The 72,089-nt window shown below is 41.6% G+C and overlaps 2 protein-coding genes and 1 long non-coding RNA gene across 3 annotated transcripts; 1 reads left to right on the top strand and 2 right to left on the bottom strand.

Moving 5' to 3' along the window:
* Positions 1–557: 557 nt before the first annotated feature.
* On the bottom strand, positions 558–2,846 carry LOC123742457 (uncharacterized). Its single transcript, XR_006769624.1, has 2 exons — positions 1,653–2,846; positions 558–823 (listed from the first exon to the last, which is right to left on the bottom strand). It is a non-coding gene; the product is annotated as an uncharacterized lncRNA (long non-coding RNA).
* A 2,455-nt stretch (positions 2,847–5,301) lies between these two features.
* LOC106600602 (nucleolar protein 10) lies at positions 5,302–43,386 on the bottom strand. The gene is made up of 21 exons (XM_014192098.2): positions 43,175–43,386; positions 42,772–42,817; positions 42,558–42,656; positions 40,083–40,160; positions 39,191–39,228; positions 38,943–39,079; positions 38,605–38,670; positions 35,642–35,702; positions 35,433–35,518; positions 35,266–35,344; positions 34,996–35,145; positions 25,555–25,621; positions 24,724–24,776; positions 23,087–23,213; positions 16,376–16,455; positions 16,179–16,277; positions 13,626–13,718; positions 13,231–13,407; positions 12,790–13,094; positions 10,672–10,774; positions 5,302–5,944 (listed from the first exon to the last, which is right to left on the bottom strand). The coding sequence occupies exons 1-21, from the start codon at positions 43,238–43,240 to the stop codon at positions 5,753–5,755; spliced, it is 2,202 nt and encodes a 733-aa protein (XP_014047573.1). The 5' UTR covers positions 43,241–43,386; the 3' UTR covers positions 5,302–5,752.
* Positions 43,387–59,475: 16,089 nt separating this feature from the next.
* Positions 59,476–61,595, top strand: LOC106600612 (potassium voltage-gated channel subfamily F member 1-like). Its single transcript, XM_014192104.2, has one exon. It carries the CDS (start codon positions 59,702–59,704, stop codon positions 61,157–61,159), a length of 1,458 nt encoding a protein of 485 aa, XP_014047579.1. The 5' UTR covers positions 59,476–59,701; the 3' UTR covers positions 61,160–61,595.
* Positions 61,596–72,089: the final 10,494 nt, after the last annotated feature.

The following is a 72,089-nucleotide window of genomic DNA, read 5'->3' on the forward strand; positions in this document are numbered from 1 at the left end:
ACATACATTTCATTCCATTTAATGCATAATTTTTTAACATTTTTTTATTTCATTCATCTGGAAAGTGCACTAATGCACATTTGCTCAATGCTGAACAACAGTATGCTGCATGCATACTCAAATGTACAGAGCTGCACCACTGACTCACCAGTCTTTGGCAGAACACAAAACTTAATAGCATCTGCAATGTACATATGCATATATGAAATGCACCGTGAGAAATACCCTCTGGCTTAAATCTTACTGTTTAAAAGAGTGGAAGGGAGCTGAAATCAAATTTAACTTATTTTGTTGTTCATCCTTGTTTAAACCAAGTTTGAATTTGCTTTCAGAATAAAACTTGGTTTAAAAAAGGATGAATCACAAAACCAGGTCACAGTGAAACAATCAAGTTGGATTTTGTGACACTTGACTGGATATATTTAACCTTTACCAGTCCATGCCACTCAGTCCGCTGTGTTGCATAAGGAAGCCTTCTCCAGGCCTTTTCTGCCAACTCATCATTTATCCCTGCCCTGGTTGACCGTCACAATGCTTTCATCTTTGAGCCGTCTATCCCTGGGCTTTTCAAGTCTGGGTCATCCAGCGTTAGCTTTGCCGTAAAGCAGTGGCGTTTTTTTCATGGGATATATTTTGACTTGTTAATTAACGGTTCATAAAGGTCGAGCTGTCTGGGTCCTCTAGCTGCGCTGGAGGGAGGAAGGCAGTAGCTGAGGTATGAGAGATGCCAGGACAGCAGTGAGATCATTCTCTCCATCCACACGCCATGTGGGAAAGTAGGGGAAAATGATCCGCATCAACACATTTCGCTCCATCCATCGTTCTGGAAGAGGAGATGAGACAAGAGAGGGATCGGAGAGAGAAGGTGAGAGATTAAGAAAGGGAAAAAGTTTTCGTCCAGAAAAGCATTTGAAAGCTTCTCCTCTCTTGATGAATTACGTGTTTTTAAAGTCTTGGAAGGCATTCACATGGTGCCCGCCTGATTCCGACCCAAGTTAAGCTTGCGTAAATGGAAGGTAGTTGCCTTTTTATGCACTTTTCTCTATGCATATTCCGACCTTGAATTTAAGCATGAGAATAGCGTGCGTTTTGGGTGGAGATCGAATAAATGAAGGTGTGGCGGAGGTGTCTACAGATATGCTGTATTCTGACCTTGACTTTATTCCCTAATAATTCCATCACCATGAATAAGGTCTAGTGAACCAACCGGTTCCATGTAGAAAAAGCATCTACTTTAATTTCCGATAAAAAATAACACCATTCTCCATGCACTGTAATTTACAACTTGATAAGCGCTAGGTAAATGAGCAATCCGTTTGGATAAGGGAATTGTAGATATAGATGACACTTGTTTTAGATCTATTTTACCTTATAATCACTGGAGACAAATGTGAAACCAGTCATATGACAGCAAACTGAAGCATATCAACTTTCCCACAGTAAAGTTTATGAAATGTTGTGCCATTATGCAGAATTTAAATTGTACCGCCTTTTAACTTGCAGGGATGGGCACTCTCGAATGTCTTAATTATAGGCTACCTCTACTTTCTATGTTTCCTATTTGTATCATAACCACACATTCTCCTGCCAATGTACTGTTAGTTCCCTTCAGTTGGTATAGCCTACATTGTCATTCCATGCGTTTCGCTTACCTTAATTTGCTTCCTCTGTAAATGCGGTCATGGCCGTGTGGAAACAGTTGATAATATATATATTTTTTAAAGACACGTAGGCTAATTAAATCGTTATGGAGCAGAGCGCAGACCAAGCCGTAACAGTTTGAACCCGACGCACCGCACAGTACTTGGCCGTGACATCACACAGTTCCATGGTTAGTGCAGGCAATAGCCTAGTATTGTACACTATTCTCCCTATTATAATTATATGTACACTAATCTTCCAACATTACCATGGGTTGAAGAACTGAATGTGGCAATTTTCAGAATGAATCAAACCACCGTTCTTTCTTTCGTGTGTAAAGGCTCTCTAAACCTGTTTTTTATGATTAATAAATACTTTCCTGAACCTAAATAATCTACAAGATCAGAGTATTTTTACATCTACCAATTGGTGCTGAAACGAAGACAATATGCATATATTTAGATGGCTTTCTTTCATTGATCCCAAATATTCTACACCTGTTGTCTTGATATATTCTAGCCTGTCGCAAAAAAAATCTAACTAAAAAAGGTACACCATATTTAAAAGGATGGCTTAAAATAAGGTTCTCAGTACATTTAAATGAATGAAAACTCCACAAGAAAACCTGTTGGCCAGCAAGTGGGAGGGTTTTCATTCGTTGAATGAAAGGTAGCCACACCTGCAGAGCGCGTTATGAGACTGAATAAGGTAAGGCGCAATACCAAATACTGAGAAGTGCGTAGGAAAGACTTGCATAGGAAAGGCATACATTCCTGAGTCAGAATCGGGTCCCATTGGGATTTGAACACATGTACTTTATCAGCATAAGCAGGCTACACAGTTAATTATTTTGAGTCACAACGTTCCCACACAATGTTACTTGGGCACAGGCTGAGTTTTACTGCAAGCCAAGAAAGCAACACCAGAGCACCCCTGTCCTTTGAACACTGGTTTGCCAATTAAAGTCTCCATATGCCCCAGAGGACCTGTCTTTAAAAGCACTGACAAAGATTGGTCATGTGATGATGAAAAAACTACCCAGGTTCAAAAAGCAGTCCGAAGTTAAATGTTATTTTTCCTAGAATTCACATTATCTCCCCTGACCCCTGCTCTTCACTCTACCCCATTTAAGGCCATGGACCATGGTCCCCTCCCTAAACCCACGTCAGAGCTCAGATGGTGACTTGTGTGTGATTGCTTCTCAGGGCGGCCCATTCAATCACACAGTGGAGGGGATTACTCTATGAAAGCAGCCCCAACTCGGCTCCTTTTGTCTGGGCTGCTGTGGCCCGCAGAAGCAGTGCACACTGGGTCAAACATGGCCTTTGAGACAACCCAAATTTCCATTTTGGTTGCCTCAATGCAAAATGGAGTGCTCTTAATCCCAGTTACTGCTTGTCTTGTGCTGTGAATGAGTCATTGTGGTGGTAGTTCAAGATGAATACATATCATGATTTGGGACTCAATCAATAAACTAATGATGGGATTGTGGTGAAACAATCTTTCACGCTTTTTTGATAGCTCTTTTTAAGGTTTATTCATGGAGCTACATCCCAGCTGTCATCTTAGTTTACATAATAAAGCATTTGAGCTAGTATGCATCTCAATTCATTGGAGCATGGGGAATTCAATGCAATGTCCTGAGCTGATTTTAGACAGCCTAAACTGAAATGCATTCTATTGGTTACTCTGGCGATTTCCTTTCTTCGTAATTTCTTGGAAAAAGAGTGATGTGCTACAGGAAGTGCCAACTTACCCTGACCCACTTCTTGTGGCCTAGATCTGGCGTATCCATGGTGATGGTTTTGTCAAGCAAAAAAGAAGACCCTGTAAAAAAAATCTACAAGTGTCACCAGCTGTCCAGACTTGAGACAGATAGACTAACCATTTCCACATCAGTCGGTAGGTTTGCTGTCTGAGGATAAGTTAGCAAATGACAAACACAACCAAAGTTCACTTTGTAGCATCCCAGTTGATGGCTTGAATGAGCCTTACGTAAGTATGATTGGTGGTGACACGCAGTCGCTCTCACGCTCTCTTTTCTTCCCAAACACAATGAGGAAAAAGTAGGCTGTGGCTATCAGCTATGTGACCCCCTGAAGGCACACAGCAGTGCTTAACATACAAAATGCTATGGAAGCTACTGCATCTCCATTGTTCAGGTCTAAATCATCTGCCCACTCCCCACCACCCCACACACAACTGTGCCATGAAGAAAGAGTCCCCCGTTCCTGACTAACTTAAACGTGTGTCATTACTGTATGAAGGCCACAAGCCTCAACCCCTCAGACACTCAAGATCCCTCACTATTTCTGTATAGCAGGTCTCTCTAACCCTGTTTCTGGAGAGCCATCTTCCTGTAGGTTTTCGCTCCAACCCGATTCAGCTTCTCAACCTGCTAATTATTACAATCAGGTGTGCTAGATTAGGGTTGGGGCGAAAACCTACAGGACAGGAGCTCTCCAGGAACAAGGTTGGAGAGCCCTGCCGTATAGTCTCCGACTGCCCTCTATTTCGCTCAGTTTTACTACACACAACTAGTTGTATGGTCAAGGCCTTCATTTGAATCATACCATTGAATCTTGAGATATGCTTGCATAACTTGGACATTTGAGTAAATGAACCGTTATCCTTTCTTTGTTTCACCTGTTGTTATTCATCCCACTCTGCAGCAACCAACAATGGAAAGTAGAATGAACAGCTTCAACTTTCTTCACACATCCCATCTTTGGATTACATTTGTATGTCATAGTCCACTCGCAATGATCTGGGCAAAGTCAAATGAGCATAACAATTGTAAGAGGGACTAGCCAGGTTAGAGGGGTAAGCTCCAAACAGGCGTGAAGGAAGAGCAAGGGAGGCAGACAGTGGCTAAAGCCGGGAATGAACTCAATATACTTTTAATTACTAAAAACAAATCGAAACTGTGGAGAAATGATAATGGACCTACATTCATACAGTTTATTTACTGTGGTCAGATTGCTAATAATCACCCAAATGAAAGCTAGACAGTCAGAGAGCATTGGAAATTCCAAAAACGATGGATAGAGGACCATTTTTTGCTAATTTTGATGGCGGACCTCGTTGAAGACCAAATGCAGGGCAAAACTAGTTTGAGGTCCCAGGCAACAGTATTTTAATGGAGTGGGTCGGGGGGAATTGGACAACACCTCCTGCCATTTCAAAAAGGGCAGGCTCAAAGGAGACAGGAGGGCCCAGCCATGTGTGAAAGGGCGATGGGAGGCCAAACGGAGAAAGGTGCTTCCAAGAATTGGGGATCCATGTTCCCAGGACTTTTCTTCTCTGCTTTCCCCTCCCTCCTTTCTTTTTCCATTTGTCTGGACTGGAGTAAAATGGTGGCCATTTGATTTCCACAGAAAGTGTTGTCATACAAAGTTAGTAAAAGAGGTTTGTGAAGCCTTTCAGTTGTTAGTAATGAAGTGGACAGACATTCATTATTGGGTGCTAATCAGTTGATTAAAACAATTACTTTACCCATACAACTGAGGCTTCACCTGTAATTCATTTAAAGATGCATGCATCTCTACGGAGAATGGAACGAGTCAGTGACTCAGTGTGTCCAATTGTTGGACGTATTTTTAGATAGCCGCTTCCAGCGACCATGAGGCTACTATCAAAACATAACACAGACCAGGGAGATAAGTTTAGTAGAAAGGGTTTATGGGCTAGGCACAGTGCATAATACAGATATGTTTTGTCTGCACTAGAGAACAATGAGGATTGTGAAGTGAAAAAAAAAAAAAAACTGAAGGTCAGGAGCTTCTCACGGACATACGAATGCACACAGATCAAACTGCATACACCACACAATCACACCATTTTGGACGCAATAGATATTACACATTGTATCCTTTCATTGCAGCTCCACCAACATATCTTCATAACTGAGTTACAGGGCAGGTCACAATCGGTCAGGACACTTTTGTATCACAACCTTTTGATTCCCAGACGGTAACAAAGTTCCATTCTATTATAAATTAGGTTGGGAAATGGCTGTAAGCAGCTGTAGAAAAGACATTACTCTTTTGACTTTGGGCTACTTATTCTCAGTATTTTCCCTGAGAGTAGTTCAGTTACCACTGCCTCTACCTCAGTAGTGCTCCCTGCCTCTACTCCCTCCTCTGCCTCTAAATCCGCCTCTACTCCCGCCCCTCCCTCTAAATCCGCCTCTTCCTCTACCCCTGCCTCTCTCACTCGACAGGTGTCCAGCGGACCTCCTCAGCTTCTTCCTCTCCTCGTGGTGATCACGCTCCGCCTGCTGCTGCCGCTGTTGCTGCTCCGACTGAAGGAGATAATTGAGAAAGGAGAGGCAGAGAGTGAAAGGAGAAAGAGATACTTTTAATTAGAGTATGATTTAACTGCAATATATAACTGTTTGGGCAACCTGACCCAATTCACATATAAATGTGTGTTATAGATCTGTCATTCTCATTGAAAGCAAATCTAAGAAGCGGTAGATCTGTTCTATGTGCACTATTTCTATGCTTCCCGATCTTAAGTTTTGTTTTTGCGTCTTTTACTTTCGGGTTTATACACCTTCAAACAGCTTAAAATGCAATATTTCTGGTTATGGAAAATACATTTCACAGCGGTTTAGATACAGAGCTGCCAACTAACGCATTGGCCGTGAGACACTCATTTGACCCACTTCTCACACCCATTAAAAAGTACTGCTTTAATTTTTCAACTGTGCTCCAAATTGTTTTGAAATCGGAGCATCTGCGCTTGAAATTTAACATCACGGGTGAAATCTATATCATTGTCCTGTCTTACCGCAGCACATTGAAGCATATGATTGGCGATTGGATGCATGGTATAAAGAAACGCCCCTCAAGATTAGAGCGGAGGTAAATGGAGAGAGAGAGAACGGTCTCCCCTGAGTTTATAAAACTGTAAAAAGAGAAGCACGGTAGCACGGTTTTGTTTGCTGTTACTCCCGTCCCCATTTCAGAATGCAGCCTTGACAGCATGTACTAAAGTCAATTTAATCCACACTTGCATTAATCCCCTTGTTTGGTGATTGGCATTTATGCTGTGACAACGACAAGGCAGCACACAGACCTACAGTATGTTTTAGCAGGGAAGTTTGGTAGGGTGACCTGATTTGGAACTATGAAAATAATTTTGTCAAACAGATTTTGAACCCAAAAGTAAAACTTTTAATTCTACATAAACAAATAATTTGGGTAGAGTGTAGGGGCAGATTTATGTAAGCTTGTCTTCAGTAGATTCTATTAGCTATTTACTTAATTTAGTCTGATCAGTGGAACAATTCTCATTCTTAACAATGGGCTAAAATAGAGGGAAATTACTGTGCTTGTCAGAAAGAACCCTACTGTTATTCTCCACACTTATTTTATTATTCCACTTCTTCACAATTCTGCCACTGTAATCACATTTTAAATCTGATATGCCTACTTGTGTGTTTGAAAATGAATTATATGAGGCTATGTATTTTTTTTGCAGCTATTTACAGTTTTGAATAAGTCATACACATAAGCATTGGATAGTAAATGATTGTTCACATGCTAGGCAGAGATGGTAGGGGGACTCACAACTCAAACACATATTTTGTCTATGTAGAGTAAAAGGATGGCAAGGATCTTCAACTAGTAGGCCTAAACCACCTGAATATTGATATTCATTACATTCTTCTTGAAGGTTTGGTGATTTTAAGAAATGTATTGTTATAACAATAACATTTTCAAACACCCAGCACTTGCGAAACATAGATCAGGGATGGCCAACCCACCTGGAGAGCAAGCTGGATTTTCTTCCAGTCCTATTTTAAAAGAGATAGCTCACCCAAATTACAAAACAAAATGTTTGTGTCCTTACCTTGAAAGCAGTCCATGGACAAACAGAGTGCAATCTATAATTTGGTTACCCACTGCCATCAACCATTAATATTAAAAGTGGTAACCATCCCCGGTAGGTGTCGTATACAACTTTCCCCCCGAGAACAGGGGTCAATCCGGGTTTCCCACCTTCCCACTGTTTCTAGCATTTGCCTGTCTCCATATCTCCTTTTCATTACTGAATAAAGTGTCAAACCACCTAAAAAATATGCTACAGCAAATATTAGCATACTTTACATTTCATCCACCCAAAATCTCAAAGTCAAATTTTGAGTGTTCATTTAATGTTCAATGCGTCCTGAATACACCTAATTTTCCACCCTGGTCATAGGCAGGCCTAAGCCATGTCAAAATACGCAGAATTGCAGGAAATTAGCTTTAAAACAGTAAAATCTTCCTGGGGTAGGACCCACAATCCCCTGTCTAGAGATTGTGCCGGGGCAAATCTAACTCCAAGATATCTTCCAAAATTGGCTGCCCTGTAGATGGTACAATGATTCTCTACACTGTACTTGCCTGCTTTGTCACAAACTGAAATTAGGCGAACTATTACAATTTTAGCAACCAAGAAATGGCAGAGCGATTTCTGCATAGTGCATCTTTAAGCGATCTTCTGCAAAACAATTATAGCTTTCTCTTAACAGACCTGTAATCAACATTGACCCCCAGTTCATGCTGTAGTACAGGGGATTTACCCAGCAGACAGACTCAGTCTCTCTGCATGTGCGGGAGCCTTGGCCAAACCTAGCTTGGCCTTGCACCATCAGTGTCTCATGCAAAACCAATGATATTGATATGAAAACCTGCAATGTTCATGGAACTCACTGATAAGTCGAAGGGTGCTGATACAAGAGTCAGTCGGGTGACTGTGTTAATAAAAATTCAAAGTCAAAACAGCAGTCAAAATGGCCATGATCAAAACGTGTCATTTTCTCTGACATTGTTCCTCTTCTGCAGGCACCGTTATAGATTATACACAGTGGCTACAAAGCAGTGTCAACCTTAACCTGTACTTTCGTACTGTGTGTAAATATGTATGTTTGGGAAAACACACAGACTGATGGCGATACAGCATACTCAGAAAGTATTCACACCCCAGAGTACTCAGAAAGTACTCACACCCCTTGATTAATTTGAGATTTTGTGTCACCGGCCTACACGCAAAATCCCCAAAGTGTGGAATTATGTTTTAAAACTTTTTTTTTTATGTATAGAAAATGAAAAACTGAAATGTTTTGAGTTAATAAGTATTCAACCCTTTGTTATGGCAAGCATAAATAAGTTCAGGAGGAAAATTTTACTTATATATATATAGACTTATATAACTTAAGTCTATATATAAGTCTAAAAAAAATAAAGGGAACACTAAAATAACACATCCTAGATCTGAATGAATGAAATAATCTTATTAAATACTTTTTTCTTTACATAGTTGAATGTGCTGACAACAAAATCACACAAAAATAATCAATGGAAATCCAATTTATCAACCCATGGAGGTCTGGATTTGGAGTCACACTCAAAATTAAAGTGGAAAACCACACTACAGGCTGATCCAACTTTGATGTAATGTCCTTAAAACAAGTCAAAATGAGGCTCAGTAGTGTGTGTGGCCTCCACATGCCTGTATGACCTCCCTACAACGCCTGAGCATGCTCCTGATGAGGTGGCAGATGGTCTCCTGAGGGATCTCCTCCCAGACCTGGACTAAAGCATCCGCCAACTCCTGGACAGTCTGTGGTGCAACGTGGCGTTGGTGGATGGAGCGAGACATGATGTCCCAGATGTGCTCAATTGGATTCAGGTCTGGGGAACGGGCGGGCCAGTCCATAGCATCAATGCCTTCCTCTTGCAGGAACTGCTGACACACTCCAGCCACATGAGGTCTAGCATTGTCTTGCATTGTCTTGCATTAGGAGGAACCGAGGGCCAACCGCACCAGCATATGGTCTCACAAGGGGTCTGAGGATCTCATCTCGGTACCTAATGGCAGTCAGGCTACCTCTGGCGAGCACATGGAGGGCTGTGTGCGGCCCCCCAAAGAAATGCCACCCCACACCATGACTGACTCACCGCCAAACCGGTCATGCTGGAGGATGTTGCAGGCAGCAGAACGTTCTCCACGGCGTCGCCAGACTCTGTCACGTCTGTCACATGTGCTCAGTGTGAACCTGCTTTCATCTGTAAAGAGCACAGGGCGCCAGTGGCGAATTTGCCAATCTTGGTGTTCTCTGGCAAATGCCAAACGTCCTGCACGGTGTTGGGCTGTAAGCACAACCCCCACCTGTGGACGTCGGGCCCTCATACCACCCTCATGGAGTCTGTTTCTGACTGTTTGAGCAGACACATGCACATTTGTGGCCTGCTGGAGGTCATTTTGCAGGGCTCTGGCAGTGCTGCTCCTGCTCCTCCTTGCACAAAGGCGGAGGTAGCGGTCCTGCTGCTGGGTTGTAGCCCTCCTACGGCCTCCTCCACGTCTCCTGATGTACTGGCCTGTCTCCTGGTAGCGCCTCCATGCTCTGGACACTACGCTGACAGACACAGCAAACCTTCTTGCCACAGCTCGCATTGATGTGCCATCCTGGATGAGCTGCACTACCTGAGCCACTTGTGTGGGTTGTAGACTCCGTCTCATGCTACCACTAGAGTGAAAGCACCGCCAGCATTCAAAAGTGACCAAAACATCAGCCAGGAAGCATAGGAACTGAGAAGTGGTCCCCACCTGCAGAACCACTCCTTTATTGGGGGTGTCTTGCTAATTGCCTATAATTTCCACCTGTTGTCTATTCCATTTGCACAACAGCATGTGAAATTTATTGTCAATCAGTGTTGCTTCCTAAGTGGACAGTTTGATTTCATAGAAGTGTGATTGACTTGGAGTTACATTGTGTTAAAGTGTTCCCTTTATTTTTTTGAGCTATATATATATATATATATGTCAAGAAGCAGCGTGGCTTGGCGGGGTCGTGTAAGGGAGTTGCTGCAATGGGACAAGACCAACTACCAATTGGATATCACGAAATTGAGGAGAAAAACAAAATGATAAATGGAAGAGGCAAGTGAAAGGGGGGGGGGGAGGAATTTGTTTGTCAGCCCTGCATTAAAGACCAAAATTGGTTAATTATTATGTAATGGTGTCATCGTGACTTACCTTCTTGAGGGTGAAGGTGAGCTGTTTGCTGCCAACAGCTGTGTCAGCCACGTTTACTGTTCCAGAACGTTCCTCCAGCTTCAGACGCTCCTCCAGTGATGCTCTAGTAGATACATAACATGTCAATACGGGACACATGGGCAGGTCTATCACTAGCATACACACAATACAATGGTGATGAAATGCAGTACCTATAAAAGGGGGAGAAAAGAGTACTTAAATATCCTACTCAAGTAGAAGTACTGTTACTTTAATGACATTTTTCGCTCATTTTAAAAGTACTCAGAGTAAAAGCAATGGAGTTACTTTTCAAATAAAAATATTAACAAATTATAATTTAAAAAAGGCACTTGAGCCAACAATTTAAAAAAACATCTGCAGTGAATTCATTGTCCGTTTTAAGTGTTGGGAGTAGGGTGCACTACAAAAACTGCTCTATTTAACATTTAGTCTTCTTTCACTCAAAACTTCAATAATGACTTTTTAATGAGTTTGAAGCACGAGTAGAGGGTGTGTTACATAATGGGAAGTAAACCTTGGGACACCCTTCCTGTATTTGGAGCCTTCCTATATTTGACCCTTGTCCTCGATTTTCTTGCTACATGCTGCATGTGTCCACCTGTCAAGACAGTGATGGATGTGAGACTCTCAGGCCATGCCACACATTTCTGTCTGAGGTAGAGAGCTCAGCACAGTCAGGCACCTTAGACACAGTCACACAGGCCCACACGTTTCCCTGCTAATCGTTGTACTGGCAAAAAAAAAACGTATATACTAGGGCAGCACAATGAATCAAATTCACATCAGAATCGCAATAGAGGCATGTGCAATATCCAGATCGCAAGAGATCCATGTAGATGCAATATTTTGAAACATCTCAGCCGCGTGTAATATCAGTTTTAATAGTTCCTCCTCCTCGCTGTTAGATCAAATCAAATATTATTTGTCACATGTGCCAAATACAACAAGTGTGTAGACCTTACTGTGAAATGCTTACTTACAAGCCCTTAACCAACAATGCAGGGCAAGATAATATTTTCGAAATAAAGTAATGTAAAAAAAAGTTGCAATAATATAACAACAACGCCGCTATATACAGGGGGTACGGGTTAGTTTAGGTAATTGAGGTCATATGTACACTGAACAAAACTATGCACCTAAGTTTTGGTCCCATGTTTCATGAGCTGAAATAAAAAAAATGCCAAAAACTTTCCATACGCACAAAAAGCTTATTTCTCTTAAATGTTGTGCACAAATTTGTTTACATCCCTGTCAGTGAGCATCTCTCATTAACCAAGACAGGTGTGGCATAAGAAGGTGATTAAACAGCATAATCATTATACAGGTGCACCTTGTGCTGGGGACAATAAAAGGCCACTTTAAAATGTACAGTTGTATCACACAACACAATGCCACAGATGTCTCAAGTTTTGAGGGAGCGTGCAATTGGCATGCTGACTGCAGGAATGTCCACCAGAGCTGTTGCCAGAGAATTGAAATGTTCATTTCTCTGCCTCCTTGCAGCATGCCTAAGGCACATTCACACAGATGAGCAGGGAACCTGGGCATCTTTCTTTAGGTGTTTTTCAGAGTCAGTAGAAAGGCCTCTTTAGTGTCCTAAGTTTTCATAACTGTGACCTTAATTGCCTACCGTCTGTAAGCTGTTAGTGTCTTAACGACCATTCCACAGGTGCATGTTCATTAATTGTTTATGGTTCATTGAACAAGCATGGGAAACAGTGTTTAAACCCTTTACAATGAAGATCTGTGAAGTTATTTGGATTTTTACGACTTATCTTTGAAAGACAGGGACCTGAAAAAGGGCCGTTTCTTTTTTCTGCGTTTATATCCCACGTCAAATCGCAATATTTGGTAAAAAACATTTTTTCTCCAATATTGTGCAGCCCTATTATATACTCTATGTGCCGTGTCCATGTGAGGGGTGATTTATTTCTGCTGAATGACAGTAACAATGGGAAAATCCATAGCATTTGATGCAATCGCTCTAGTACTCTGTGGCATCTATTCCAAATATTATGGTTCAGAGGTTGTTCGTTGAGACTAGAGAACATCACCAGAAGCTTACTTAAAAAAATAAAAAAATAAACCTGTACTCACTTCTGCAATTTCTGCTTGCGCGCCACGTCCCCGAAGCTGCGGAACTCCTCACCAGCCTTGATCTGGAAGAAGCGGGGCTGCTGACCCTGTTTCCTGCCCTGGGCATGGTTCTGGGTGGAGTCCTGGTCCAGCAGGGTGGTGTTGCGGTCCTGCTGCTTCCTCTCCTGCCGCCTGCGGTCCCTCCCCTCCTCATATATGAGGCGCCGCTGCTCCCTGACCTCGTCCACCCAGCTTTTATCATCATCAGAACTCTCGTCTGAGCTGCCACGCCCCTCTGGTTCCTCCTCTTCCTGGTCTGCCTCCGCCTGCAGAGGAAGAAGAGGTAGGAGGTGGCATTGTAGAATTAGAAAGGGTAGAAAGGTTGTTCACACTGAAAGTCACATTCCATAGTGGGTGTCAAACTTCAGTAGGGGTAGTAAGCTAGCTATCTAGCATCGTTACATTTTCGGCGTCTGTGGCCTGCTTGGCTAGCAGCCGCAGCTTCTTCCTCCTCTTCTGGCCCACTTTGGACACGATAGGGTTGAGCAGGCGGAACTCCTCACTCTGCTCCTCCACCTGATAGTCTGGGTTCTCAAACATCACCTGGAAACGCTCGTCGCTAAGGATGCTGGGTAGAGCCTGGCAGAGGGGCAGAGAGACGGAGAGAAAGGATTTGATTGACAGCTTAGGCAGCTGACATTCGCTAGATGAGTATATTTCAGTTATACATACCAGTTTCCTCTAGATTACCTTAGAACCAAAACTATATAAACCCAGCCTACAGCTCAGAAGTCTTCATCAATTGTAGACCAGACCAGTAGTATGTGAACTATGTGTGCAGGTACATGTGCTCCTACCTTGCCCTTCTTCTTCCTGGCAGACAGTTCTGCCTCGTCGTCTCCCTCCTCCATCAGTTTGAGAGCCAGCTCCTTGTTCACCTTGGGCAGCTTCTGTCTCAGAAACATAGAACATTCATACAACAGACATTATATTAGCTATACAGTTGAAGTCGGAAGTTTACATACACCTTAGCCAAATAGATTTAAACTCAGTTTTTCACAATTCCTGACATTTAATCCAAGTAACAATTCTCTGTCTTAGGTCAGTTAGGATCACCACTATTTTAAGAATGTGAAATGTCAGAATAATAGTAGAGAGAATTAATTATTTCTTTAATCACATTCCCAGTGGGTCAGAAGTTTACATACACTAGATTAGTGTTTGGTAGCATTGCCTTTAAATTATTTAACTTGGGTCAAATGTTTCTTGTAGCCTTCCACAAGCTTCCCACAATAAGTTGGGTGAATTTTGGCCCATTCCTCCTGACAGAGCTGGTGTAACTGAGTCAGGTTTGTAGGTCTCCTTGCTAGCACACGCTTTTTCAGTTCTGCCCACAAATATTCTATGGGATTGAGGTCAGGGCTTTGTGATGGCCACTCCAATACCTTGGCTTTGTTGTCCTTAAGCCATTTTGCCACAACTTTGAAAGTATGCTTGGGGTCATTGTCCATTTGGAAGACCCATTTGCTACCAAGCTTTAACTTCCTGACTGATGTCTTGAGATGTTGCTTCAATATATCCACATCATTTGGCATCATGAGGATGAAATCTATTTTATGAAGTGCACCAGTCCCTCCTGCAGCAAAGCACCCCCACAACATGATGCTGCCACCCCTGTGCTTCATGGTTGGGATGGTGTTCTTCAGCTTGCAAGCCTCCCCCTTTTTCCTCCAAAAATAACAATGGTCATTATGGCCAAACAGTTCTATTTTTGTTTCATCAGACCAGAGGACATTTCTCCAAAAAGTACGATCTTTGTCCCCATGTGCAGTTGCAAACCGTAGTCTGGCTTTTTTATGGCGGTTTTGGAGCAGTGGCTTCTTCTTTGCTGAGCGGCCTTTCAGGTTATGTCGATATAGGACTCGTTTTACTGTGGATATAGATACTTCTGTAACTGTTTCCTCCAGCATCTTCACAAGGTCCTTTGCTGTTGTTCTGGGATTGATTTGCACTTTTCCCACCAAAGTACGTTCATCTCTAGGAGACAGAACGCGTCTCCTTCCTGAGCGGTATTATGGCTGCATGGTCCCATGGTGTTTATACTTGCGTACTGTTGTTAGTACAGATGAGCGTGGTACCTTCAGGCATTTGGAAATTGCTCCCAAGGATGAACCAGACTTGGAGGTCTACAATTGTTTTTCTGAAGTCTTGGCTGATTTCTTTTGATTTTCCCATGATGTCAAGCAAAGAGCCACTGAGTTTGAAGGTAGGCCTTGAAATACATCCACAAGTACACCTCCAATTGACTCAAATGATGTAAATTAGCCTATCAGAAGCTTCTAAAGCCATGACATCATTTTCTGGAATTTTCCAAGCTGTTTTAAGGCACAGCAAACTTACATGCTGACCACTGGACACGTCGCATGCGCGAGCGTTGCAAAATAAATGTAGAAATCCATGTTATTCAAATATTGCACCCACACTGCTTGCGCGTGCCAACGAGCGTCTGCATTGCCAAGGGCTAAAATAGAAGTCATTCCTATTGCTACGCAGATCGCGCTGCAAGTCCTGCCTCTCCCATCTCCTCATTGGTTTATAGAAGCAGGTACCCACGTGCCATCTCCTCATTGGTTATACCCAGGTGGGTGATTGAAAGACTAACTGTTTTGCCGGTCGTCGTGTTAATACTATGAAAGTTTAGATGACAATCGCCATATAAGTTCAAAGATGAAAAAGCCTGGAAGGAGGAGAGATGAATAGAAACGATTCGGTTGACCGTTTTATGTGTGGATTAATTGTCGGAGTAGAGGACCTTGTGCATTTCAGGTAAAATAACAACTCAATGTTTATATCCCAGGACAAATTAGCTAGCAACAGCAAGCTAGCTAAATAGGACAAATTAGCTAGCATGTGCAAGCTAGCTAGCTAAACTGCCATACATGTTTAATGCTTTTCGACCTGTCCCCAAATTAATGTAATTGGTTCAGAGTTTGTTTTGACATTTTAACCTGCGTGTCGTGATCGCTTTTGGTGTGGGGGGACAAAATAAATGTATGCACAATGGCGCACGCGCGCAGCCGGTTTGGGTTCCGTGTTAGTGTATGTAAACTTCTGACCCACTGGAATTGTGATACAGTGAATTATAAGTGAAATAATCTGTCTGTAAACAATTGTTGGAAAAATGTATTGTGTCATGCACGAAGTAGATGTCCTAACCGACTAGCCAAAACTATAGTTGGTTAACAAGAAACTTTTGGAGTGGTTGAAAAACGAGTTTTAATGACTCCAACCTAAGTGTATGTAAACGTCCGACTTCAACTGTATATACTTCTTAGAAAACATAATTTGTCACCATATCCAGTCTGTCTGAATGTATGTTTTTAACAGTCAGACAGAGTATGATATCCCACCTTGATTTGTACTCTCTGGGCCCTGGACTCTTCTATCTTCTGGCGAATCTTGTCCTTGCGGTACTCCTCATAGGCAAATGGATTGGCCATGGTCTTCACCTGGACAAATCACACAAAATGTATTTAAAAACACATAACTCTGTAACATCAACAATCAACTAAGAATATGCAGTTACACACACACCTACTCAACCTACCTTGTGGTACAGTCTGATGTCCATGAAGAAGCCGTGCATGTATGCCCGCAGGAGAGCAGATCCCACCAGGTGAGACAAACCTATGGTTGAACACAGCATTACACATACATGAAATGTACATATTTGCATAACATGAGTAAACAGTTATATTATACATTTGTATAATGATTGTTGATTTATACATGTTATTTACAGTATCTCTATATTCAACTTCCCTGAGGCAGGCTACATGTCACCTGAAACTCATAAAAATATTGGTGCTCTTCCAAATTGGTGACGTGCATTGCCAAGCCCAGTAAGGAGTATTAATTAAAGAGGTAGTTCACCCAAACGACTAAATTGCACATTGGTTTTCTTACCCTGTAAGCCAGGGATGTCAAACTCATTCCATGGAGGGCCTAGTGTCTGCAGGTTCTTGTTGTTTCCTTTCAATTAAGCCTTAGACACCCAGGTGTGGGTTGTTCCTTTGTTTTAATTTCCCTGGCACCGTTTCCAAATGCTTACGTTTTAGCAGTTGTGGCAAAAGCCCCATTCAAGTCATGGTACCGATATTAGCATTTTTCACGCATCATGTCCAAATCATCATAAAGTATCTAAAATTGATTGTGAAGCTCAACAATGTCACTTATAGATGATTTGAACATGATGCGCGTAAAATGCTAATATCAGTACCATGACATGAATGGGATTTACGACCAGGAACAGTGCCAGGGAAACTAAACCAAAGCGTGGATTGCTGTCATACCTTGTCCATAGAGCGCTTCCAACAGTGGTATTTAACCTTTTTCAGTGGGGGGGACAATTTTTTTGGCCAGAAATTGTGTCGGCCCCACCACAAATCTAATGTTGTAAATGTTGATTTTCACATCAACAAATAACCTTCAATTCAGTACATATTCATCTCTTATCAAAATTAAGAGAAGCAATACATTTATTTACTTAATGAAATTGTATTTTGCTAATTTATCTTTGTCAAAAACTTTTGTATAGTGTCCCATAAAAGAATCTGTACTGTTAATTTTTGGTTCCCCCGCCACCAAAAAATAACGTTTTATTTAAATTTGGTGGCCCCACCGTACCCGACTTTGAATACCACTGGCTTACAGGGTAAGGAAACTAATGTCATTTTGTAATTTGGGTGAACTATCCCTTTAACTTTGAGAAGCAGCCTATTGGAACGTGCTGTAAGAAAATGGCATAAGACTACAGATATCTGCAGACATCTGCTTCTTTCAACACGCTGGTTGTTCCCATTTAAACTGACACGTTCAGGACAGTAGGGAACATAGGGTAGGCATATACTTAGCAAAGTGGGTTTACGATCATTAAGCTTTTACTTCATATTACAGACTTTAATAATCAATTGTATGCTAAAGAAAAACAGTTTTGTCAACAGGACTGTAGTGAAAGCTTGTTTCATTTTGTGCTAGATTCGGGCTAACATTGACCTTTCAGCTATTTGGCAAGACGCCTTTTGAGAGCATTTAGATAAAGTTTTGTAACATCAGTCTCCAGCCACAATTCTTTAAGCTCCGAATGAAGTTGAGTTAGTGACTGCCATGAGGCCTTTTAGTCTCTGCTTAGTTTCATTCCTGAAGACCACTTTAATTCAGGAATGTGTGGGAGTTGTGGCACGCAAGGACCAGGGTTGTCTAGGTTACTTTGTAAGTGTAATCCGTTACAGTTAGTAGTTACCTGTCCAAAATTGTAATCAGTAACGTAACTTTGGGATTACCCAAACTCAGTAAGGTTATCTGTTTCATTTCTGTTACTTTTGGATTACTTTCTTTTTAAGAGGCATTAGAAGACCAAAAGGATCCATCAAACGCATTTGGTGTGTGATCATAGTGCTCTCTGACTTGTGGTCAGACTTGCTCAGGTGGAACAAACTTAATCCTGTGCCCATTTTCAATGCTGAATTGAATGTCACTGAGAAAGCATTTAAAAGTAATCCAAGAAGTAATAATCTATTTCAAAAGTGTTTGTAATCTAATTACAAAATTTTTGCTGGTAACAGAACATATTTCATTTATTTATTTAACTAGGCAAGTCAGTTAAGAACTCTTATTTACAATGATGGCCTACACTGGCCGGATTACAGTTGTTTTGTAATCAGATTACATGTAATCAGTTACTCCCCAACCCTGGCAAGGACTGTGTGTGTGTGTGTGTGTGTGTGTGGTGTGTGTGTGTGTGTGTGTGTGGTAAAAAGATAGAAACCCCCTTTCCCCAGAAATCTCACTATCCGGCTTATAGCCCGTCTGTTACATAACAAGGACATTTCACAGCTGCAGTGAACTGAACTCCCCTTCCCCCTAACCTTCCCCCTAATCTAATCTAATCTCCCCCTCCATCACCCTCCCTCCCTCCCTCTCCCCCTCCATCACCCTCCCTCCCCCCTCCCTCTCCATCACCCTCCCTCCCTCTCCCCCTCCATCACCCTCCCTCCCTCCCTCGCTCGCTCACCCTCCATCACCCTCCCTCCCTCGCTCACCCTCCCTCTCCATCACCCTCCCTCCCTCGCTCACCCTCCTCTATCACCCTCCCTCCTCGCTCACCCTCCCTCTCCATCACCCTCCCTCCCTCGCTCACCCTCCCTCTCCATCACCCTCCCCCTCTCCATCACCCTCCCCATCCCCTCCCCCCTCTCCATCACCCTCCCCTCCCTCCATCACCCCCCTCCCTCCATCACCCTCCCTCGCTCACCCTCCTTCCCGCCCTCGCTCACCCTCTCTCCATCACCCTCCCTCCCTCGCTCACCCTCCTTCCCGCCCTCTCCCTCCCTCTCCTCTCCCTCCCTCACCCTCCCTCGCTCGCTCACCCTCTCCCTCCCTCCATCACCCTCCCTCGCTCGCTCACCCTCCTTCCCGCCCCTCGCTCACCCTCTCCCTCCCTCCATCACCCTCCCTCCCTCGCTCACCCTCCTTCCCGCCCTCTCCCTCCATCACCCTCCATCACCCCCTCTCCATCACCCCCTCTCCATTACCCCCTCTCCATTACCCCCTCTCCCTCCCCATCACCCTCCCTCTCCTTTTATTCCTCCCCAACCAACTGAATTTCTCATCCTTGTCATTTGATCTCTTTAGTGCTAACCCAAGCATTCCTCTGTTTTTTCAACCCTTCTGTTCGCCACCCCTTTATCGCTCACTATCCCTTACTCCATTTCTTAATTTCTCTCTCTCCATTCCGCCAGTGTTTCCCCTACCGTTCATTTTTAGGAGGGACTTGTAAACTGGACCGTTGTGTTGTTTCAATATGCCTAAATTCAAAATGGTCTCCACTGAATGGCAAGTGTAGTGTAGACAGCCCTGGAAGTTTCCCTAGGACCTGTAGGCCTAAAATAACTTGAATGCTCGATTCAATAGGCACTTGTATTTCTGGAGATCTTAGAGGGACAAATCTCCACCCCCCTCACCTAGGGCTGGGGCAGTCATGACATTTTGTCAGCTGGTGATTGTCAAGAAAATAACTGCCGGTCTCACGGTAATTGACCATTAATTAACAAACACATTTAACATCTCCTGGCTTCCATGCACAGCCTACAAGACACTGATGCAGACCTTTGGAAAATCTAAATTAAAAAAAAAAGTCTAATAAATCAATCTAATATAGCCGGTCTAAAGAAACATGATATGATGAAAATGTAGTCCATTTCAGTAGAACAAAATAGCATACTCTAAGTTGTCCTTATGTTAGGTCCTGATCTGGCTATGCCATATGGCTGTGGGCCACACTTCATTTAGCAGACAAGATTTGCTTAGAATTCCGTCGCATTATTTTACAGTATGAACAATACAATTGAACATAGCTGAATAAAATAGAAAGGATGTTTTCTCCAAAGGATTTGAGGGAGTGCGCATATGCAGCTATTCTGTGTTGAGCGGTTAACAAAGAAACTGGTCCTCCTATAAGCTTAATTTAGAGTTATTTATGCAACATTAGGCTATACGTTTTGATTTTTAATACATTACAAGGCTGCATGATGTGAATAATGATGATTTGAAAGAAGTCGCATGAAAGGCTCTGCTTTATCTTTTGTGAAGGGTGCACACACGATCAGTTTCTCATTCATAATTTGAGAAGCACTTGATAATGCCTCAAATTTCCCGGCAGCATCCCCTTTGTGTGGCCGTAATACCCTCTAAAAAAATCCATGCCTTTTACAGCACGTTGGTCGTTGTGCCCGTGGGCTGAATATAATAATACCCTTCTCCAAGCTGCATGCTCCGAAGAACCTCTCACTCACATGGCTCTCTCAGATACAATGCATTCAGAAAGTATTCAGACACCTTAACTTTTTCCACATTTTGTTACGTTACAGCCTTATTCTAAAATTGATGAAAATATATACATCTTATTCATCTACACACAATACCTAATAAAAACACAACAAAAAATGGTTTTTAGAAATGTATGCAAATGTTTTAAAAATAAGAACGGAAATACATTATTTACATAAGTATTCAGACCCTTTGCTATGAGACTCGAAATTGAGCTCAGGTGCATCCTGTTTCTATTGTGATGTTTCTACAACTTGATTGGAGTCCACCTGTGCTAAATTCAATTGATTGTACATGATTTGGAAAGGCACACATCTGTCTATATAAGGTCCCACAGTTGATAGTGCATGTCAGAGCAAAACACAAGCTATGAGGTCAAAGGAATTGTCCGTAGAACTCAGACAGGATTGTGTCGAGGCACAGAACTTGGGAAGGGTACAAAAAAAATTCTGCAGCATTGAAGGTCCCCAAGAACACAGTGGACTCCATCATTCTTAAATGGAATAAGTTTGGAACCACCAAGACTCTTCCTAGAGCTGGTCGCCCGGCCAAACTGAGCAATCGGGGGAGAAGGGACTTAGTCACAGAGGTGACCAAGAACCCAATGGTCACTCCGACAGAGATCCAGAGTTCCTCTGTGGAGATGGGAGAACCTTCCAGAAGGACAACCATCTCTGCAGCACGCCAACAAACAGGTCTTAGTGGTAAAGTGGCAAGACGGAAGCCACCCCACAGTAAAAGGCACATGACAGGCTGCTTGGAGTTTGCCAAAAGGCACCTAAAGGACTCTCAGACCATGAGAAACAAGATTCTCTGGTCTGATGAAACCAAGATTGAACTCTTTGGCCTGAATGCCAAGCGTCACATCTGGAAGAAACCTGGCACCATCCCTACGGTGAAGAATGGTAGTGGCAGGGTCATGCTGTGGGGATGTTTTTCAGCGGCAGGGACTGGGAGAAAAGTCAGGATCAAGGGAAAGATGAACGGAGCAAAGTACAGAGAGATCCTTGATGAAAACCTGCTCCAGAGCACTCAGGACCTCAAACTGGGGCGAAGGTTAACCTTCCAACAGGATAATGACCCTAAGCACACAGCCAAGACAACGCAGGGGGTGGCTTCGGGACAAGTCTCTGAATGTACTTGGGTGGCTGAGCCAGAACCCGAACAAATATCTCTGGAGAGACCTGAAAATAGCTGTGCAGCGACACTCCCCATCCAACCTGACAGAGCTTGAGAGGATCTGCAGAGAAGAATGGGAGAAACTCCCCAAATACAGGTGTGCCAAGCTTGTAGCGTCATACCCAAGAAGAGTTGAGGCTGTAATCGCTGCCAAACATTTACTCATGTAAATGTTATATTTCATATTTATTTATTTGACTATTTTTGCTTTGTCGTTATGGGGTATTGTGTGTAGATTGATGAGGGGAAAAAAACTTTCATCCATTTTAGAATAAGGCTGTAACAAATCAACATGTGGAAAAGGGAAGGGGTCTGAATACTTTCCGAATGCACCGTATCTCAATTCTTATTAGGCAATATCCATCACGTGATCGGGTCCTTCTCACAGGCTACAAGTGAAGACAGACACATCGGGGAAGCAACTGCGTGCGTCCTTATCGAATTCTGAGGCGCATAATGAAGATGTTGGAAGAACTGTCCACATTTAAATTTTCGTCAGCCAACAAGATGAGTAGCCCTAACGAACAGCAAAAACACTAGCTTATGTCAATCTACTATCCCCCATAGTATAAAAGTTGACTTTTCTATTCTGTGTGAGAAAGAAATATTCAAACATAGTCTTGGACAGTTGTGGGACATGATAGATCCCAAATGAATTCAACCACTAGAATCAAAATCCTTCTAAAAACAACAGGGCTGACGCAACAAATCAGAACGTTTAGCTTAAAATGTTGATGACTATTAGGCTATTTCTTCTTATACGGCAGTAGGCTATAAGCGTGAATGTTCCAAAATGCAATATATTAGCGGGAAAACACCATTCTTAAAACTGACCGCAAATGTGATTATGCATGTAATGCTTTAATTCTAAAGAAGCATTTTTATGGTGAAAATAATCTGGCCACTTTAGTTGTGATACAAACCGTATCAAAACATATAGGCCTATGGGCTAGGCTACATGAGGTGTGCGATTATTATTTTTAAAAGTCGGGGGGAAAAGGCATGTGCCATTTCTTGCCATCTTGCACACAAGCTGGGCATTATCCACAAGTAATAATATATCATTCACAACTGATAAGCTAATATTGTCACCCATCAGACTATTCTTGATATGATCTTGTCTTTACATATACCAAATAATATGTGTGAAATTTGTTTGGCTTTAGAGTGGACCATTATCATGCACCAGTGTCGAAGCAGGGGCAGGGGAAAAAATACATGTAATCTATACACTTAACAGCCCTACTCTCACCCAGGTTCTCCAGGTCCTTGCGGGTGACAAACTTGTAGTCATCGTAGACGGTACTCTCAGGGCTCTCCTCCAACTCCTCTGTCAGGTTGTCCAGGAAGGAGCACCAGCGAGGAGCAGGTCCCAGTGCCTACACAGGGACAACATGGAGGGGAGGAAGGAGAGAAAAGAACAAGGGATGTAGTGAAGGAGGGACAAGGAATGAAGAACAAGGAACATTTGAAGAAATCTAATTCAATATATTTCTCTCTTTTCACTGCGCTGAGGGCTGGTAAGGGAAGTAGGTGTTGGCAACATTCCAGTTGGCTAGGTGTAGCTTCTGCCATGTTGCTTGCACCTATCCAATCCTCTCAGGGCTTTGAGGATGAGTCGACAAGGATTGAATGAGTCTTATCAGATTGAAATCACCCCATTATCGTAAGATAATTTAATGCCACTGGGTTCAATTCAAACTGAGTTCTGTCCTATCAAATCAGAGTTCAAAGTCTACGTAATGTCCCCTTCCTCCGTGTAATCATTGAAGAGCAAATGGCTAATGTTACTTTCCAAACTTTGCCCTACTGTAATGTAGGCAGCTAGGGAGGCATGTGTTGGAGGCCTTTGTACACCAGTTGAAAAACCTGGGAGAAAGGAGCTCTCTGGAACTGGAATCATATGCCTGCCTCAAATTTATGAATGATAGATTAGATGAGTAAACCAAACAAGGTGACAACGTTGTGTTATATTTGAAGTTACCATTGATGTTCATACCATACCTGAGTGAAAAATGTAGCTATTTATTCAGAGCAGTATGAGCACTGCTATGTGAATGTTTGATATCGGCCTTCATTTTCTGCAGAAGTATTCCAAAACTCCAATAACCAAAAATAGAATGTGTTTGCTGTTAACAGATGAACGCAATATTTCCTAAGTTCAGTATAAGCTCTTTGTAGCCCCAAACACACGCTATTTAAGACCTTGTTTTCTGTAGCTCTCCACCACAATGATCTAATCAGTGGTTGATGAATGGGACCAGAAACTAATCGCGTCAGGGTTACCACATGATCTTTCTATACAGAGACTACATTACGTTACACACACACACACAACTTCCTAAAGAAACTACTTTACCGTACACACACATCAACTTCCTAAAGAGAGACTACTTTACCGTAGAAACACACACATTAACTTTCTAACGAGACTAATTAAAAAAAAAATTAAACAATGTACAAACACTTTTCCTATAAGAACTGAAAAGCTGGTATAGGGGTAGGCACAAGGCCACCTGTTGCTGAAGAACATTCACGTTCCAACAAGGGTACTTTCTAGGTAAAACCAAGTGGGAGGTTTTCTATGAATAATGCCCTTTATAGTGGTTTTTTTTGCAGACCATAAAACACCAGCCAAATGGGGATGCCGTAAACACTAAACTGAACAAATGAAAGTCTCAAACACTCAAGACCTAAAACAGAGATCGTCCTTTCGTGCCTTCTCTATACTGCCTTGGTCGGTTTGGTTTCAATTCACACCATGGAGTAAATCTATCTCATGGGAAAATGTACCTTTCAAACCAAACATGCACACTGAGGCATGTAAAACTAGCAGTTAAACCAAACGGTCAAATGGGCCTGAGGGAGTGCAAGGGTGGTAGAACTCACAGGGATATAGAATGTATTCATCTTGGGGTCTTCATTGGCAGTGAAGAGCATACCTGTGAAGTTAGGAGAGAAAAAGAAAAGATGTGAATGAGTGAGATAAGCTAACGAAACAACCAGATCCTTTCCCCCATACTGAAGTTAGCATGGTTATAAACTAAGATTATGCGGAACTGTACATAAAGGCTCATCATCTGCTGGTTTTGTTTGACTCTAGTTACAAGCCTAACTGCATGAACATGCAGAAAGTACAGCCCACATAAACATAGGGTGACTATAGTAGGTATGCAGGAAGTAGACTACACAGAGTCAAATAGGAAACAGCAAAACCCCTTGCTGGATTTTTAAATGTTAGAATGTGTGTAACCATTACTGACAAAAGCCTGGCTTGCTCCCATCTTCATTTTCCTTTGACAACAAATCATCCATGCAAATGGTTGTGCGGATTTGCTATTTACGTGAAATTACAGCAATTACATCGTGAATGAGCATCTTAAACAGTTAACTCAAGTGCTCACTAAAGATTGCTGTAATTTGGCATAATTGCTGGCAGAGAAGCTGTCAGTAGATAGAGTTGCAGTCTTATTTCAAAAGCAAAGTCCAAGCCATCTCACAAAGAAGCATATCCCTGGTCCAGAAGTGTTTAGAACTTGTTGATGAGGTCACTTGGCACCATCTAGTGGTAGTTGAGCATACTGGTAAATGACTACCAAGCAGATAAGAGTGCCTGTAGTGTAGGTCAACCCTCCAAGTTAAAATTGGTACAGAAGCAATGTTTAGTGTATCTGGCTCATTGCTCATAGAATGGACCAGTCTTTCTGAGGTGATTCTCACCAGAACCAGGATAGATGCACACGTCGTTGATGTTCGTCTGGGGCTCAATGGAGGAGAACACTTTCCCCTGGGGTGAAACAGACCAAAGATATGGTTAGAATATCTGTTCTAGCACTGTGATTAGTTAGTTAGTGGTCTCTCCTTCATCAACCAAGTGTACAATGACATGGACATTTTTACCCAAAAAAATGCAAAGGCGTTTCCAAAAAAACTGACCACAACATTTAATTTTGAATACTTAATTCAAAGTGCGTTTGGAATTGTGCAGATGACAATGTTCTAAACCTACAAAAATCATCTTCGCTGGTATCTGTGACCAACAGATGCATATCTATATTCCCAGTCATGTGAAGTCCATAGACTAGGGCCTAATGAATTTATTTCAATTGACTGATGTCTTTATATGAACTGTAACTCAGTAAAATAGTTAAAATTGTTGCATGTTGTGTTTATATTTTTGCTCAGTATATATTTTTGTTCAGTATAGTGCACATGTTCAAAATTCATGGATGCCACCAGGACTTGAAGGTGGTCATTAAAGACTGGAGGGAAAGTGGGGTTATTCCAAATAGGGGTGTATGTTGATATTGTTCCTTTCCACCTCATGAGTTGATGTACATTTTCCCAAATACGAATGGAATTGAGAATCATTGGATTGTCTGTTTTTTTCTTCAATGCCTTGGAACCGAAGTAGTGAATATATTTTAGATCATAAGGTATTACATTTATGCCTTCAATACTTCTCTATGCACAAGGACAGTCTGCTGTCCATTGTTAACGTGAACACAGTTGTGCAGCCCAGTAATACACCTTCATATGAGGTAGTCCAAGACTTCCAGCTTTATAGGGTAAGTGTAAAACATAATTCCACTTTGACATTATGGGGTATTGTGTGTAGGCCAGTGACACAAAATCTCAATTTAATACATTTTAAATTCAGGTTGTAACCCAAAAAAATGTAAAACAAAATCAAGGGTAGTAAATACTTTCTGAAGGCACTGTAAATCCACTAATCACTGTAGGTGAAGGGGAGGAGACCGATGAAAGGATTTTTAAGCCTTAAAACAGCAGAGACATGGATTGTGTATGTGTGCCATTCAGAGGGTGAATGGGCAAGATGTTTTTTTTAAAAGTGTCTTTGAATGGGGTATGGTAGTAGGTGCCAGGCGCAGTACTTTGTGTCAATAACTGCAACGCTGCTGGGATTTTCACGCTCAACAGTTTCCCGTGTGTTTCCAAGAATGGTCCACAACCCAAAGGACATCCAGCCAACTTGACAACATTGGGAAGCATGAGTCAACATAGGCTAGCATCCCTGTGAAACGCTCGACACCTTGTAGAGTCCATGCCCCGCCGAATTGAGGCTATTCTGACAGCAAAAGAGGGTGCAACTCAGTATTAGGAATATATATATATAAAATAGTAATAAATCATAATAAACACGACTTGTGATTCCATTGGTAAATACAATATCGCCCAACTAGGACAAAAACAAAACAACATGTAAAACATTTCAGATTTTTTTTGTTTCAAATGTAAATATTTGTTAAAAAGTTGAAAAATGAGTCAGTATGTGTAATCTCCGACCATAGAGGGGTCTGGGTGGCTGCGTATTCAGCTCCCATACCAATCACCAACCACTGTGGAGTGTGACTGTCAGCACCACAGTGATTACTATTAAGGAGTCCTGTCTTGGGTTGGTTCTACCTTCTGAGATGGATGAGGCCCTTCTAAAGTATACATTGATCATTTGTCCTGGCCAGCGTGATAGGCCTACCCCTTGTTTGTTTTTTTAAGCCAAAGGAGTAGGTTATCCCTCTCTTGGACAATAACAAGAGAAATAAATATTAAAAGCACTTGCCATCCCTGTGTTAATTGAGAATCAAACAAATTTGATTATTTAAGCATAAAGCATCATTATAGTATATTAAAGAGAGAAATTGGTTAAACTTTCTAATTCTCCAATGAAATAAATGCAAACAGATGTAGACCTATACCCACTGGAGTGTACAGCCCGCAACCACGTGGGGCGCACTCGTCTTGACCCACTGGGGGACAGAGCACGATGATCACTAAGAGCAGGTGGTATAACTAAGCAATAAGGCCCGAGGAGGTATCGAACATGGCCAATATACCCTGGCTAAGAACTGTTTTTTATCACAACGCAACACGGAGTGCCTGGCTACAGCCCTTAGCCGTGGTATACTGGCCATACACAACAAACCCTGAGGTACATTATTAGTATTATAAACTGGTTACCAACATCATTAGACCTGTAAAAATAAATGTTTTGTCATACCCGTTGGTATGCGGTCTGATATACCACAGCGTTCAGCCAATCAACATTCAGGGCTCGAATCACCAGGTTTATAATGACTTGCAACATCAATGCAACATCTGTCCGCTCTGGGCACTGGTAGAGCCAAATTGAGTGCCATTTATTCACTTAATTTTTCAGAGTTTATCAGCTACATGTTCAGTTGGCTTGGTCACATTTCTCGTACATTCCACCTTGGGATTCAGTTAATTAATTTCAATATAAATTGTCCAACAAAGAGCTGGAAATAATGATTGAAAGGTGCATAATTATGGGCTTCGCCCACATAGCCTGCTTGTGTGTCTCTCTTTTATAAACTGGGCAATTGCTCATGTTTCTTCATTCATTCAACTCATTATCATGAATCATTGCACTTACAATGGGAGAATAAAAAGAAAAGGATAATCGACATGTGTTGACATATGTTGCTCACATTGATTACACATTTTTCAATTCATATATCAATTTCCCCATTATCATGCCTTAATTTGGCCAAAAGTAAATTACATTGTTTTTAAAGAAGGAAGAAAGCAACAAATAAAAGTACTGTGTGCTTACAATTTCAGGGTCTTAGGCTGAGTGACATTTGAACTCTCCCTGTCTTTTTCACATATGGGCCATTTCAATTCTTCGCACACACTCATGCCTTTATAGCCTATTGGCTCTTGATCATTCAGAAATAACTGTCTAGAGATCATAGCAATCATCATGTTGTCTTGTTCACTTGTCAGTTCGTTACTAAAAACAAATAGATCGTGGCCATTTCCACCGTTCTCCTTGTCCAGGTTATCCACAAATCTGGTAATTTATTTAGCTAATTTCAGTGTGATGTTTCTTTCCCTCCATTTGACCCGTAGTTGCGCAGGGTACACCAAAGGGAACAGGATTATTTTTTCCCCCATAGCTTTTTCTTTATGGTGTCAATTTCTCTGCGCTTCAGGTAGAGGTCTCTGCTCATGTTGGTGTACTGTAGATCCGTTGGCCCTCATACAAAAGTCCAACTTCCAACTTTTTGGCTTGGATGGCCAGTCATAGAACTTTATCTTTGTCCCTATAGTTAAGTAACTTTGCTATGATGCCCCTTGGTTTGCTGCTGGTGTCCCCTCCTGGGCCGCCTGTTCGAATGTGCTTATTCAATTGTGGGAGCCCGTGTGAAGTTCTCCTGGCCCAGAAGTTGTGTGGTATTACATTTTCCTGGAATTCTTCCATTCCGGTTGTTCCACAGCTTGAGGAAATTTACGAAACAAAGATTTGAGCGGTGACTGAAGTCGTCCATCCCGTTTACGTTGTCAGTAAGGCCCGTAATGATTGTATTTTTGTTCATCCACGGTTTTCTAGAGTTTCTCTCATGCAATTATCGCTAGAATTAACCCGGTTTCGGCCTCCTTCATACGTTTGCCCAGTTCAGTCATATCAGTTTAGATCTGATATTTTCTTCATCTTTTTCTGTTAGTAGTGTCTCTAAACTCACTTTAGTCGAGTCATCAGCTACTTGGTCCATAACCGCGTTGTTTCGCTGTGTTTGTTTTTATTTCTCGATCTAGTATTTGCCGTAACAATGAGTATGCCAACATGATGTTTGTTATTTCTTGACTTTTGAGTCGAGTTCTTTCAAATTTAACCGGTCTGGGCTAGGGGGCAGTATTTTCACGGCCGGATAAAAAACATACCCGATTTAAACTGGTTACTACTCTTTCCCAGAAACGAGAATATGCATATTATTAGTAGATTTGGATAGAAAACACTCTGCAGTTTCTAAAACTGTTTGAATGGTGTCTGTGAGTATAACAGAACTCATACGGCAGGCAAAAACCTGAGAACATTCCAAGCAGGAAGTGGCCTGTCTGACAATTTGTAGTTCTTTCTAGTCCCTTTCAAAACTACAGTATCTCTGGGGTTACGTTGCACTTTCTAAGGATTCCATTGGCTCTTTAAAGCCTTCAGAAAGCGGATTGAGGCGTCTCCTGTCTCTGGGCAGAGTATGGTAGCTCAGTTTGTCAGTGGTCTGCCTGGTGACAAAGAGATTGGATATGTGCGGTCCCGCGACCATGCTGTTTTTTCTTTTCCTCTTTCAATGTATACACTATTGTCCGGTTGGAATATTATCGCTATTTTACGAGAAAAATACCCCAAAAATTGATTTTAAACAGCGTTTGACATGCTTCTAAGTACGGTAAAGGAACATTTAGAATTATTTTGTCTCGAAATGCGCTCGCGCGTTACCCTTTGGATAGTGACCTGAACGCACGAACAAAAAGGAGGTATTTGGACATAACTATGGATTATTTGGAACAAAAACAACATTTCTTGTGGAAGTAGCAGTCCTGGGAGTGCATTCTGACGAAGATCAGCAAAGGTAATACAATTTTTCTAATAGTCATTCTGAGTTTAGTGAGCCCCGAAGTTGGCGGGTGTCAAAATAGCTAGCCGTGATGGCTGAGCTATGTACTCAGAATATTGCAAAATGTGCTTTTGCCAAAAAGCTATTTTAAAATCTGACATAGTGATTGCATTAAGGAGTTCTGTATCTATAATTCTTAAAATAATTGTTATGTATTTTGTCAACGTTTATGGTGAGTAATTTAGTAAATTCACCGGACGTTTTGGGTGGGAATGCATGTTCTGAACATCACATGCCAATGTAAAAAGCTGTTTTTGGATATAAATATGAACTTGATTGAACAAAACATGCATGTATTGTATAACATAATGTCCTAGGAGTGTCATCTGATGAAGATCAAAGGTTAGTGCTTCATTTAGCTGTGTTTTGGGTTTGTGACATACATGCTTGCTTGGAAAATGGCTGTGTGATTATTTGTGGCTATGTACTCTAACAATCTAATGTTTTGCTTTCGCTGTAAAGCCTTTTTGAAATCGGACAATGTGGTTAGATTAACGAGAGTCTTGTCTTTAAAATGGTGTAAAATAGTCGTACGTAAAAATGGAAATTATTGCATTTTTGAGGTTTTGTATTTCGCACCACGCTCTTCCACTGGCTGTTGAATAGAGTGGGACGGTGACGTGCCACCTAGCCCATAGAGGTTAAAACCTCTTGAGGATACCCTAGGATAGGGGGCGCCACAGCGCATTTTGAAAAAAAAACGTTCCCATTTTCAACGGCCTAGTAATCAAACTCAGAAGCTAGGGCATGCATATACTTATTATATATGGATAGAAAACACTCTAAAGTTTCTAAAACTGTTTGAATGGTGTCTGTGAGTATAACAGAACTCAAATGGCAGTCAAAACCCCGAGACCGATTGAAACAGGAAGTGGAATTCTGAATTGTGGACTCGACTTCTCATCTTTCCTTATTAATCACACCGTTAACAATGGTTCAGTGAGCACTTCCTATTGCTTCCACTAGATGTCGCCAGTCTTTTCACAGTGGTTTGAGCCTTATACGGTCGAAACTCAGTGAATGAGACGAGTTGCAAATTGGTCACAGGGGATGGGCCATCACCATTATGACGCCGGCGGCCATGTCAACCCCCACCTTTGGAAACGGTTTTAAAGGCCATGAAATCATCCCCCTCGAATCTTATTGGCTCTCTTGGTGTTACAGGCCCTGAAGATTAATGTTTTACAACGTTTGACATGTTTGAACGAACCTACAGGCGGGAGAATCTCATTTTATCCGGAACTTCAGCCCTGCGCTTGGAGAGAGCCATAGGACGCGCTACCAACAGCAGGCTAATGGAACGTGAAGTATGGACTTTTTGACCGAAAATACATCTGTTGTGGACCTGGGATGCTTTCTGATGAAGACAACTAAAGGTAGGCGATTATTGACAATATTATACAAGATGAGATATGACATGCGATTGTTTCCAAGATGGCGCCGAGCTCTGTATATTAGCTCATTTTCTGAGTATCGCATCTCCTTTTATCGCAAAGTGTGATTACCCAGTAAAGTTAATTTAAAATCTGGTATGAGAGGTGTTCTCAAGAGATATTAATCTATAAATGTTAGATTGACAATATAAATTAAAAAAATCGTTATAGGATAGTAATTTAAGGAAATGTAGCATTGTTTACCGGGACGCATTTGAGGGGAAATTATTTAGTCAACCTCAGACAGAGATGTAAAATGCTGTTTTTATATATAAATATGACCTTTATTGAACAAAAGAATGCATGCATTGTATAACGATGTCCTAGGGGTGCCATCTGATGAAGTTTGTAAAAGGTTAGTGCTGCATTTAGCTGTTTTTTGATTATATGTGATGCAAGTGGTTGGTCGGAAAATGGCTATGAAGCTGCTTTTTACGATGGACTCATCTAACATAATCTAATGATTTGCTTTTCCTGTAAAACCTTTTTGAAATCGGACGACGTGGGTCGATTCAGGAGAGGTTTTATCTACAAAAAAAAAAAAAAGGTTTTTTAAAAAATTTTTAATTATGATTTTTTTTTAATGCTAATTGGCGATATGATTTTTCGCTGGATTTTGATCCCGCTGACGGGACGAGACGCTGAAGAGGTTTTTAAGAGGCACATTTTGTTTATAAAAAAGGGAATGCCAAGTGGATCACCTTTACCTTACTACCTCACGGTCACCATACTGGAAATAGTCTTATATGTTATATTCTAAAATTGACATAAAAGCAATATGTGCATTTTCCCACCGGAGGGTTGTTTCCTTCAAACAGACTTGTTGAAGATAAAAGCCTGTGCATGATAATATAGTGCACATAAAAATAACTTCAGTGGTTAAATTCCCATGTATCGAATAAAAAAATAAAAGTTATATGGGTTTCCATTGCATTTTCAACTCTACTGATGGTTTTGTCAGTAACATTTTTGCATTATATAGCAAATGTGCCAACTGTGGCCTTGGCATGTGCGCTCTACCCAACAGCTCTCAGATACAGTGCGTGTATAGCCTACATGATGAGATTATTATGAACAAAAAATATAGATTATTTTGATTAGTCAAACTGCAGGTAAGCATCATGTCACCAGAATAAGACTCAATGTTTACAGGAAAGAAGCATCAAGCTCATCACAGTGCATTCTCACCACCCTGTGAAGTTCAACATTTAGTTAATCTGTAGCCTAATAAACAGCATGCTTACTAGAGTCGTAGTGGGAGGACCACACAACATATCATCGCGTGACTCCAAGTTTACATCGATATGATTATTATTATATAAATATTTGTGCATAAAGGCATTTACACCACCATTTCTCTGATAATTCAAGAGGAACTGAGTGGTTTAACTACGTTGCAGATATGAAACAAACATACAATCATTATAAATCAGTAAAAAAAGATCAAATTCCCAGTTTATGCTTCAAAACCAACTTCATAAGAGATTTTAAAAGTAGGTTCTATTTGACTTAAAATTACATGACATACATTAATTAAGGCATTGTTGGCAGAATAGATGGATGCAGTTCAATGCCTGATTAATGTAATTCACCAATACATTTCTTGGTAGTCCAAAAAATATTGCAATCAGGTTGTAAATCCCTGCTGGCCTGGTACATTGTTTGCTGGCCTGTAACTAAGGCTGGGAATGTTAAAAAAAATCTAACTAGCAAGGGCAATGATTACAAGGCCCGTGGCACGAATAGGACACAAAAGCGAGTCTACAGCAAAAAAAAAAGTCTAACATGTTTTAAGTTTAAAATGTTACAACAAACCTATAGCTACATTTTTGTTATTTGGAATTATTCACATCTGCAAGCATAATAGCAGAGGCTGGACAAATATATTTCTCTCTTATTTGTTGTAATATGTTAAAACGCTATATACAACATTCTATGTACATACGTGGGCATTATAAAGGGCCATTTTTTCCCAAATAAAAACAATGGCCAGTTTGGATCGCAGTTATACTTTTTTGTATGTCTGGCCCGTGAATTCGTTGTGTTTTTTCAATATTGCCCATGCGCTGATTGAGTTTGACACCACTGGGATAGGCGTGTCTATTTATGCAACTAGCTATTTATTTAGCAAGCTGAAAACACGGAGCCTAATGTTAGCTAGCTGCTGGGAGGATGTCATGTCATTGGAGGAGTGGATGAGTGACCGACTTTTTCCCCTTATATTGGTTTTTGGTGGCTAAGGCTAGAGATGCAGGTGTCATTTGGTTAGCTAGCAAGAAATGTGAATCGCTTTGCTATGCTGAACTTGGACTATTAACTGTCAGTTAGGGGCTCGTAAGTAAGCATTTCACTGTAAGGTCTACACCTGTTGTATTCAGCACATGTGACTAATAAAATTCGATTTGATCCACAGTTAGCATATCTTTTAGATGTCAATCAAACGTATTTGGCATTGATCAAGTGGGCAGGCTGGCAAGTAAGTTCCTATTCTGTTGTTCAAATATGGGTTGGGAAAAGCATGCATTGGCAGGCAAGCTGCAGAAGAACGAGCAGGCTACTATTCCCGATCGTTGCCATTTTGACAGCCAACTAGCTTAAAAAGTTTGAGAGGGTTTATCTAATGTTCCCTCGTTAGATTATCTCGTTCTGGCTAGCATTAGTTGTTGATCTTGTTGTTGTTCACGTGTATAGGCAACTGAGGGAGATATGGCCTACCTTTTCATGGTTGTTAATATCAGTAGGACTGAAGTTTCCAAATGTAAGAGGACTCCCATGGTATTTACATAAAACATCAATTCAGGTGTCTTTTGTGGCTTTTGGCGAAAGCATTCTAATGATCTAAAGTTCCGCTGTTTCAACTGTCTGTAAACACACAGTCCAGTTCAAAGTGAATGATGGCAAGCCTGTGTGGCCAATGGCTTATTTGTATATAGGCCTACTGTAGATTGGATTGGCTATGGCTATTGAACTTTCAAATGCTTTACTTGGCTCATCGTGCTCTAGTGACTCCTAGTGGTGGGCAGATGAACGTGTTTCCTCTGACACATTGGTGCAGCTGGCTTCCGGGTTATGGGAGTGGGTGGGTCATGCTTCATAGGACGCATGACTCGACCTTCACCTCTCCCGAGCCCGTTGGAGAGTTACAGGGATCAGACAAAATTGTATTCACAAATTAGGGAGAAAAGGGGGGTAATTCAAAAGAATAATTTCAAAGTTGGATGGAAACCTGGTTGATGTCTGGTTTCCAAAAACATGAATCAAATATCTTTTCAACATTCATAAACATTTACCGTGTCTTTGTTCCAGATCTTGATGATCTTGGAGTCCGCAGTCAGAACCAGGTCTAGGTGGTCCTGGAAGTTGACAGACTTGATAGGCAGGCCATAGTAATGGTCTTTTACCAGCAGGGGGCGGCTGGAGCGCAGGTCATAGAGTAGGACCTACAGTACCAGGCAGACAGATCGTCAGTGGGGAAACTTGTGGGGAGGGGAACATTTTGGCAGTTTTCGTCATTATCCCAGCTATTAGGACACACAAGACGCCATTGTAAAAGTTCATACCTGCCCAGTGCTCGTTCCCACAGCCATGGTGAGAGAGCCGTTAAACTTGAGTGCGCTGACTGATGGCAAGCCCTCCACTCTAAAGACAAACACATCCAGATCATGGATTTAAACTATGCCGTTTTTCTACATACATATAACTGTTCATGTTCTAGTGTTGTACTTGCTCTGTTCCCTCTGTGACGCTGCTCAAGGCACAGTCTAGCATCCCCACCCGACTTCGTACACGAGGGTCCCAGCACTCCACTTTCCCCTAGCCACCAACAACACAGGGAACATGGTTAGACACACACAGGCACACACACAAAATTATGTCAATAGGGTTCAGGTTATGTCCGATCCATTCACTCTTTACATGCACATAGGCTCCACCCACCTCTGCTGTTCCTGAAGCGAACAGTTGATGGACAGGATTGATGTCACACACATTGTGCTCCCTTGTCAGTCAGAGAAATGACAAAAAGAGACATGATCACACCATATGCATACTGACGAGTCTTGTAATGACTGGCACAACAACGAAATGTATCTCGGATTGTTTTGGCAACTCTCACATATAAACTTAATTGGAAGAAAGGATGTTTGATATGCTTTTTAAAATTTGTAACAAACCATTTTTTGGAAACTCATGAAAGTTGACAATATAGGGCCCTTTTTAAGACCTTTAGATGCCACCTGTAAGACCCAATGATCCGTACATGATACAGACAACACCTTATTGTCAATATACTCATAATAGTGTCCTCTAAAATAGGGAGTATCCCTACATTCTGAAATACAATTTCACACATGAATTTATTCAACATTAAAACCATTCATATTAAAAAGGTACTAAACAGAATTTCTCCCCTATGTGGAAGTTAGGTGATTTGCAAGAACACTGGCTGCATTCAAAACAAATATCCCCCTTCCCTACACCCATTTCACTGTAACATTTTTAACTATTTTCTACATTGTATAATAATAGTAAAGACATCAAAATTATAAAATAACATATGGAATCATGTATTAACCAAAAAGTGTTAAATTAAAATATATTTTATAGTTGAGATTCTTCAAAGAAGCCACCCTTTGCCTTGATGACAGCTTTGCACACTCTTGGCATTCTCTCAACCAGCTTCATTAGATAGTCACCTGGAATGCATTTAAATGAACAGGTGTGCCTTGTTAAAAGTTAATTTGTGGAATTTCTTTCCTTCTTAATTAATGCGTTTGAGCCAATCAGTTGTGTTGTGACAAGGTAGGGGTGGTATACAGAAGATTTGGTAAAAGACCGAGTCCATATTATGGCAAAAACATCTCAAATAAGCAAAGAGAAACGACAGTCCATCATTACGTTAAGACATGGTCAGTCAATCTGGAAAATGTCAAGAACTTTGAAAGAGCAATGATGAAACTGGTTCTCATGAGGACCGCTACAGGAAAGGAAGACCCAGAGTTAACTCTGCTTCAGAGGATAAGTTCATTAGAGCTAACTGCACCTCATATTCCAGCCCAAATAAATGCTTCACAGAGTTCAAGTAACAGACACATCTCAACATCAACTGTTCAGAGGAGACTGCGTGAATCAGGCCTTCATGGTCGAATTGCTGCAAAGAAACCACTACTAAAGAACTCCAATAAGAAGAAGAGACTTGCTTGGGCCAAAAAACACAAGCAATGGACATTAAACTGGTGGGAATTTGTCCTTTGGTCTGAAGAGTCCAAATTTGAGATTTTTGGTTCCAACTGCAGTGTCTGTGAGACGCAGAGTAGGTTCACGGATGATCTCTGCATGTGTGGTTCCGTGAAGCATGGAGGTGGTGGTGTGTTGGTGCTTTTCTGGTGACACTGTCAGTGATATAGTTAGAATTCAAGGCACACTTAGCCAGCATGGCTACCACAGCATTCTGCAGTGATACGCCATCCCATCTGGTTTGCGCTTAGTGGGACTATCACTTGTTTTTCAACAGGACAATGACCCAACACACCTCCAGGCTGTGTAAGGTCTATTTGACCAAGAAGGAGAGTGATGGAGTGCTGCATCAGATGACCTTGCCTCCACAATCACCCAACCTCAACCTAATTGAGATGATTTGGGATGAGTTGGACCGCAGAGTGAAGAAAAAGCAGCCAACAAGTGCTTAGCATATGTGGGAACTCCTTCAAGACTGTTGGAAAAGCATTCCTCATTAAGCTAGTTGAGAGAATGCCAAGAGTGTGCAAAGCTGTCATCAAGGCAAAGTGTGGCTGCTTTGAAGAATATACTTCTTGATTCCATATGTGTTATTTCATTATTCTACAATGTAGAAAACAGTCAAAATAAAGAAAAACCCTTGAATGAGCAGGTGTGTCCAAACTTTTGACTGGTACTGTATTTCACAGTGATTTAGATGGTACAATGATTCTCTACAGTATTCAGTTCTTGTTTTCTCACAAACTGAAATTGAACGAATTGTGCAGATTTTTAGCAACCAAGAAATGACAACGATTTCTACTTTGTTTCCACAGCCACAAAGGCAAAACAGCTATCCCATTTCGACAACAGACGCCAGTCTGGCGGGAGAAATCAATAGGTGAATATCAAAGCCAATCATAACACTGTGTAAGTAATACTGTGAAACACTATCATTCCACTATTACTGCAGATATCTTATGGACATTTTATGAACATTGTTGAAATTACAATGCCCCTTTAATATCTCAAAAGTACCGCCTTTGATTTTGTTTATCTGTAAAGACATACTGTTTTAAACAATATACACTCATTCAACTACTGTACATAACAATTCCAGAATGGTCTCTCTGCTGCTTTTGAAGAAATTATCCATTTTATAGATAGAAATTGACATTATATGATTGATACTTTATTCAAAAGTACCAGAGGCCACTCTGGAAATGTGATGTTTTTGAAGAGTATTGTTCCAAACAATATGTCTAAAAATAAGCAAAATCAAAAAAGGTACTTTTTATATAATCATAATATTTTGAATATATGTTGAATAAATTTATTTGAAAATGTCTATTTCAGGATATAAACATACTCCATATTTTAGAACACACTATAAGGAGTATATGACATCAAGATGTTGTCTGTATCATGTACGCTTCATGGATCATAGGGTATTACAGGAGGCATCTACAGGAATAAAAGGGGCCTAAAATTGGCACTTTCTGAAATATCTTCCAAAATAAAAGTTTGTGATACAATTGTGAAAACCATGTTAAACATCCTTTCTCAAAATTAGGTTGTGAGAATTGCCAGAACAATCTGTGACACCAAAAATATTTCCACGCAATGCTGTGGTGGAATCGGCCACAGCTGGCTTCATAAATAAAGTATTGTTGATGTATACTTACACAGCATCTGTCTGAAGGGAGTTGAGGAACCTGCCTTGCTCCAGATTGAGTCTGAATATTTCTGAGCTGAAAAAGGTTTCAGTCTTACTGTACGCTGTCAACATTAACACAACTTGTCTTTATTTTACTGCTACTCTTTAATAACGTTACCTGTATTTCTTATTTGTACTGCATTGTTGGTTAAGGGCTCGTAAGTAAGCATTTCACTGTAAAGTCTACACCTGTTGTATTCAGCGCATGTGACTAATAAAACTTGATTTGAAGTTAAAGCCAAGTAAAATGATACATAGGAAATCAAGACAGTGAATGATCCACCTCCTTTGGCTTTTAACCCTTACCTTGCCCCAACAAAGTAGAGGTCGCAGGAGGGGTAGTGGTAGGCAAAGTCCCTACCAAACTTGGGAATGCGTGTCTTGTAGTAGTGTCCATGCTGCGAGTGGAACTCCACGTACCGGTTACAGTGCAGAAACACCAACTACACAAACAACAATATCAGGTCACATTTACTTGTAGAAGATGGAGTTTAGATAACCCCCACTGCGGGAAACAACCAAGGAAACAACCAAGGAAGGTAAGTCTGTCTTACCTTTGAGTAGTCATCGGACAGAATGTCAAAGGCCACAACTGTGAGGTGAAAAATAACACACTTTCAGAACTAGCTACAAGAAAAAATAATATCTAGTGGTTAAGAATTTTTTACAATGCAAAAAGTTTATTTATTGGTGACCATCACATTATGGCAATTGTGTATGTCGGGTGTGTGTTAGTCACAAAACATGGCGATGTCTTAAAATTATGTAGACAACGCCATACATAGAAAAATCCTTAATGTCCCTTGTTTGTCACAAATGTAAAAATATATATTTCAAATTAACCTGCCAATTGTCGTGGTGTTGGTCCCTCAGTTGGTCGAAATAGTTAATACGCAAACCACGCATACTAACCAAAGTCTTGCAGGTGTTTACATGGTTTTGCCAGATGATATAAATGTCTACTTCAGTACCAGTGCTCTAAAAAGTTGGGTAAACAATACATTCCTCTGGATATTTACTTTCCAGCAGACTAAATTCAAATATAATTGTATTCAACATTCCGGCTTGTAGAGGACCTGAGAGGGACCTTTCCAGAATCAAACACTGTCATATTCCAGACGGTGTACTTAGAAATTCAGTGACTGGTCCCCAGGCAGGTGTGTGTTCGCTTGAAAATGTGTATGTCTGGCTGCACCGTAGTTAAATATTAAGGACATAGTAACTGGTTCAGGCCTGTGAGCTTTCATTAGTGGAGTCAGGACTGGCTGACACCATCACTGAGACAGCTGGATCCTCTTCCTATGGAGCAGCCACTCACTTCACAACAAAAGGAGGGAGGGATACTTGCAGGGATTCCCATAGCACACCAGAGTTCCAGCGGACCACAGAAGCAGAATGATTACCCAACGATTATGTAACAATATAACTACTGGTTCTATCACTTACCATCCGAATCCAGACACCGTTCAAACTTCAAGGACAACTGATACGTGTCATAGCATCGGATCCTGGGTTTGTATGTGCCTAAAAGGATGTTAAAAGAAAGTGACAAATCCATATAACAGCAATTAGTGTTTTCTACAAGCACATGCAGAAGCCAGCAAAATAAAATAATGATCCAGCTAAGATCCCCCGTGCTGGAGTGAAGACATTTTTGCATCTCCATTCTGGTGGCGTCTGGTACACTCAGAATCCATCCGAAATACACAGCAAAATTATTGAATACTTTATTGAAATTACCTCCCAGACTGGAAACATTTGTTGTGGTATTGTGTTTACAATTTAAATTACTGAAAATGCATGGATTCAGTTAAATGTTTGTTTTTTTGGATATCGTCTAGGCCTATATGATCAGGACTATTTAAGTATGAGAACATTAAACCAATGTATTTTTATTTGTTTACATTTAACCCGTCTTCGAGATTAAAGTATTTTACTGCAAGTTATGAATTGCCACAATTGTTTGTTCTTCAAATTATGTATTTTATTAAAACAGAAAAATTAAGTAAATAGTCCAAATTACTTAGAAAAATGTATTAAAAGGTTCAATATAATAAAATCAAACAAATTGTGTGATGGGCACTTTTCAAATTGAAAAATGGGTATCTAAAATAACAGAACAGGTGCTCAATTAAGTTCTGGGTCCATACGTGTTAAGAGAAGATCGTCATCAGCTAAATTGTTTGCAACTCTTTTTTGATTACAGTGTGTAATTCAGTAAAAAAAAAAAAGACTTGTTTAACAACCGACCCACAAATATCTGCAATACAGGTATAATCGAAGAAGGAACCAGGTGTTAATCATGGGCTTTGATAAAATCAGTAGACCTATATCAATATCTTTGAAAATAACATATACAGTGCATTCAGAAAGTATTCAGACCCCTTGACTTTTTCCACATTTTGTTATGTTACAGCCTTATTCTAAAATTAATTCAATTGTTTTTTCCCCTCATCAGTCTACACACAATACCCTATAATGACTAAGCAAAAATCATTTTTTTAAGTAAAAAGATAATGAAATATCACATTTACATAAGTATTCAGACCCTTTACTGAGTACTTTGTTGAAGCACTTGTGGCAGCGATTACAGCCTTGAGTCTTGGGTATGACGCTACAAGCTTGGCACACCTGTATTTGGGGAGTTCCTCCCATTCTTCTCTCCAGATCCTCTCAAGCTCTGTCAAGTTGGATGGAGAGCGTCACTGCACAGCTATTTTCATGTCTCTCCAGAGATGTTCGATCGGGTTCAAGTCCGATATCTGGCTGGGCCACTCAAGGATATTCAGAGACTTGTCCCGAAGCCACTCCTGCATTATCTTGGCTGTGTGCTTAGGGTCGTTGTCCTGTTGGAAGATGAACCTTCATCCCAGTCTGAGTTCCTGAGCGCTCTGGAGCAGGTCTGTCAGAGTGATCATCAGGTTCTTGGTCACCTCCCTGGCCAAGGCACTACCCCCCCCTTATGTAAATAAGGCATTTGCAAACATTTCTAAAAACCTGTTTTTGCTTTGTCATTATGGGGTATTGTGTGTAGATTGATGAGGGGGGAAAAATAATTTCATAGATTTTAGAATAAGGCTGTAACGTAACAAAACATGGGAAAAGTAAAGGGGTCTGAACACTTTCCGAATGCAATGTAAGTATCATTAGCTTTTAAAACAATTAAATCTGTTTTCTTTTATGATATTTTGGAACAGAGTGAGACTATCACTCCACTAGCCTACATATTGTTTCTGCAGTGAGGAGGATTCACCATCTTCATGGAATGTTTTCATAATTTATCTGCAGATAACCAGGAGCCAACTGAACGGCTCTCTTAACGACACGATTCGGTAGGCTACTGGTGAGTCACCCACATAACGTCACTGTCTGGAAAGTTCTGCTGGACTTCATATCGAAAATACAAAAAATATCTTTAGTTTACTTGTCCCGATGTGATACCATGGATATATAATTACATTGTATGATTTATGAATAGCAAGGATATATGAGATCGACTTTATTCAGTCAGTTCAACACCATTTATAAACCAGTCAAGCTTGCTGTTCGTCAATCAAATCACAGTAAGCCCATGCACTAGGACTGCGTGGCTGTACATAAAACAAGCAAAAGAAAATAAATCAATGTGCCAGAAAATAATAGGCTAAATGGATTTCGGCTCATAATTACCACATTATATGGGACGTGCAAATTGGCGAATATAGACGAAGGGACATCATGCTCGGCAGACTTTTTTTCTGACTTGCGAAATGTAAAAATGGCTAATTTAGGTGGCAAAAGTACCCCGCTGAAAATGAGTGTGTAACTGGCTGCATAGCCAACAGCAGCGCTGGAGGAAAGCACTGCAATTACTTACAATCCTTTACTGTTCTAATAATATGCCAAATTAAATCTGACAGTGACGGCAAGCCAAATCCTCACCTGCTGCTAGAATAAACTGCCCATCCCTTGACACTTTGATTGAGGTGCACACTGTGGGCATCTCAAAGTCCTGGATGAGCTCGATCCTGCGTTGGATGTCTGAGAAAAATACATAAGGGAGGTGACGCGTGAGCACAGGAAAATATACAGTCTGACAACTTGGCCAGCACACAAACACCTGTAAGACATTGACATTAGTAAAATGAATACTCACCAACATCATTATTTTGCAATGCCCTTTTCTTCCGATCTGAAAGCCACTGGAAAACAAATATTGAGACGTGTGTTATCACATAATCTGGTTATTCTGACAAGCTACTGTTTACTTTGTGAGCTCATACCCAATTTCACAGCAATATAAACCTCCATGCTTACTGGCCATGGATGTAGCTAGTTGGCTAGCTAACTTAGTTGCTTGGCATGCCTTTGCTTCAAGACAAGACCGAGAGCAATAACGTTATAGTAGCTAATAAAAAAACACTTGACTAGGGAGATTTAATCGGTTATCAAAGTAGTATATATTAGCAGTAGCTAACTAGCTTATTTGTATTGTAAGTTAGCTTGCTTGCTTGCTAACGTTAGTTAGCTAGCTAGCTACTTTTGAAAACTTGTCTTACCTCTGGAAGAGACTTTCCGTGGCTTAAATTATAAATCTTCACATCATTCACACTGGATATCTGCATTGTCGAGGCTGTCAAATATACTTTCCACTCATAACACTGATGTACAATAATTGTAAGTTCTAAGTATTAAAAACGCATGCCCCACGTTGCCACAAACAACAGGAAGTGTTGGTCTTTACTATTTAGGTCCGTGTGGAAGCCGAAAACAATAGATCTTCGGTGGGATTTATCAGCGGTTGGCATCTAACGTCATTACCGCCACCTACTGTACTGGAGTGTGGGCCAGAGACAGGGAGAAACTAAATCCTACCTGCCAGCCCTGTTGCTCTTAAAAAAGATAACAACATATTTTAGACTATATCTAATGACGTTCTTCTCAATATACTCTTTAAACTAATTTCCTGTATCCCCTTCTCCCTCATACTAGATCTCAGCCTTTCTCTTTCCCTCTGATACTGCCCACACTATTTTTTGTAATTTTTTTTTATTTCACCATTATTTAACCAGGTAGGCAAGTTGACAACAAGTTCTCATTTACAACTGCGACTTGGCCAAGATAAAGCAAAGCAGTGTGACACAGACAACAACACAGAGTTACACACGGAGTAAACAATAAACAAGCCAATAACACAATAAACAAGTCAATGATACAGTAGAAAAAAGAAAGTCTATATACAGTGTGTGCAAAAGGCATGAGGAGGTAGGCAATAAATAGGCCATAGGAGCAAATAATTACAATTTAGCAGATTAACACTGGAGTGATAAATGAGCATATGATGGTATGCATGTAGAGATACAGGTGTGCAAAAGAGCAGAAAAGTAAATAAAATAAAAACAGTAAGGGGATGAGGTAGGTAGATAGGGTGGGCAATGTACAGATGGACAATGTGCAGCTGCAGCGATCGGTTAGCTGCTCAGATAGCGATTGTTTAAAGTTGGTAAGGGAAATAAAAGTCTCCAACTTCAGCGATTTTTGCAATTCGTTCCAGTCACTGGCAGCAGAGAACTGGAATGAAAGGCGACCAAATGAAGTGTTGGCTTTGGGGATTATCAGTGAGATATACCTGCTGGAACATGTGCTACGGGTGAGTGTTGTTATCGTGACCAGTGAACTGAGATAAGGTGGAGCTTTACCAAGCATAGACTTATAGATGACCTGGAGCCAGTGGGTCTGGCAACGAATATGTAGCGAGGGCCAGCCGACTAGAGCATACAGGTCGCAGTGGTGGGTGGTATAAGGTGATTTGGTAACAAAACGGATGGCACTGTGATAGACTGCACCGAGTTTGCTGAGTAGAGTATTGGAAGCTATTTTGTAGATGACATCGCCGAAGTCGAGGATCGGTAGGATAGTCAGTTTTACTAGGGTAAGTTTGTCGGCGTGAGTGAAGGAGGCTTTGTTGCGAAATAGAAAGCCGATTCTAGATTTGATTTTGGATTGGAGATGTTTAATATGAGTCTGGAAGGAGAGTTTACAGTCTAACCAGACACCTAGGTATTTGTAGTGGTCCACATATTCTAGGTCGGAACCGTCCAGGGTGGTGATGCTAGTCGGGCGGGTGGGTGCGGGCAGCGAACGGTTGAAAAGCATGCATTTGGTTTTACTAGTGTTTAAGAGCAGTTGGAGGCCACGGAAGGAGTGTTGTATGGCATTGAAGCTCGTTTGGAGGTTAGTTAGCACAGTGTCCAAGGAAGGACCAGAAGTATACAGAATGGTGTCGTCTGCGTAGAGGTGGATCAGGGAATCGCCCGCAGCAAGAGCGACATCATTGATATATACAGAGAAAAGAGTCGGCCCGAGAATTGAACCCTGTGGTACCCCCATAACCCCACCAGAGGTCCGGACAACATGCCCTCCGATTTGACACACTGAACTCTGTCTTCAAAGTAGTTGGTGAACCAGGCGAGGCAGTCGTTAGAAAAACCAAGGCTACTGAGTCTGCCGATAAGAATACAGTGATTGACAGAGTCGAAAGCCTTGGCTAGGTCGATGAAGACGGCTGCACAGTACTGTCTTTTATCGATGGCGGTTATGATATCATTTAGTACCTTGAGCGTGGCTGAGGTTAACCCGTGACCGGCTCGGAAACCGCATTGCACAGCGGAGAAGGTACGGTGGGATTTGAAATGGTCAGTGATCTGTTTATTAACTTGGCTTTCGAAGACTTTGGATAGGTAGGGCAGGATGGAAATAGGTCTGTAACAGTTTGGGTCTAGGGTGTCACCCCCTTTGAAGAGGGGGATGACCGCGGCAGCTTTCCAATCTTTAGGGATCTCGGACGATACGAAAGAGAGGTTGAACAGACTAGTAATAGGGGTTGCAACAATGGCAGCGGATAGTTTTAGAAAGAGAGGGTCCAGATTGTCTAACCCAGCTGATTTGTACGGGTCCAGGTTTTGCAGCTCTTTCAGAACATCTGCTATCTGGATTTGGGTGAAGGAGAAGCTGGGGAGGCTTGGGCGAGTAGCTGCGGGGGGGGGGGCTGTTGGCTGGGGTTGGAGTAGCCAGGAGGAAGGCATGGCCAGCCGTTGAGAAATGCTTATTGAAATGTTCGATTATCATGGATTTATCGCTGGTAACCGTGTTACTTAGCCTCAGTGCAGTGGGCAGCTGGGAGGAGGTGCTCTTGTTCTCCATGGACTTTACAGCAATACATGCTCCACAGTCTCCGTTTCCTGACAATAATCACACTTTCATGTTGAATGCTTTCCTGTCACATGTAAGGTCTTATTCAACTGGCTGTGTCCCACCCTTAATCTTGTAAAAATAGCCTCCTCTCTTCTGTCCCTTTTTGCCGTCCTCCCCGACTTTCCTCTGTACTTGAAATAAATGCCTGCCCTTAGTATCTCTATCCACTGCTCCTGCCTTTTCTGCACCATCACTGTCCATATCAGGCTTTTTGCCTCTGCCTTGGTCATTGAAACTACAACATCAACATCCCCACTACTAAGTGCTTGTTTCGCCAGTACATCAAGTGCCTCGTTCCCCTTAACCCCCACATCGGCTGGGACCCAAGTAAATCTCATCTGTATACCTATCTATCTAATCCTGCCATGGGTTTGTAGTACCTCATAAAGCAGGTCTTGTCTGCTACATGAGCTAAAGGACTGGACACTCATTAACACTGCACATGAATCAGAGCAAATAACTACTCTATCTGGCTTGTCTTCCTCCACCAACTGCAAGGTCAACAGTATGGCCATCAGCTCCACCGTATATACAGCCAGATGATCTGTAATACGTTTCCTGATGTCCACCCCAAATTCCTGCACTACAAATGCTGACCCAGTATGTCCTGTCCTTCTTTTGAATCATCTGTGTAAATGGCCACAAAATCTTGATACACAGTACGCAGACGTCTCTTAAACAAATCAGATGGATCAGCACTCTCCCTATTTTTCTGTAGTCTTTCCAACACTTCTAGATCAACTACTGGAGGTGGGAGTAGCCATGGTGGATTTACAGGAATAGCTACCGTTGGACTAAAGAACCCTTCCATACAGTCCCACCTCCTTCACTTGGGTATTACCCACACAAAGCTTATGTTGTTCTCTCTCCCCTCATGTTCCCAGCATGCCTGTAAAATCAGTTTCGCAGGATGAGACACCACATGTCCCTGTAGGTTGTCCTAATAATTAATTACCAGCTGCTGTCTCCTAATCTCAATGCCATATTCCCCATCTCCACCTGTAGTGCAGCCACTGGGGACGTCCGAAACACCCCACTACATATTCTGAGTCCTTGCCCCTGTATGACATCTAGCCTTTCCAATGAGGTCCGGGCTGTCGAACTATACGCTATACTGCCATAGCCTATTATAGATTGGATCAATGCAACATACATGGTCCTCAATGAGGAACGCCCAGCCCCCCACTCCTTCCCCGTCAGACAGCACATCACATTTAGTACCTTCTTACACTTTCCCACCCTTCTCTCAATGTGTTCCGCACAGGTCAGTCTAGTGTCAAAGTACACCCCAAGGAACCTGAAGGCCCCCACCCTCTCCAAGTTTCTCCTATATAACTTCAAGCATACCTCATCTCCCACCATCCTCCTGGTAAAGAACACTGTCTGAGTTCTCTACAGAGAACCTGAATCCCCACATTAATGCCCACCACTCTACTTCATCAATTGCTTCCTGTACCTTCCTGACTACGTATGGCACATTTCTTCCCCTCTTCCTTAAGGCCCCAACATCTGCAAATAATGACCTCCCAATATCCGGCTGTACCTGAGAGTAAACATCATTGATCATGTTTGAGAACAACGCTCCCCTGTGTACTGTAAGACTTTTCTGTCATTTTAACAGTAAAACACTGTAGGATGCACAGTACAATACCATAAATGTGTTTTACAGCATTCATGCTGTACATTGCACTACATTATGGGTATAATTATTTTTAAAATACTGTTATTAACTGCAATTCAGAAGCCTCCTGTAAAAATTACTCTAACATACTGTATTTCTTTACAGTAATAGTGTCACAGCATTCATCGTCTTCAGAAGAAATAGAAAAGTCCTCGTCAGAAAAGGTAGACCAATACGCAGCGGAGGTCGTGTTCATCTTTGAATTTAATAAATCTCTAACGTGAACACGATACAAAAAAACAATAAACAACGATAGTGCAACAGTTTTACAGGCTACAAAACACGCAATGCAAAAACAATCTCCCACCATTAGACAAACAAACACACCCAACTAATATAGGACTTCCAATCAAAGGCAACACCACACAGCTGCCTTCAATTGGAAGTCCACCCCAATTAACCAAACATAGACATACAACTAACTAGATAACACATAGAAATACATAAACACAGACCATAACCCAAAAACCCGGAAATACTAAATCAAACACCCTATTTTCCAAAACACCACCCCGAACCACATAAAACAAATACCCTCTGCCACGTCCTGACCAAACTACAATACCAATTAATCTTATACTGGCCAGGACGTGACAAATAGCTTATGCCTACTATAGATTCATGCTGTCGGGTGAGACACATGAAGCTCAGACTATTTTAGTAAATATCTTCTTGAAGCGGCTGTGAATCGGAAGAATATTTTCAGCAGCTGATGGGTAGGTACCTTGCCTTGTTTATAAGTATATTTATTGCTAGCCAAAGTTGAATTACTGCATGTTTCCTTAGCTAACCTAGCTAGATAGCTGGCTAACATTTGCTAGCTAGCTAGCTCAGGTTGACAAAAGCCAATAGTCTGCTCTAAATTGCTCGTAGATATCCAGCTGTGCGACCTAGAAAAACATCACAGAGAGAATATTGAGATTATAGGCTGTATCACTTCTTCTGAGTGCAATAGAGAATACACAGCGCAGATTCGTGACCGTTATGTTTCCACCATTACTACAGAGGAAATAGCTTGTTTATTGCAGTTAAAAAAATAACTTGGATTGATGGGCTGCATTTGAAATGTACATTTTATCCGTATATTTTAAAACAGCATTCCTTTTTCTGGCCCGTAAATTGCTTTTGATGAACAAATTGGTCAGAAATTTGGGAAGCACAGCCGAGAGCTGCCCAGTGACACAAGCCTACCAGATGAGCTAAACTACTTCTATGCTTGCTTCGAGGCAAATAACACTGAAACATGCATGAGAGCACCAGTTGTTCTGGAAGACTGTGCGATCACGCTCTCCGCAGCCGATGTGAGTAAGACCTTTAGACAGGTCAACATTCACAAGGCCGCAGGGCCAGACAGATTACCAGGACGTGTACTGCGAGCATGCGCTGACCAACTGGCAAGTGTCTTCACTGACATTTTCAACCTCTCCCTGTCCGAGTCTGTAATACCCACATGCTTTAAGCAAACCACCATAGTGCCTGTGCCCAAGAACACTAAGGTAACCTGCCTAAATGACTACCAACCCGTAGCACTCAAGTCTGTAGTCATGAAGTGCTTTGAAAGGCTGGTTATGGCTCACATCAACACCATGTACCATCTCTATTGCACTCCACACTGCCCTTTCCCACCTGGACAAAAGGAACACGTATGTGAGAATGCTATTCATTGACTACAGCTCAGTGTTCAACACCATAGTGGCTTCAAAGCTCATCAATAAGCTATGGACCCTGGGACTAAACACCTCCCTCTGCAACTGGATCCTGGACTTCCTGACGGGCCGCCCACAGGTGGTAAGGGTAGGTAACAACACATCCGTCATGCTGATCCTAAACACAGGGGCCCCTCAGGGGTGCGTGCTCAGTCCCATCCTGTACTCCCTGTTCACTCATGACTGCATGGCCAGGCACGACTCCAACACCATCATTAAGTTTGCCGATGACACAACAGTGGTAGGCCTGATCACTGACAACGACGAAACAGCCTATAGGGAGCAGGTCAGAGACTTGGCCGTGTGGTGCCAGGACAACAACCTCTCCCTCAACATGATCAAGACAAAGGAGATGATTGTGGACTACAGGAAAATGAGGACCGAGCACGCCCCCATTCTCATCGATGGGGCTGCAGTGGAGCAGGTTGAGAGCTTCAAGTTCCTTGGTGTCCACATCACCAACAAACTAACATGGTCCAAACACACCAAGACAGTCGTGAAGAGGGCACAACAAAACCTATTCCCCCTCAGGAGACTGAAAATATTTGGCATGGGTCCTCAGATCCTCAAAAGGTTCTACAGCTGCACCATCGAGAGCATCCTGACGGGTTGCATCACTGCCTGGTATGGCAACTGCTCGGCCTCCGACTGCAAGGCACTACAGAGGGTAGTGCGAACGGCCTAGTACATCACTGGGGCCAAGCTTCCTGCAATCTAGGACCTCTATACTAGGTGGTGACAGAGGAAGGCCCTACAAATTGTCAAAGACTCCAGCCACCCTAGTCATAGACGGTTCTCTCTGCTATGTCACAGCAAGCGGTACCGGAGTTCCAAGTCTAGGTCCAAGAGGCTTCTAAACAGCTACCCCAAAGCCATAAGACTCCTGAACACCTAATCAAATGGCTACCCAGACTATTTGCATCCCCCCATGCTGCTACTACTCTCTGTTATTATCTATGCATAGCCACTTTAACAGCCCTATCTGCATGAACATAATTATCTCAATTACCTTGACACCGGTGCCCCCGCACATTGACACATTGACTCTGTGCCGGTACCCCCTGTATATAGCTCCACTATTGTTATTCACTGCTGCTCTTTAATTATTAGTTTTTCTTGGTTCTTACTTTTTTCTTAATTCTAATATTTTAGGTATTTTCTTAAAACGGCATCGTTGGTTAAGGGCTTGTAAGTAAGCATTTCACTGTAAGGTCTACACCTGTTGTATTCGGCGCTCATGCCAAATCAAATTTGATTTGATTTGATCAAGCTGGAGGCCCTGGGTTTCAACCCTGCCCTGTGCAATTGGGTCCTAGACTTTCTGACGGGCCACCCCCATGTGGTAAAGGTAGAAAACAACAACTCTGCTTCGCTGACCTTCAACACTGGGGCCCCACAAGGGTTCGTGCTCAGCTCCTTCCTGTACTCCCTGTTCACCCACGACTGCGTGGCCACGCACGCCTCCAACTCAATCATCACGTTTGCAGATGACACAATAGTAGTGGGCTTGATTACCAACAACGACGAGACAGCCTACAGGGAGGAGGTGAGGGCACTCGGAGTGTAGTGTCAGTAACAAAACCTCTCACTCAATTTCAACATAACAAAGAAGATGATCGTGGAGTTCAGGAAACAGCAGAGGGAGCACCCCCCTATCCACATCGAAGGGACACCAGTGGAGAAGGTGGAACGTTTTAAGTTCCTCGGCATACACATCACAGACAAACTGAAATGGTCCACCCACACAGACAGCGTGGTGAAGAAGGCGCAAAAGTGCCTCTTCAACCTCAGGAGGCTGAAGAAATTTGTCTTGTCAACCAAAACCCTGACAAGCTTTTACAGATGCACAATCAAGAGCATCCTGTCGGGCTATATCATAGCCTGGTACGGCAACTGCACCGCCCTCAACCACAAGACTCTCCAGAGGGTGGTGCGGTCTGCACAACGCATCACCGGGGGCAAACTACCTACCCTCTACGACACCAACAGAACCCGATGTCACACGAAGGCCAAAAAGATCATCAAGGACATCAACCACCTGAGCCACTGCCTGTTCACACCGCTAACATCCAGAAGGCGAGGTCAGTACAAGTACATCAAAACTGGGACCGAGAGACTGAAACACAGCTTCTATCTCAAGGCCATCAGACAGCTAAACCGCAATCACTGACTCAGAGAGGCTGCTGCCTACATTGAGACCCAATCACTGGCCACTTAAATGGACCACTAGTCACTGTATACAATGCCACTCTAAATAATGCCACTTTAATAATGTTTACATATCTTACATTACTCATATCACATGTATATACACGTGTATTCTATACCATCTATTGCACCTTGCCTATGCTGCTCGGCCATCACTCATCCATATAATTACATGAACATATTCTCCGTCACCCTTTTAGATTTGTGTGTATTAGGTAGTTGTTGGGGAATTGTTAGATTACTTGTTAGATATTACTGCACTGTCAGAACTAGAAGCACAAGCATTTCACTACACTCGCATTAACATCTGCTAACCATGTGTATGTGACAAATACAATTTGATTTGATTTGGTTTAGTTACTGTATATCTCGATTTTCCTTTTGAAGAGGAGCTCAGCTGGGCTTCTGCCCATGGTAGAGTGATTAATGGATCTATAAACTCTCACGTACTTGTGTAGCTCCCGCTTCCAGTCCAGCCCCTCAGCTTGTGCAATTCGAATCCGTTTCATGAGGGAGGCCTTTTGCCGATCCACTTCACCATTTGCCTGTGCCCATTTTGGCATTGTTTTTGTGGTCATTGCATTTGGAGTTGCGTTCACAGCTACAAATCTTACATACTCCTCTGCTCTATGTGTGTGTGAGTCTTTCACTGCAGTCTTTCCAATTAGACGAGACAGAGGGTCTGCAATGTTGTTTTTCCCTGGTATGTGGACAACTCGAAAGTCATAGGGTTGGAGTCTCAGCACACACCATTCGATGCGAGCGCATGGCTTTGAGCGAGGACTGTAAATTGCCTCTAACGGTCTGAAGTGGAATGTTGTTTCCTTCTTGGTCAACTTCCGTAGAGACTCTGAGAGTGTAGAGAACTGAGGAATGAACCTACTGCTGTAGCCCACTAAACCTAGAAAGCTACGAACCTCTGATGCCGTCTCAGGCTCCCTGGCCTCAACCACGGCTCTCACTCTTTTAACTGTGGGTCCTATGCCTTTCTGTGAGAGTAACATGCCCATAAACACCAATTTGTCCATGTTGAACTGACATTTCTCTGAGTTGAGAGTCAGCCCACAGTTCTCCAGCCTATTGAGGACAGCATGTAGCCGCTGGTCATGGGTCTCCTTGTCTGGGGCGTGGACTATGATGTCATCCGATATGTTTTCCACCACCTCGATGCCTGCCAGTGCTGTTGTGATTTCATGTTGATACTGCTCGCTCGCCGATGAAACTCCAAATATGAGTCTTTTATATCTATATCCCATTATGCACTGCAAACGTCGCTATGCCTCTCGACTCTGGTGTTAGTTCCAATTGAGGATAGCCCCTTTAAGATCCAGTTTACTGAACATGACAGAACCATTCATTCCTTGCTAAAGTTAATCTAGTGTGGGGATTGGGTACCTGCCACGTATGATTGCTGTGTTCGCTTGTCTCATGTCTAGACACAGTCTTATGTCGCCGTCCAGTTTTGGCACTACCACTATCGGATTCACCCATGGTGTGGCACCATCCACTCTCTATTAAGTCCATGTTTTGTAGTTCCTTTATCTTTTTCTCCGCAGCTTCTCTACAGGTAGAATGGTACACCCCTAAGGGCCTGTGATACTAGTGTCACGTTTTTATCAACATGTAGGTTGATCTGTTTTGTGTTTAGCTTACCCACCCCTTCAAACAACCTTGGGTATTGCTGTTTAATCAGAGTTTTTACATCTGTCACCGCTGCTATGTGAACACCCACGTTTAGCACACCCAATTTAATGGCAGTCTCTTTACCTAGCAACGGTACTCCGCGTCCACATATCTCAGTGAAATCAGACTGTGTGCTGCGCTTGCCTATCTTTCTTCGGCATGTGAAAATCCATTTTACTGGTAATGGCTCGCTTGATGAGTATGCATATAGCTTTTTATCAGTCAGTGATGAACGGCACCTTATTTTCTTGGTTTTCAACATTTCCCATGTGCACTCATCTACTATATTACTCGTGGCCCCAGAGTCAATTAACATTAATAAACTGACCCCTCCCTCTAAGAACGTGATCCTGTCTGAGTTACAGTTCTCATTTACCACAAATGATAGTCTCTGTTTTGTTCCTCTGAATTAACATATTTCACAGTCAGTTTTGAGTAACCTTTGGTCTTTCACATTTTTGCAAAATGGTTCTTCCCATGACATTTCTTGCAGGTCTGCCCACGTGCTGGACAAGCAGGATCCTTTGCAAAATTATCTGCATATCCACAACGATAGCACACCTTCTCTGATTGGTCTTTTCCTTCTGCATTCTGTCTCAGCCCGTTTTTGTGATATTTCCTCTCCTTTTTGAAAACATGATGCACGGTCTCATCTTTAGCATCTGTACTCACATGCATGGCGGCCATTGGCACTTCAATTCTTTCACATTATGTGGATAGCTCGAGTGACCGCGCTAATGTTAGCCCAGGGCCCTCATCCAATAGTTTTCGCCGCACATAGTCAGTATTACACTTGCTCAGTATGGCATCTCTAATCTGATTGTCCTTATCTCCAGCATAGTCACAATCTTCTACTGCTTGTCTAAGACGAGTAACAAATTGCTGAACTGTCTCAACAGTTTTCTGTGTCAGTTGATAAAATGTCTGTCTCGTGAACGCTGTGTTCACCTGTGGCACGAAGTATGCGTTTAACGCCACCACATCCCTGACATAGTCTGTTGGCTCTCCGGTGTCTGCGAGTGTGGAGAAAATGTCCTGTACATCTGTCCCAGCATGATGTAGAAGCAAAACTCTCCTTCGTTGTTTTGTAACAGCATCAACATCACCGTACTGTCAGGGGTGCGTACTGGCGGCAGAGAAGTCAGACGCAGGAGAGCAAAACCGTGTTTCCAACGGCTCAGTTTAATCATCAAAACCCACCGGATACAGAACAATGAAATAAATGGATACATAACCCGACGCACACCAGAACATAACGTGCACAAGCACTGACAACAAACAATTACGGACAAGGACATGGGGGGAACAGAGGGTTAACCTCTATGGGATCGGTGTCCCTAAATCGGGACGGTTGAAGATAACGTGCACTAATGTGACTAGAATGACATTGTAAACAACAGCCAACTTTCCGGGACATAGACATGTCTTATATGGGCAGAAAGCTTAAATTCGTGTTAATCTAACTGCAGTGTCCAATTTACAGTAGCTATTACAGTGACAAAATACCATGCTATTGTTTGAGGAGAGTGTACAACAACAAAACACTTTTATCATGCTAACTGGTTTGATACATTCACCTCTAAAGCTCTGATTTGTCATACTGAGGGTTCCAGAGATAAAATGTAGCATAGTTTTGTTTGATAAAATCCATTTTTATATTCAAATGCTGTCTCTGGCCCCACACCCACCCTGCCCGGTCATCTAGATGTGTGAAGGTTAGTGTATTTTCTGTAGGGAAGTTAATTATCCATCATGTAAGACATTCCTGGGAGTGTGTAAGACATTCCTGGGAGTGTGTGTATTACCATAGCATTTTCGTATGCTCTCTATAGTTAGATACTTGAAAATGTATCAATTGACCAATTCAGCAAATTTGGGCAAACTCCTATCATACTTGAGACAGAATATTGTGTAGTAATGTAATTCTTCACTGGATCAGTCTGAAACTTTGCACACACACTGCTGCCATCTGGTGGCCAAAATCTAAATTAAACCTAGACTCCTATCTGAATGTTTGACCTTTCTCTTGCATTTCAAAGATGATGGGAAAAAAAAATATATATATATATAAAATGCATGTTTTTTGGTTTATATTGTCTTTTACCAGATCTAATGTGTTATATTCTCCTACATTAATTCCACATTTCCTCAAACTTCAAAGTGTTTCCTTTCAAATGGTATCAATAATAAGCATATCCTTGCTTTCAGGCCCTGAGCTACAGGCAGCTAGATTTAGGTATGTCATTTTAGGCGAAAATTGAAAAAAAGGGTCCAATCCTTCTGTGTATCTCACATATTATGTGTCCAGTATGATAGAGCAAAAAAAAACTTTCTTAGTAGATATTGACAACATGACTACAACAATAGCTGTAGATTATGTAATGCAGTGGTTCCCAAACTTTTTATAGTCCCGTACCCCTTCAAACATTCAACCTCCAGCTGCGTACCCCCTCTAGGACCAGGGTCAGCTCACTCTCAAATGTTGTTTTTTGCCATCATTGTAAATCTACCACACACACACTATACAATACATTTATAAACAAAAGAATGAGTGTGAGTTTTCTCACAACCCGGCTCGTGGGAAGTGACAAAGAGCTCTTATAGGACCAGGGCACAAATAATAATATAACAATAATCAATAATTTTGCTCTTTACTTAGCCATCTTACATATAAAACCTTATTTATTCATCAAAAATTGTGAGAGAGTCTCAGTCTAGAAGGCCAGCATCCCAGAGTCGCCTCTTCACTGTTGACGTTGAGACTGGTGTTTTGTGGGTACTATTTAATGAAGCTGCCAGTTAAGGACTTGTGAGGCGTCTGTTTCTCAAACTAGACACTCTAATTTACTTGTCCTCTTGCTCAGTTGTGCCACGGGGCCTCCCACTCTTCTTTTTATTCTGGTTAGAGCCATTTTGCGCTGTTCTGTGAAGGGAGTAGTACACAGCGTTGTATGAGATCTTCAGTTTCTTGGCAATTTCTCGCATGCAATAGCCTTCGTTTCTCAGAACAAGAATAGACTGACGAGTTTCAGAAGAAAGTTATTTGTTTCTGGACATTTTAAGCCTGTAATCGAACCCACAAATGCTGGTGCTCCAGATACTCAACTAGTCTAAAGAAGGCCAGTTTTATTGCTTCTTTAATTAGCACAACAGTTTTCAGCTGTGCTAACATAATTGTAAAAGGGTTTTCTAATAATCAATTAGCCTTTTAAAATTCTAAACTTGGATTAGCTAACACAACGTGCCATTGGAACACAGGAGTGATGGTTGCTGATAATGTGCCTCTGTACGCCTATGTAGATATTCCATTAAAAAACAGCTACAATAGTCATTTACAACATTAACAATGTCTCCACTGTATTTCTGATCAATTTGATGTTATTTGAATGGACAGAAATTTGCTTTTCTTTCAAAAACAAAGACATTTCTAAGTGACCCCGAACTTTTAGTGTAGATAATTTTGTATAAATGTGAATGACATTTTTATTTGGCGTACCCCAAACGGTATTGCGCGTACCCCAGTTTGGGAATACCTGATGTAATGAAAAGTTGGAGAGTGGTTGGTAATGGAGGACATCAGGTGGATCCACGTGTGGGTGTCGGGCAGAACCTCTAGCTCCTGGAGAACAGGAGCAGAGTTAAAGGGAACAGGGTAGGAGACAGAGACTTAAACCAGCAAACACACAGGTTATACTTTTCTGTATGAAACGTTGATGGATTAGTGCAGTGTTATAAATGGTATGTACTTTTCAACACTTTTGGAAGGTATAGCCTACCTCAAGCTGGTCCCCCTCCGACTCAGAACACAGAGAATCAGACTGATCTGAACTCACTGGTTCTGGTGGATGGGATACCTCCTGGGGGGGTTCAGATAGTCAATGGTCCTAAAGTCATTTGAAGAGATAAATTGAAGAGGTACATTTTTATAACCTCAGCATAACTATCATTTCTTGCTTTCTCAAATGTCAACCAAAGCTTTAACATACTTTGTCTATTGGGCTTCACTGAAGTGTAGGGCGTCAGGGCTTTCAGTGGTTGACTGTCCAACTGCTCCAACTGTAGAAGATTGTTGGCTTCCACCGAGGTAACCCTAGGAATACAAAGAGAAAAGTATCAGTGTTAGGGAAACTAAAACTAGCTTCAGGTTATTTTGTGTGCAAATGAAAATAGTTATTATCTGAGATTTTTTATATTCACTTTAACAGATGGTGACCACAGCTAGGAGCGAAAGAGCAGCGAGGTTTCCCAGGTCTCGCCTTCCTTTTGTCCTTCTTCCAAACCAAGTAATTCGCCCGGATGTCATAGCACTTGGTCTCCTTCTTGATTCTGCTCTGGTAGCTCTCCTTCTGTTTCTCCTGCACTGTGTCCATGTTCAGTCTCACCTTGATTGATAACAGGAATAAATGCAATTATATTTCATATTACAAAAACATTTCTTACATATCTCCTGGAGGGCCAGAAAATAAATGAACAGCCAACAATCATTTTTACCTGGTCAAAAACCTCTACATCCTTCTAATGGGTTACAGAAGGGAAATTAGAGATAAGCACATACTCTTCCTTTACTGACCTTAATGGGTATTGCCTCTACCCACTTGGTAAAGTGATTGGTCGCCGTCAGACACCAGCTGTTACCATTCCTGGATTTCGTGAAGGGTCCGATGAGGTCTGCCCCTAACATTTAAAGTGTTAGAGAGAAGATTACTTTATCCTTACCCGTATCTGTGTAATGCAGTATGCAGATTTTCATATTTGTAAGGATATTGACACACACATACACAGACACATTCTATAATATTGAACTCTGCTGTGGTCAAATAAAGCAACCATTACAAAACAACTTATCAGGCCAAAATTTGAATTGGGAGGCTTACCGATCATGTGCCATGGTGAAACAACTTTGATGGGCTTCAACTCCGGCACCAGAGTCTTCGCCCTCTCAAACTTCTGGCAGGCTAGACAGGGTACTGACCTTTAAGCAAAGTGCCAAATTGAAAAATTGTGTGCTCTCTGATATGACATTAATTGAAATCATAATAATTTCAGATATAATAGAATGTGATTAATCAACAAAAGGTTATTTCAGTTGCCCAGATGTCCATCTCCTTGACAATTCCCTGTCAGAAGCGTAGGTTGATTTTGGCAACCACATGCTTCACTTCGAAATGGCCAGCATGCATCTCGGTCAGCACGGCCTCCTTCACCTCCTTAGTAAACATCACCCTCCTGTGTGGCTGGCCATCCTTTCCCCATAGGTAGATATGATTGCCTAACAAGTTGGAAAAGAAGAGTTGTTGAAATTACTCAAGTCTAAGTACATTTGCACTGCTGTCTTTCTCTCTCTGTTTCTCTCTCTCCATCTCTCTCTCTGTCTGTCATCCACTCTCTTCCCACCTCTTTCTCATCCTTTCTTTCTCACCCCCCCCTCTCTGTGTCTGTCTAGTGAAGACACCTAGTTAAGTGCATTTGGAATTTCCATAATTGCTTACACCTATTCATTTGACTGTGAATTTCTCTGAATGTTGCGCCTCTTGTCGGGATCAGTGGTGTCTTCATAGCAGAGGTGTGGACTCGAGTCGCATGACTTGGACTCGAGTCAGACTCGAGTCACAAATATGATGAATTGCAACTCGACTTTGACTTTAACACCAATGACTCGTGACTTGACTTGGACTTCAGCCTTATGACTCGACCTGACTTGATACCCTCCCCAAGCCCAAATACTAAAAATTATGATATTTAAAAAAGTTTGCAGCGCATCAACTCTTCATTTATCGGATTACAGTTTGAATCGGACAGCAGCCAATCAAATTGTGCGTGGCAGTGTAGAGGAATGTCGGCGGGTGAATTCAGATGGAGACCCCCCCCTCTGCTGTCCTCCGAATTGTGCAAGTTTGTTTGTCGTCCTACAGTATCTCCGTTTTGTGGAGACGTGCGTATTTGCGTGGCTGTCCCAAGTGATCAAAAGGACACCAGCAGGTACTGATGTAATTTCGTTCAATGATAACGCTTTGACATTAGCCTACTACAACTTCGTATTCATTTCCTAGAGGTCGGTTTTTAATTTCACCATGTGTTGTCAAGACAAATAGGCCTATGTAATGGTTGGGCAATGCGCTCACCAACAAGTTCTACATCAATATCCACTCACCTCACTCACATCACCTCACTTTAACTTCAACCCTACGCAATATTTGTGTTTTAATTGCCCAAGACAACTTGGTAAATTCTACTTCAAGCAGAAAGCTGACAACCAAGAGATATCCGCTCACATAGCTCACAGGCGCTGCAGTAGCAGTGTGTACGTGTGTGAGAGTAAACCAGAGAGAGAGAGAGAGAGAGAGAGAGATTACTTAATTGCAGCTTGGTCATGGAAGAGCGCGGAGCGGGGTTTTGCACAATGCCTTTCCTTCTTTTTTAAGTGACTTTATATAGGCTACCGGCACTTTAAACGTTTCATGTGACCTACATGAAACACAAATCTGTTTATTGCTTTTCGACATTTTCCTCCAGTTATTATACTGCGTCAAAAATAGCCTACGACAGCAGGAAAGATGTGGACAATACCCAAACCCCGATATAAGAACTGCAACAAATTGGATACAAGGGATGAAGCCGAGATGGCCGTGAACATTGGCGGGGTGAGGCTAGTTTTAGACGGCGATGTGCTTAACCGCTACCCGGAGAGTCGACTTGCAGAACTGATCAACTGCTCAACTCTGAATTACGACGTTATCTACTCACTTTGTGATGACTATGACCCGGGTAAAAAAGAGTTTTATTTCGACCGGGATCCCGACGCTTTCAGATGCATCATTGACGTGTATTACTTCGGTGAGATTCACATCAAACGAGGTATATGTCCAATTTGTTTCATTAAAGAGATGGAGTTCTGGAAAATTCACCAAAGCTATTTGGACGAGTGCTGTAAAAGTTACCTGACTGAAAAAGAGGAAGAGCTGGCAGAGATTGCCAACAAAGTGAAGCTTATCTTGGATGATCTAGATGGGGACCCTTCTGTCAACTGCTCAGCGCGGTGCCTAAAGTTCATTTGGAAACTCATGGAGAAACCGGAGTCCTCTTTGCCTGCGCGCGTCATCGCCATTGCATCTTTCCTCTTCGTCCTTGTGTCCTCTGTGGTGATGTGCGTGGGGACCATTCCAGAAGTCCAAGTAGAAGACGAAGAGGGGGACCTTGTGGAGCACCCGATGCTGGAGGCCATCGAGACAGCCTGCATAGGCTGGTTCACCGTGGAATACCTGCTGCGTTTTGTGTCCTGCCCAAACAAACGGCACTTTTTCCTCTCCTTTATGAACATAATAGACTTCATGGCTATCATTCCCTTCTACGTGGTGTTGACCCTTACTTACCTGGGTACGGCCATGATGGATCTGGCCAAGGTCCAGCAAGCGGTCCAGGCGCTTCGCATCATGCGTATAGCCCGCATCTTCAAGCTGGCGCGCCACTCCTCTGGGCTACAGACGTTCACCTATGCGCTGAAGAGGAGTTTCAAAGAGCTGGGGTTGCTCCTTATGTACATGGGCATAGGGATATTCGTGTTCTCAGCACTGGGCTACACCATAGAGCAAAGCCACCCGGAGACCCTCTTCAGTAGCATCCCACAGTCCTTCTGGTGGGCTATTATCACCATGACCACCGTGGGCTATGGAGACATTTACCCCAAAACCACTCTAGGCAAGTGCAACGCAGCCATCAGCTTCCTGTGTGGGGTGATAGCCATCGCGTTGCCCATTCACCCCATTATCAACAACTTCATCAATTTTTACAACAAGCAGAAAGTGCTCGAGACCGCGGCCAAGCACGAGCTGGAGCTCATGGTGTTGCAATCTAGCGAGGATTCGCTGATGAAGGCAACGCGCAAGTGTGGTGCAGCGTGTGCGTTGGAGAGCTCGATGCGTACCTCACGTAGTGATAATTGTATACCACTTCTCGAGGAATCGACCAGGACTTTGAAGTCGAAAGATTATTGCTCGGAAACAGAATCATTTTAACTTGGTAAAGAAACATTCTATAGTGATGTGTTTCAATAGCTAGGTTTCCATCCAATTGGCCACAGATGTTCATGCGAATAGTCTAAAATCCGCATAAAAACAATATGGCATGTTCCCACCAAATTGTTCCCACCATGTTTCCATCAAATTGACTTGTAGATAAAATGCTGTGCCTGATGACGTAGTGCACATAAAAATAGGGTTAAATGGGTTTCCATTGCATTTTCAACTCTACTGATGTTTTTTTCATACAAAATGTTGAGTTATTAAGCGAGTGTGCCCACTCTGGTATTGGCACGTGCGCTCGAGCGTGCTGGCGCTTGTATAGCCTACACGATGAGATTATTAAGGACAAAAGAGCGAGATTTTTTTTATTTGTCAAACAGCAGACCGTGTCACCAGAATAAGACCCTCGATTTTTATTGGAAAGGAATATCAAGCTCATCACCTTGCACTTTCACCACCCTGTGAAGTTCATGATAACTTTTCTTAATCTATAGCCTAATAAACTGCATGCTTTCCCAACCAGTTATAGTGGGAGGACCACACAACATGTCATTGCGTGACTCCAAGTTTACTTCGATATGAGGGTTATTATATCAATATTTGCGCATAAAAGCGTTTCCACCGACATTTCTCGCATAATTAATTTTACCGACTAAAATATCGCACCTTGTCTAGCGTATTTTGTTTTGTCCACATTTGGAATGTTTACCGAAACATTTTCTGTTTCCATCGGGCCTTTCATTAAATGTTTTATCCGACATGCACTTTACTGGCATAAAAAGGTTGGATGGAAACTTGATTAATCAGCTATTTCCTCCTGTTGTTACTTCGCCTTTATGTGGGTCTACAGCCAAAGACTATCTTTAACAGTAATCCAATGCAGGACGTTTTCCTTTGAATTGAGTTTTTCGGAGAGAATTGTAGTAGTATTATTTATTCAATAATTAGCATCGAATAAAGCGTTTGCATGAAAAACATTGACGCGGGCCTCATGAGTATCCAAATCTGGAGACAGGCATACTAATGTGGAGCTGAACCACCCCGTTCCCATCCCTTAGGGAAAGGTGCATTCTGAGGAAAGTAGTTTTGAAATGCAGTGCTCACAACTGCAGCCCCAGTCATATTGTTCCTATGTCTTTGATGTTTGTATAGGGGTTAAGGGCATGCCTGTAATTATTATACCGGTGCACAGAACTTTTATGCGCAGATAGCCTAGTGGATGTATTTTTTTCCAGTCCAGCCCGTGTGTGTTTGTGTGTGTTTGTGTGAACGTGCGTGCGTGCGAGAAAATGCTGTCTCCATGGGGAGAACAGTTCAGAGAGTGGCTACACTCGCCTACATGCTGGGTTGAGGTCCACATATGGATGTGGTATAAATCTGAAGTCAAAAGGACAGATTCAATGTGTTTTGTTTGCCGTTTAGCATTAAGTAAAATATCAGATAGGTGTCAGATATGCCAAACAATTTGCAAAAGATCTGAATTGGGCTGCCTGTGTAAACGCAGCCCTAGTAGTCTTTTACTGCGAATTTATTCGACCATGAAAGAAAGAAAAAATGGAAGATATCGCAGGTGTACTTGAATTGAGCCCTGTGTCATCCAGTCACATTCTGTTTACATCCATACTAACATTTTTGCACACTCTCTGCCACACAATTGCTTGACTGATCAGGCTAACAAAAGTTGATCTGTTAAGATTTGACTCTCAGAGCATATCTTTTCTGGCTTCCTTCAACCAAAAGCACACATCCACATTATCGATTGCTCCCAAACATTACCTTTGCTGACAAACACATAAATATTCTGGCTCCCACAGTGTTCATTTGTTGGTCACCAATGACACGTATCAGGGAGCAGATCTTCATCTAATAGCTTTATTTTAGGGACAAATATTAAATCATGTTATGTCCAAATGAATGTATTTGACTACAAAATAACTTCTTAGAAGGAAAGACCAGACATTTACACAGACATTTTTATTAGCTGCAACCTTTACCACTCTATTCACATACCTCACCTAAATGTCAAGGACATCACAATTGTTACTACTTCTTGAAGGACCTCCCCTGTGGCTCAGTTGGTAGAGCATGGTGTTTACAACGCCAGCATGGTGTGTGCAACGCACCATGCATTAAATGAAATGTACGCATTCACTATTGCAAGTCGCTCTGGATAAGAGCGTCTGCTAAATGACAAAAATGTAGTATGTATATTTTACACAAAGATTATTTTCACTGATGTTCTTCAACAAGCACAGGTTATTTGCCCATGTCCTAGTATTCTTAATCCATAATGTATTGAATTAGTGGACAATGTCTGCATCATAGCTAAGAGAGAATGGCCAAGACAATCAATATGGAGTGAAGCAGGGTGTAAACAGAAACAATGGTTTGAATATGCAAGTGCACATCTTTCTCCACACCATCGGTGGAATGAGGTTATTTCTGTTTCCGTGGAGAATGTATTCTGTCTCTGCAAGGAAAACAGCCTTTTGGTTACATTGAAAATCAATAAAATACAATCATGATGACCATATTAGTCAATTACATAAACCCAGGGGCTTAATTTATAAAATATTCTTACGCACAGCTCTGATCGCAAATACTTTGAAACCCACGCCAACGTTGGGATTTTTAAACATTGAACTTGACACTTATTTTGAACTTCTTTTTTACTATTTTCTACATTGTAGAATAATAATGAAGACATCAAAACAATGAAATAACACATATGGAATCATGTAGTAACCAAAAAAGTGTTTAACAAATAAAAACATATTTTATATTTGAGATTCTTCAATGTTTGCCTTGATGACAGCTTTGCACACTCTCGGCATTTTCTCAACCAGCTTCATTAGGTAGACACCTGGAATACATTTCAATTAACAGGTGTGGCTTTTTAAAAGTTCATTTGTAGAATTTCTTTCCTTCTTAATTTGTTTGAGCCAATCAGTTGTGCTGTGACAAGGTAGGGGTGGTATACAGAAGATAGCCCTATTTGGTAAAAGACCAAGTCCATATTATGGCAAGAACAGCTCAAATAAGCATAGAGAAACAACAGTCCATCCATTAAACATGAAGGTCAGTCAATCCGGAAAATCTCAAGAACTTTGAAAGTTTCTTCAAGTGCAGACGCAAAAAACATCAAGCGCTATGATGAAACTGGCTCTCATGAGGACCGCCACAGGAAAGGAAGACCCAGAGTTACCTCTGCTGCAGAGGATAAGTTCATTAGAGTTAACTACACCTCAGATTTCCACCCAAATAAATGCTTTACGGAGTTCAAGTAACAGACACATCTCAACATCAACTGTTCAGAGGAGAATGTGTGAATCAGGCCTTCATGGTTGAATTGCTGCAAAGAAACCACTACTAAAGGACACCAATAAGAAGAAGAGACTTGCTTGGGCCAAGAATCACGAGCAATGGACATTAGACCAATGGAAATCTGTCATTTGGTCTGATGAGTCCAAAATTGTGAATTTTTGGTGCCAACTGCCGTGTCTTTGTGAGACGCAGAGTAGGTGAACGGGTAATCTCCGCATGTGTGGTTACAACCGTGAAGCATGGAGGAAGAGGTGTGATGGTGTGGGGTGCTTTGCACACTTAACCAGCATGGTTACGACAGCATCCTGCAGCGATACGCCATCCCATCTGCTTTGCGCTTAGTGGGACTATCATTTGTTTTTCAACAGGACAATGACTCAACACACCTCCAGGCTGTGTGAGGGCTATTTGACCAAGAAGGAGAGTGATGGCGTACTACATTAGATGACTTGGCCTCCATAATCACCCGACTGAGATGGTTTGGAAAGAGTTGGACTGCAGAGTGTAGGAAAAGCAGCCAACAAGTGCTCAGCATATCTGGGAACTCCTTCAAGACTTTTGGAAAAGCATTCCTCATGAAGCTGGTTGAGAGAATGCCAAGAGTGTGTAAAGCTGTCATCAAGGCAAAGGGTGGCTACTTTGAAGAATCTAAAATATCAAATATATTTTGATTTGTTTAACACCTTTTTGGTTACTACATGATTCCATATGTGTTATTTCATAGTTGTGATGTCTTCACTATTATTCTACAATGTAGAAAATAGTAAAAATAAAGAAAAACCCTTGAATGAGTAGATGTGTCCAAACCTTTGACTGGTACTGTATATAGTACATACACAAAGACTAATTATAACCAACGAATATTATATGCATAAACCTGTTGCACATTTTCTGAGAGTTACAGACTATGCTAATCTAGCTAATTACCTAGTGGGAATTCATTCCCTTTAAACTGGTGACAGAAAACACATCCTGTCACTTTTCAGTAGTCACTGGGGAGCAGTGAGTCAGAAGCATTTCCAAGGCCTCACAGGAGAACCCAGTCACTAATGATGGATTACCACTGAGGAAACTCAACCATCTTTAAGGGTATTTTTGGCATTGAGTCCAAATCTAGAAGGAGTGATTACGCACATGGGCTAAGTTATGACATTTTTCTGTACATACATGTTTTTGCCACAATGCTGTATAATGAAAAAAGCACTAGACAAAATATGTTTTAGATTCCTAATCCTGAATGTATTTGTGTGTAATGTTTGTAATGAAACTGTTGGTCAATATATCAAATTAATTAAAAAACACTGCCATATTGTCAAAAACATTGAGAGATATAGTTGGAACAGAAAGCTATTGCTCTGTCCTCTGAGGTATGTCTGAATAAATCAGCAGGTGGAAATGTGTTGTGTCAAATAACAAAGAGCCAGTTGTTGCAGTCTATCATGCCAGACTCCTATTGTAAGGTGACCTTTTAAGAATCCTTTCTTCTGCCTGGGGACTTTCAGCAAGCACTCAACCTTGCAGTTGCATGTATGGATTTTATTTACCTCTTTCTCTATCGCACCCACTCCCTCACTGTTGATCATGTCGTCTATTGGCATTTCAGATGATCCTGCTGGGCTTTTCAGGGTGGAAGCACTTTTGAAAATGTATTTTTTGGCGGGGCGATTGAAGTTTTTGCTTCATATTTTTAGGAGAAAAAATAGCTTTATAATCAATAATACATGTGTTGTGAAAAGGGCGCCGCCAGTTGGAGATGCTGCAGGTTGCTGACTTGATCCTCCTACGTAGTGTGAATACGGACTAAAACACTATCTGTGTGCTGAATATTGGTTTTTACAAAATAAAACATATCTTGCTGTGTTTTGACAATAAAACATTCATGGGTGTTAAAATAATGTGCATATTCTATATGAATTTCCCACAAATATTTACCTGGTCCTTTTTTGAGGTTTCTGCAGTCTTAGCCCTGCTGAAAAAATAGCATAGCCCAGCACAGGTGGGTGACCAGCCTTTGTTGTGTTTTCGCTGGTGACCAGCTTTTGTTGTGTTTCACTGGTGATCAGCCTTCGTTGTGCTTTCGCTGGTGACTAGCCTTTGTTGTGTTTTCACTGTCGATCAGCCTTCAATGTATTTTTTTCACTGGTGACTAGCCTTAATTTTGTTTTCTCTGGTGACCAGCCTTCGCTGTGTTTTTTTCTGGTGACCAGACTTTGCTGTTTTTTGGATACATAAGCTGGTCATCAGCATATGCTGGTCAATTAACATTGGATTAGTTTATCTTTACCAAAATAAAGGCTATTTATTCACTTACAAATGTGCAAAATGTATGCTATCTAGCATGTAAAACCATCAAATTGTATATGTTTGTCCAACACATCTCAACAGATTACCCACTATAGTAGTGTAAACATACACTGAGTGTACAAAACATTAAGAACACCTTCCTAATATTGAGTTGCAACCATGTTGACTCGAATGCATTTATCCCCAAACCCTATTCTTTCCTCATTCATTTTCCCCATAGGAATGGCTGAACGAACCAGAGTTAACTAATTTCTGGGTTTTAGCTGGCAAGCTTTATGGGGAGGCAGCATTTTCTAGCTTTGTCAAAAAAATTCATAAATGCATCTTAATTTAAACATCACACAACCCATGAAATAGTTAGCGAAACATCTTACTATTACCAGGCCCATCATTATCATATTTTCCAGCATGCTCTATTGCAGTTGGCAATTCAGAATTGTTTCTTTCAATATCTGTGTTTTTGCATGTCCATTGATTTATTAATGAATCAATTACTTTATCTTATGCTACACAAGGATAAATACCATACATTTTTCTAAACATATCTAATCTGTTAGTTGGACTCATTGCACCCGTTACTGAAATGGTTGTTGCAGTTAAAATGTGCCATTCATTCATCATTCTAACCCTGGCAGTCTTTCTGAATGCAGATTTTGGGAACCCACTCTGGCTGGATTCTAATAGCAATTAAATATCACATTGCAAGCCAGCATAATTTGACTTGATGCTGGTATTGCTTTAGCTTATGCTGATCACCAGTGTCCAAAACACAGCAAAGACTGGTCACCAGCAAAAACACAGCAAAGGCTGGTCTCCAGGAAACGTACAGCGAATGCTGATCACTAGCAAAAACACAATGGTAGTCAATTGGTAGTCAGTCCAGCTTGACTAGCTGGACCATGCTAGTCAGACCAGCTTGACCAGCTGGACCATGCTGGTCAGACCAGCCTGACCAGCTAGGCCATGCTGGTCAGTCAGCAGAACCAGTTAGACCATGCTGGTCAGACTAGCTTGACCAGCATCCGACCAACATTGACCTGCATAGACTAGCATGGACAAGCATAGACTATCATAGATCAGCTTGAAATTCATGCTGGTCTATGCATTGTAACATTTATACTGTTTTCTGGGGTCAAATAAAATCATAGACAAGTGCAAAAATACCAAGCGGACTGTCCTCACAGATGCCTCTATTCTTAGAATAAAACACTTGTATCTACAGACATAGTCTCTTGCGCCCTGAGTCTAGTACAGGCATGATGTGTAAATCAAAGACATTACATAAACATTTCTAAGGCAGACTGAATATACCACCTATTCTCCATGGGTACTAACTCGAAAAGGCTATATCATGTAGCCGAAGACTCCCAATAAAATCCTATTCCCATCTCATTTTCCTCATGTCTGAAGGGGAAATATAACAAACCAGTAAGTAGGTGATTACTCTTATGTGGACATGAAATGTCAATTGCTTGGCAAACTTGGACAAGTCAAATACCCTATCTGTAACAAATTAGTATATGCTGATGATACTACTATGTGTGCTATTGCCCCGATTGTTGATCTGGCTGTATCAAAACTGAAGTCAGATTTTAGGGCTATGCAGGAATGCCTTGCTGATGCAAAACGTGGGCTTAATACGGGCAAAACTAAATATGTGTTGTTTTTAAACTCTTAAGATGTTTCAGATGAAATACATGCTCACTCATTAGATGGTTCTCCAATTGAACATGTTCCCACATATAAATACTTGGGCATTTGTATTGATATGGATTTGACATTTAGAAAATTTGCTATTTAAGAAGCTAAGATTTAAATGTGGCTTTTTCGACAGAAACAGGCGGTGCCTTTCTCTAAGCAGAAGGATGCAGATTATTCAGTCAACCTTTTTATCTGTTCTTGATTATGGTGATGTTATTTATCAAAGTGCAGCTGCTACTACTCTTAAACATTTGGATGCCATCTACCATAGAGCCCGTCTTTTGTTACAGGCGACAGTGTGAAAACAACAGCATAATGTGTGAGCTCCATTTTCACATTCCATTTCTCAAAGACAGTCTAACTCCTCTTTAATGTCACTGACTGCAGAACTGTGTCCTCCATACAAACTGCTTGAGGGTAAGAGGAGGGAGAGAAGAGAAGTCCTTGGCGATGCTTATAAAGCAGTGAGTATTTGGCTTCACAGGTATTATTTCAGGCATGTTATGTGAATGTGGAGTTAATAAATGGCCATCCGGGAGGCTTGACATCAGCAGCCATTTCTTTATCTACAGTTCAGCCTTTCTAATAATGAATGAAGAAGACAGATCTAAATTATTCACATCCCCACTACAGTACATTTTCATTAATCTGTGAGGACTAATAAGTGCTTCACCTTCGTCCTAGCTATTAATAGCCCCTTACAAGAAACGGGGCTTTGGTACAAAGTTCATGGAGATAATGTATTTCACAGGTGAGGTTTTGGTTTCACTGAGATTGTGGAGACTGTTCAACCTGGATAAGAGACTTCTGTTGAGAGTCCATTTGATTTGTGACCCATTCTTCAATTCAGTTACACTTACTCCTGAAGTTTGGAAGTGCTTCATCACTATCAAAGGTGTAAATGAAAGCACCAAGCAATCTGCTCCCCAGCTAGGTCTAGTCACTGTCTGTCCGTCTGTTCTTAGAGGACAAATGTCCCATGGCCATTTAGCCTTTAGGAGGAAAACAGGCCCGTTTATTATGACGGAGCAGTTCTATTTCAAAGATTTTAAATGGACTTATTGTAATTCGGCATAAAATGTGCTTTTTAAAAAGAAACAAATATTTGGGAATGAAGCATTAAATGGTTTTAACATGTCCGTTATCTGCATAATTGGTCATTTGTTTGTAACACCAGAATGACGAAGAACCAAAATATAAAAAACATCAATTAATGCATCACACTATGTGCAGTTTAGTGATTACTTATGCAAATTAGACCTCAGTGAACTGGACAAATGATGCACGGGAACTGTGAGTAGACTAGACACAGTCTCTTAAACACAGTCCCTTACTGAAGTGATATAGAATGTTTACAGCTAGACAATGAAGAAAACATGGTACTGCCAGGGACCCAGTTGCTTAGACCTCTTTATTTGGGACTGGCGACGAGGTGATGGTGGAGTGGAAGGAGCAGTGGCGACCCATCATTTGAGACCCACCTGTTAAGCTTAAAAAATATATACAGCACCAGTCAAAAGCTTGGATACACCTACTCATTAAAGGGATTTTCTTTATTTTTACTATTTTCTACATTATAGAATAGAGAAATTATAGAAAAAAAACGTATCGGTCCTCATCGGCCATTGGACATAAACATTACATAACAAGATAGAAATCGCAAATTCAACATTGAGTGGTTTGGAAGGAATCAGTTGCTAACTGCGAGCATTACAAGGCAGTCACTAGCTTGCTATTCAGTAGAGTGGGTGTGTGGTCCAAGTCTGGGTTTAAGGGTCTCTTTTCCAAGGTTAAAAGGACAAACATTCAACATTGACCATTCTGTCAATCCAGCATGACTTCTGCCGTGTTCAAAACAACTGGAAACTCGGAATTGGGAAATCTCAGACTTCAGTGAGTTCAAGACAACTGGGAACTGGAAGAAAAAAAACTAACTGGGAAAATACGTTTTGAACGGTCATCCAACTCAGAATTCCAAGTCGGGAACTCAGGCCTCTTCCTAGAGCTTCGACCTGAAGATCCCTGACATCATGATGTAACCTTGTCCCAGTTGTCTTGAAAGCACCATAAATCCAGAGAGTGACAGACTTTGACGACAAAGTTTGATGACAAAATGTCTCAATGAAGGACCGCCACGCCACCTTCTTGTTCAAGTGAGTACAGCACAAGGTGAGTCCAAAAATGTTGTGTATGTTGCTGCATAAATGATGTAATATGACAGGGAGATATGTACACTGTAGTTAAGAAAGTAATACTAAGTGTATGTTGTGTAGTAAGCTGTTAGTAGCCCATAAGCCTCACCCTAACAATTTTTTCACTTTTCCCCTCATAACTTAGCCTAATGTTCTGACTTGGTGGTGCACATGTAGCCTATAGCCCGTTTTAGAGAAATGTCATCAAATATTGTAAGAGCTTTCATTGTCTGCTTATATGCCCCCATTAGTTATCCTATGTTTCTGACTTGGTGAACAGGGAGAATCCTGTAAGAACAGCTCATGTTCTGAATTCTGTCACTGTACATTTCAAAAGTACTGAACAAATAATCATATTGACTACGTCTGTCCTAGCTCACTCATTAATGTCTTAATCGAAATAACGGATTGCCTCTTATCTGCTCGTCATCCCCATATGCCATAGTTTGTACATCTCAATTGTCAGTAGAAACACCATTTGTTTAAGCAAGTCAGCCATATCAGCTATGTTTTTTTAAAAGGCAGTAAATGAAACTGAATGAACTGTTTCACTGCCAGACAAGGCTCTGCTGATAGCCAGGTGTAGCAGTGACTGCTGTTGGGACTCTGTTGTTGGAACAGCTTTATATAGGCCATAACAGTTTGTGGGCAGTGTTGTGTTGTGTTGTGTAGTGGCTTTGCTGGCATGCATCCCCCAATTTTTAGTTGTTGTTTGCCCCACCAAGATTTACATGCTAAAATCGCCACTGGGAAGAAGGGACATGGTTGAAAAAAGCAGCGCTTTTTGCATGATCAAAATGTTACCCGTGAAGTTTGTTCAAGTCAATTATAATTAATGTTCTGTCAACACATAATTTCAAAGGCCCGAGGCCCCCCTCCCCTCTTAGATATCTAATTCATGGATTAGGCTACTTTGCTGCTCTCCTTCTTTCATAACCACACATCTCTTTGTTCTTTTATTTTCTGAGCTGGCCAGAGCGCCCTCATGGTTTGTGAGCTCTTTTCTGGGTTGACACTGTCCCTGGCAAAGGAGTGATAACACCATAAGGATTAACTTCAGAGAAACACAAGAGTAAAATGACTTGAGAGATTGGATATCTGGTCCCCAAGCGCCCCTGTGGTGTAAATGAAGGACACACGGCTATCCTTCCTACACACACTGCATTTTACTGGGCCTGTAGTGTGTTCCACTCTGCTGATTATTGCTTGTGTGAAAAATAGACTCCAAGGTTATCCCATATGGATTACTAACTGTAACAGAGCCTGTTCAAAGTTGGTCTTAGAAGGCTACTGTATTGGCAGACCTCTAAGCCATTAATTAAAGACACACAAAACAATACCCAGTCATGTGGCTATAGGGATTCATAGTTTTCTATTTTTTGGATAATGTGATGCTTGCTGTC

Source organism: Salmo salar, chromosome ssa01, assembly GCF_905237065.1.
Source record: "Salmo salar chromosome ssa01, Ssal_v3.1, whole genome shotgun sequence".
NCBI classification, from domain to species: Eukaryota; Metazoa; Chordata; class Actinopteri; order Salmoniformes; family Salmonidae; genus Salmo; species Salmo salar.

What these genes read in the sequence shown, in the direction of transcription:
- LOC106600612 (XM_014192104.2), top strand. Translation starts at nt 59,702, where the DNA reads ATGTGGACAATACCCAAACCCCGATATAAGAACTGCAACAAATTGGAT.
- LOC106600602 (XM_014192098.2), bottom strand. Translation starts at nt 43,240, where the DNA reads ATGCAGATATCCAGTGTGAATGATGTGAAGATTTATAATTTAAGCCAC. An exon ending in GTGCATCTATCCTGGTTCTG is followed by an intron (nt 24,777 to 25,554) that starts GTGAGAATCACC and finishes CTAACTTCACAG; the next exon opens with GTATGCTCTTCACTGCCAAT. An exon ending in CCAGGAAGAAGAAGGGCAAG is followed by an intron (nt 13,408 to 13,625) that starts GTAGGAGCACAT and finishes CCCCTCTGCCAG; the next exon opens with GCTCTACCCAGCATCCTTAG.